Raw genomic sequence first — 71,643 nt, 5'->3', positions numbered from 1 at the left:
GTTAGAGACTACCCTGCTGCTGAATCACTGCCTGACTTTAGCTGCCAACTTCTCAACAGTTCTATGGGGGATTAGGTCAGTGCATAGAGAAGCAGCTCTTCCAGAGTTACCAGCTGAGTTTTGGACTGGGTTCATTCCTGTGCCTTCTGTGGTTGTAAAAGGTAAGGGTACAGTGCAGCAGATTCAGCCTCAAAAGATGTGCATCATATTGGCATCCTAAGCCATTTCTTCCTCTTGTTACTTGTTGAGAAAGAGAATGGAGACATAATAACCAGACCAAATTTAAGGGCTGGAAGCATCCTGTCTCTATACTATAGATGTCATCTGATATAACTGAATTAGCTGCCTGTTTGTTTTTTCACTATACTCAGCCCTCCACATCTGTGGCTTTGACTTTTATGGATTGGATATGTTCTTACCATGAATCTCTAGGTCCTCCAGCATGACTCTGTGGCCAACTTTCAACAGAGGTTGTGCTAGAGGACCTAGAAATTCCAAGAGAAAATACTTCTCTAGGCATTTGTAGTTCCTCCAGGACAATTCTATCATCAATTTTCCATGGATGTGATAGAGTTGCACTAGAGGACCTAGAGATTCTTAAGAGGTGTTCTCTCAGGTTAAATAAATAGTGTTGTGTTTTGTTTTGTTTTAATTTATGGTTTTTCCATGTTCACAAGGGTCCTGCGTTCTTGCAGTTTTAACTCCAGAGCTTACATTCTCTTTTCTCCCTTTTATAACTCATACCTGACACTTGAGATTCCAGCTTTATAGAATCATACAGTCATACAGATGGAAAAAACCACAAGGACCATCCAGGTTGTCCCCCTGCCATGCAGGCACTCACAATCCCAGACAGACAGCTATCCAGCCTCTGTTTAAAAACCTCCAAAGAAGGAGACTCCACCACACTCTGAGGGAGTGTGTTCCACTATCAAACAGCTCTCATTGTCAGGAAGTTCCTCCTAATGTTGGGTGGAATCTCTTTTCCTGTAGCTTGCATCCATTGTTCCGGGTCTTATTCTCTGGAGCAGCAGAAAACAAGCTTACTCCCTCCTCAGTATGACATCCCTTCAAATATTTAAACAGGTCTATCATATTAGCCTGCCAATCTCCAGGCTAAACATCCCCAGCTCAACTGGAATGTACAAAGCAAAAATGCAAAACCTATATATCTCATCAAGTGGGTGCTCTAGCCCAGTGATTCTCAGCGATTTTCACATAAAGTGGGGATCAACATTTGTTTTCCTAATGTGACAATGACCAATGCTATATTTGTGTCCACTAACTGCAATTGTTTCTTTCTTTCCTCGAAATTCACTGCAGACCAGTAGCTGATGGCTCACTGGGTCACCAGCACTGGTCCACAGACCACCACTTTTGAGTAGCACTGCTGTAGCCAACAAATGTTTGTGTCAAAATATAAGTTGCTAGTCTTTAGGATACCACAAGACTCTTAGGGTTTTTTGTTTGTTTGTTTGTTTGTTTGTAATGATGTCTTACATTTCTAGTTCTGTGCACCTTTACTTGTGCATAAACCCCACAAAACACAATTGGGTTCCTTCTGCATAAATATGCATAAGGTATATTACAAGGAAGCATGTGATCTGTGGCAAGCCTGCACTATTATGAATGTCAAGTTGTTCCGGGTGTATAAAAAAGAAAGCCAATACTTCAGAATGGATGTGAACACATACCCTAAAACCAGTGGCTGTTTGTAGGGGGTCAGGCAAAAACCAGAGATTAAAACTGCAATTGTTTGAATCATGAACTAGGAGTCCAGGAGACCAGGGTGTTAAACCTACTGGGTGATCTTGAGCAAGTCACACTCACTCAGCCCAAGAGGAAGGGAATAGAAATCTCCCTCTGAAAAGATCTTGCTTTTATAGAGTCACCATACCTGATAAAGAGACAACCCAAAGTCCAAATGAAGGTACATAGCAACTATAAAACAGTGGTTGCTCAGAAGAAATCCGCACTGTGTTCAATAGAGCTTATTGTACATGGAACTTCAGTCTCACACTGAACATGGAGAAGGGTGAAAACATTCTTCAGACTTTGTTCCTCTAAATGTTTTGAACTTCAACTCTCAAAATTCCTGACCTATGCCCAGGAATTCCAAGCATCGCACCAAATTACAGGATTCCATAGGATTGAACAATGGTAATTAAAGTGGCAACAAACTGCTATGATTTTGCAGTTTGGATATAGAAGGATATATACAGTATGTCCCTTCTTTCTCCCAACCCCCAATATTTTTAAACTACTTTTTCCATATCTTTCACCACTGGAAGATTAAAAGGGCCTAAGCTAGCAGGACAGGGAAGGCATGCATGGAATTGGCAGAAGACATAAAATAAGATGAGCTTGTGGCTTTGGAGGTAAGGTTGATTGTTTGGCTGAGCTGTTTGGAGTCTTGTTTTTTGTATGTTTGTGCCTGTGTGCTGTGACATGGTATAAGGGACTGGACTTCTGCTGAGAGGATGTGAGTCACTGATAGGCCAGTCCATCTGAACTCAATACTAAAAAAAACAATGAGACCAAATTATACAGGAGTCCATCTGCAAGTATCTTGATGGCCATCCAGTAAGAAGTAAGAGCCAGCATGGGTTTGTTAATAACAAATCCTGCTAATCTAACTTTATATATATTTTTATCATGGCATTAGATTATTAGATGGTGGGAATACTGTGGATGTCATTTATCTGGATTTCAGCAAAGTCTTTGATAAGGTCCCCCATGATATTTTGATTAGCAAGCTGCCTAAATGTAGAATAGATGGAAACACCATCAGTTAGAGCCATAGTTGGTTGGAAAACCATGCTCAAGGAGTTCTCTTAGGTGGCTGTGCTTCCGATTGGAAGGAGGTCTCAAATGGAGTGCTTCAGGGTGTGGGCCTGGGGTTGACACTCTTCACGATTTCTATGGTGGGATACAAACCGCCACTTTGCGGTGGTCTCCCACCGGCGCCATTTGCTCCGCGCGGGAGCTGCAGCAGCCAAACCGCGCGGCTCCCGCACGGAGCAAAAAAGAAGCTCCATTTCGGAGCTTCTTTTTGCAGCGCCTTTATGACGTCGCGAGGCACTGCTGGCGCATTTGCGACGTCATAGGCACTGCGACACGTCTGGACGCTATGCGTCCAGTATGTAAAGAAGGCGGCGCCCATGTGGAAGGGGCGCCTCCATCTTCTACGTATTCTATACGTACTAGGGTTAGGGGGGTGTGGAAGCACCGCCCCTTCCTAACCCTAGTACGTATAGAATACGTGCTATATGGCGGTTTGTATCCCGCCTATGAATCATTTAGAAGATGGAGTGAAGAGAATCCTTATCGATTTGCAGATTATACAGAACTGGAAGTGGTGGCTAATGCATTGGAAGATAGGAACGGAATTCAAAATAGTCTTGGTAAATTAGAAAACTAAGGCTGAAATTAATATAATGAAATTCAGCAGAGACAAATGCAAAATTCTACATTCTACAAAAGTCAAATGCACAGGTATAGGATAGGGGCTTCCTGGCTCAGCAATGTGAAAAGGACCTTGAGATTGCTGTTGATCATAAATTGAACATGATCCAGCCGTAGGATGCTGCAGCAAAGATAGCAAATTCTAGCTTATCCTGTATTAATAGAAGTATAGATTCCAAGCTGAGGGAAGTAATATTCCCCTATATTCTGTGATAATAAAATGGAGTGTTGGCTTTCTTTGGAGCAAGAGTATGAACAAGGAAATAATAGGGACATTTTGTGGAAAAGATAGTAACGTGCTAGTAGGGGACAGAGAAGGCAAAACTGTTCAACATCTACTTCACCCCAGTCTTCTGAAAGGAAAACAGTGCTCTATCTGGTACAGATAGAACAAATGATTAAGTGTTCTTTGCCTAAGTAAACCCTATGAAATTCATGGGTCACCATAAGCTAATAGCATGAAAGAACATAATTTATTTTACTTAAGGGAATTGCAGCCTAGAATAGGTAGAGTGATAGTACAGGAACATCTAGGTACTCTAAATAAAATCATATTTCCAGGGATGGATGAACTGTATCTAAGGATACTAAAGGAACTGGCAGAGCCACTGTTGATTGTCTTTGAGAATACCTGTAGAACAAGATATCCCAGTAGACTTGAGAAGGGTAAATATTCTCACTGTCTTCAAAAGATGGGGAAAAGATGACCCAGGCAACCACTGATCAGTCAGCATGACATCAGTACCAGCAAAAGTTATAGAATAGTCCATCTCTGAGCACTTACGAATGTTCAGTAATTCTGTGATTACTAAATCCCAGCTTGTGTTTCTCAAAAGCAAGTCATCCCAGACTAGACTTATTCTTTTTTATATATATAGAGAGAGAGTTACAAGCTTGGTAGATCAGTAGAATACTGTACACATAGCATATTTTGAATTTAGTAGGTCTTTTGACAAGTTCCTCATGATATTTTTGAAGAATAGCTGGTAAAATGTGAGCTAGACAATAGGTTGATTTTTAACTGGCTGACAGTCCAAACCCCAAAAGTACTCACCAATGTTTCCTCTTCATCCTGGACAGAAGTGACTAGTAAGGTGCCTCAGGGTTCTGTCCAGGACCTGGTGATCAACACTTTTATTTTTTAAGACAACTGAATGATAGCCTAGAGAGCATGCTTATCAGATTTGCAGCTGACATCAAAGTAGGAGGATTAGCAAATAACCCAGAGGAAAGAACCAAGATTCAAATGTGCTTAACAAGCTGGAGAGCTCAGTCAACCTAACAAAATGAATTTCAACAGGGATAAACTTAAGAGGGATATCAAGCCCTGTGAGAAAGAACTTAGGGAGCTAGGTACATTTAACTTGAAAAAGATAATATTGCAAGGTGACATGACATTCATCTTTAAAATATCTGAGGGGATGTCATACAGAAGATGAAACAAGTTTGTTTTCTGCAGCTCCAGAGACTAGAACACAGAACTCCACCTCAACTTCAGAAAGATCTTTCTGATGCCTGAACTGTTCGACAGTGGGACAGACTGCCTCAGAAGATGATAGACTCTCCTTCTGTGGAGATCTTGAAACAGTAGTTGGATTACCATTTCTCAAGTGTGCATCAGCTGCATGTTCTTCCATAGCACAGGGCTGGATTTAGAAGGCCATTGGAGTGCCTTCCAACTCTGTGATTCCCTAATTCACACATGTACTCAATGTGTTCTGGGGGATTTGGGGTTTAAAATTCATGCTGGGTTATAGTGGGCGCTTTTGGAGAATAAACCATAGATGAGAGGCAAGGTTAGGTAAAAGATTAATGAACCCACCCAGATTGTACAAATAGATGTGACAGACTACCCAGAGATTATAGGGCAGACTAGCACCTTATATAATTAGATCTACAAAACAAGAAGAAAGAGGGGGAAAGAGAGAGAGAAATAGGTAGGGAAAATTTTAAAAAATTAAAACAAGGATAGTCATGCTGATCTATGAAGGAAAACCCTTCACATTTGGGCAGCCCTTATTTATTAACTAAGTTTACAATCTGCTTTCCTCACACTGGGAATAAGACATACATATGGTTTATTTCTTTCCCACTTTATCTTCATAACAATGTTCTGAAGTAGTCCAAGCTAAAACTGATTTGTCTTGGATCACCCAGTAAGTTTCATGGCTCAGTAGGGATTTCAACTTGGATCTCTTAAGTCCTAGCCCACATGCCAACCTCCAGGTTAAAGGGGCAATTTCAATTCTATTATCTAGTAGCTGGAGGGGATGGAAACTTCAAAGTGAAGTCCTTCTGGTGGAAGAAAATCTTCTTCCTCTGGTGGTAGATATCAAAATGGGGATGTCATTAGAGATCAGGAAAATGCGTGACTGGCCTACTTTTAAAGGAGCAAACTTTAGATGAAAATGAGACAGGGTTTGGACAGACAAAGAGAATGAGCAGGACTGTTGATAAAAGAAGCTGAAAAACTTTAATGAGAGAAAGAGCTTGTACCTTTACTAGAAGAAAGGAGCTAGGAGGAGCTCATGAAGCTTAGATGGAGAGGATGCTGGGGGAGGGATAGATTTCCTCCATGAAAACAAACTGTGAGGGAGTTGTTGTGTCCTTGCTGACAAAGGCATTGATGGTAGTTCAACTGTAGAAACCCTTTTTAGGTCTTCTTGAGTCCAAGACAGTGCAATGTTCAAGCCCAATCAGATCTGTTTCTCTTTGGATTCTCCTAATGAAACAGTTTGACTGCAGAGGAGCAGATGAAATACAAGCTTACTGAAGCCAAACTCTATCACTTTCTTATAGATAGTTGTTGGCTGAAATCTTGGCTTCTATGGTGCAAGGCTTGTTCTATTGTGGAAAGCTGGATTCCTAATCTTTTTATTTTAATAGTATTTATACTCCACTCTGAAGGTAGGAAGGCTTTCAGAATAACATACATATCTTACATATTTGCCATTCATATATAGGAAGGAAAACTATATATATATAGTTTTCCTTTCCTTCCCCATGCACTTTTCCTTTTGCTTCATGTCCTTTTAAATGAGAATCCAAAGGGCAAGATGGATTTGTCTTTTTTAAAAGACAAATCCGCCTTGCCCTTGGGATTCTCATCTAAAGTGACATGTAGCAAAAGGGAAAGTGTCTGAAAGGGAAAAGGAAAACAAGTACTTTATGTTCTTCATTTTTTACTTGTGCAGAATTAATAGGAAGTCAACCCAAGCTCCCACCCACTGAGGCAACTGCAGCTCTGTACAGAGCTAGCAAAATTACTTTTGGATTACTCCTCCATTGAATTTGTGTTTCCCACTCCAGAGATATCTAAATGAGGAGCATCCCCCATTCACATGACCTCACAGACATTCTGGCATAGAATCTATGAATAAATCATCATTTGTGTAAAAATGCTTGTGTGGGTGGGTGGAACAGTGATATCACCACAGCTTTCCCCCTTCTAGTACCCTCCAGATCTTTTGGGCTTTAGTTTCCATCTGCCCAGCCCACATGGTCAATGGTGAGGGATTATAGGAGTCAAGATCCAGAACTTTCAGAGGACAGCAGATAATGTCAGACTGATCAGGGAGGCTTGGATTAATATGTACAAAAGCAAGCAAATTCTGATGCAATGAATGAAGAGCTTGCCATCAAGGGGCCACCATTTATTGCCATAAGGAGGGATGATCCTTTCTGTCATGAGGCTTGGCATCATGGTGCCAGTGTTCAGGGGCAGGAAATAGAGATGTAAGGCATTCTTGTCTTATCCCAGATTTTCTTGAAGTTCATTCTGCATACCAATGCCAATAGTCAATAAAGTGTGACCATAATTACCCCATTTATTGTGCCTGCCTCTTCCTCCCAAATGGGCAGTGACATCACAAGGGGAAAACTTTAGGAGAGGGAGCATAGAGGACACAACATGTATTTCTAGATGAGCAAGCTGCATGGCAAATTGGCAGCTTGCAATGCCCATTTTGAAATTAAACTGAGAGGTTGCAAAAAAGCTGAGTGGTTCCATGAGTTGACCTACCCAGCAGATAATATATAAATGTGTTTACATATGTGAAAAAGTGCCTTTCCTTCAACTAAAAAATGTCCAGAAAGGGGAAGGGTGGCAAGTGTGTGGGGCCAGCTGCTTCTTTGGTGGGCTTGCTATCTGTAGTCACTGTCTGAAGCCCTGCTTCCAAAGGTGGGCAAATGCCACTCAGGAAGCTTGCTGTTGTTGTTGTTGTTGTGTGCCTTCAAGTCATTTCCAGCTTATGGTGACCCTAAGGTGAACCTATCATGGGTTTTCTTGGCAAGGTTGGTTCAGAGGAGGTTTGCCATTGCCTTCCCATGAGGCTGAGAGATGATGTGACTTGCTGAGGGTCACCCAGTGGGTTTCATGGCCAAGCTGATCTCTGGAGTCATAGACCAACATTAAAACTACTACACCACACTGGCTCATATGGGGTTATTCTATTTCTCAGAGTCTTGACTATCACACTGACCTGAGCATCACACTACACTGTTATAGTGCTATATTCCACTTTAACTGCCATGGCAACATCCTGTGGAATCCTGGGATTTGCAGTTTAGGGAGGAGTATTTAGACTTCTCAGCCAGAGAGCTCTTGGGCCTTGCTAAACGACAAACCCTGAATGCCACAGCATATTGCCATGGCCGTTAAAGTAGAATAGTGCACTATAACAAGATAGTGTGCTGTGAAAACACATGAGATAAAGAGAAACTCTATGCATGTTGCCCAGTGCTTGTCATGAGTGTCGACCCCATAAATTAAGGGGCCAGAGGCCTACACTGAAACAGGATGGGCCTGAAGAACATGTAAACAAGGTGACCTTATCTTTTGTGCACAACTCTTCACGCCTGTTTTCACCTGTGGGCAGCCTCTGTTGTGTCAGTCATCACCTCAGTCAGGTCAGAAAGAAACTTTTTATGACTTTCCTTGCAAAAACATGGACAAAGTCTCCACACTCTCCATCCCCAAAACTGTTATTTAACAGCATGGACACTGAAAAAATCTGTCAAAGCAGGTAAAAACCACCCTATAAGTTGAGCATAATTTCCAGGTGACACATAGAGAGGAGGGTCTAAGGCGCACATGGTACTGTGGCTGCATCCACACTCCAAACATAGTCCAGTTTGACCCCACTTCAACTGCCATGCCTCAGTACCATAGAATCATGGGAATAGTAGTTTGCTGTGGCACCAGAGCAGAGCTCTTATGCCACAACAAACTAGCATTTCCACAATTCCGTAACACTGAGCCAAGGTAGTTAAAGTGGTGTCAACCGGGATTATTTCTGCAGTGCAGATACAGCCAAGGACAGGATGGAACTGCAATTAGCCTTATTTTTGAGCAAAGAAGCCAATCTGAGGTTGGTTTCAGAGGGTCTACTGAGCCCCAAACATGACTTCAGTCTGTTTTAAGATCATGTGTTGTCTGTCTTGGAACCCATCGACCTCTAAAGTGAAAGGAATTAAAACTGGGGTGGAATGGAGAAGAGAAGTCAGTTCCTTTACTTACAAAAACCTTTCCAAGGAAGGGAGCTTCCCAAAGAAAAGAAAACATGCAAAAGGAGCAATTTCTTTGGCCCTGGGAGGGAAGAGTCCAACCTGCCATTGATCTGAGGCTTTCTCCTCAGGCCTCAGAGACCCCAGTCCTTGTTTTTCCTGTGCTTAGCCTTTTTCCCTCAGCCTCTCTGGCCAAATGTGGCCAGATGTCCTCATAACCCCAAAGGAGGACAAGGCACCTCAAAATGTACTACGTTCCAGAAAAATAGAGGACTTCCCTAAAGATCAGCTCCAAACATTCATAGAAAAACTTTCATCCATGCTGCTTAGCCTTGCTTGAAATGGAGGACATTTTGGAATTCCAGAAGGTAGACATGTAGGCCCATGTCATGCAAAGAGGAGGACCTCTGGTCACCCTTGTTCCAACCTTGAAGGAGGACAACGTGCCACCAAAAAAAGTAGGAAACTGAAGAAATAGAGAGGACAAGACCAAATGAAAGCTTAAGACACTCATAGAGAAATCTAAAGGCATTGAGCTGTCCCCCCAGGTTTATTTATTCATTCATTTATTTTATTTTTATCCCACATTTCTCCCAAGTTGGGACACAAGGCAGCTCACTCTGTGTGTGTGTGTGTGTGTGTGTGTGTGTGTGTGTGTGTGTGTGTGAATATCTGTATGTCTCTATCTATCTATCTATCTATCTATCTATCTATCTATCTAGTGAGCTGCCTTGGGTCCCAACTTATTATTATTTTATCCTGCCTTTCTCCCAAGTTGAGACCCAAGGCAACTCACTAGATAGATAGAGAGAGAGAGAGGGAGAGAGAGAGAGAGAGATGTAGATATAAATATAATGATCCGCCTTGGGTCCCAACTTGGGGGAAAGGCAGGATAAAATCATCATCATCATCATCATCATCATCATCATCATCATCATCATCATCAAGCCCCCTCACCCACTACACAATAGTTTTCTTTTTTGGAGGGAAGAGTGACCCTGTTGGTCCCAAAGAGTCAACCAAGACATTTTTAATTCAAGCAAGCTTTTTAAAATCATGGAGGCCTGCTTTTAATGGGGGAGATGGTGGGGTTGTTTTAGATGATTTTAACTTTGTTTTAAATTTTATATGTTGTAATTTTTTAAAAAAAAAAACTTTTGACTGTTTTAGTTGGACTATTTCAATTGTTTTTTAAAGTGTTGTTTTAATTTGTGTGTGTGTGTGTGTGTGTGTGTGTGTGTGTGTGTGTGTGTACACACATTAAAACAACAACTGTCGTGAGGCTTGGCATCCTGGTGCCAGGGTTCAGGGGCAGGAAACAGAGATATATAAGGCATTCTTGCCTTATCCCAGGTTTTCTTGAAGCTCATTCTGCAGACCTGGCAGGGGAATTACTTAAAGAAATCCAGCTGGAACGCGTTGACCTGAAGGTATCCCTAGACTCTGCTTCCCTACTTTCCTTGCAAACTCCTGAGGAAGCAAGTGAAGGTTGGGATGGCTGTTTGGGAGCAAAACAATCTCTCTCTCTCTCTCTCTCTCTCTCTCTCTCTCTCTCTCTCATATAGACACATCCATACATCTGGGAGTGGGGGGTGTTAATGCCAAAATCTGGGGAAGGAAATGGCCTGATGTTCTGGGGGGACGTTATCTAATCAGGGCGTAAGAAATCTAATCTTTCCAGCAAGCAGGTCATATAATTAATGTTAATTTAACGCTCAGATTCCCAGTCATTAACTTTGATTCTCTTAAACGTAGTTTGGCAGGGCCCCCCTGATCCACAGCAATGGGTTTCACCGAATGTAAGAGCACAACTTGGTCTTGGGAGCGAATTGCTCCAGACCTCCCCGTCCCACGTCGCCCAGGCATTATTAAGCCGTGTAATTGAACGGTCCATAGTTTGCATATCAGACTATTAAAATAATGGGCTTTGCTTTTCCTCCGACACGTAACGATGCGGCCCCGGCGAAGGCTGGATGATGCGGATAATTATCACCGAATTACTACAAATGTTCTCTTCATTAAGATGATTTCTTTCGAGCGTTTTTTTATTAAAGTGTGAATAATGCATTCAACGGTGGCCTCATGGAGCCTTTAGAGAGCCCCCCTCCCCAAAACACAAATAGCTTCCATCATCTCCCTACTAAAAAGAAAGAAAATACAAAGGAGACAGAACGCATTCCTTCTGTTACTCTTTATCATAAATTCAGGAAGGAATAATGACTGTCCCAGTGCAGTTCATTCATACTTTGCAAACTTCTCGTTGCTTTCTCCTCGCTTTGGAAGCAACAAAGTTTATATATATAGACCGCTGTCGGGTTCAGATCCCAGAGAGAGCGGATGGAGGATGGAAACCGACGGAAGCAGACATACACAGACAGGTCCCTTTGAAAAGATGCTGACCTCTTTTCTTCAACCGCAGGATAAAACTCTCCCGAAAAGCGGGGGAAGGGAAGGCGACCCCATTGTGGCGGGGAAAGGGGAGGGAGAAAGAAAGGGGGGCAAACCCCAGGCCATTTTAAACAAACCGCTGCAAGGTTCAGGGCTGACTCTCCATGAACTCATTCCCAATTAACTAAAGTATCTAACTTTCTTCTTGTCACTCCCAACCACGCGCATAACTAAAACCTTGAGCCAAGAACCTTCATTATAGTGCCATGGCTATTTTCTGGATTGAATAGGAAAATCAAAAAGTAGGAAAGGGAAGGAAAGGAAAGGACCCGACGCTGCAAAATAAGAGTCTCTCTTCTTTTTTCATTCATTCATTCTTTTCTATATATAGATAGATATTTTAAAATGAAGAGCTCTACTGCCCTCTCTTCTTTTTCCGGTAAGAAAGGAGTTGTTGGTTGTGTTGTCGCAGTTTCCCTTAATAACAAGAGAAAGAGGACCAAGGGACACTACAAGTCGAGGACTCTGAATCCTCGCTTTAAGGAGCAGAGCTTTAAGTTTTTCAGCGGTCAGCACAAGCCCAAGTGTTACGGTTACAAAAAAAGGAAAGTCCCGCTGAGGGCCAAACACACACTGCAGAGATGACCCAGTTTGACTCCGCTTTAACTGCCCTGGGCTCAGTGTTAGGGAATCTGTCAGAGAGAGCTCTGGTGTCACAATTAACTCCAGTGCCCAGGACTCCCTTGTACTGAGCCAGGGCAGTTAAACCGGCCTCGAAATGGATGATTTCTGCGGTGTGTTTTGGACCTGAGTTCTTCTGAATTGAGCCAGGATCTCTGCACAGTAACATCGCTTCCCCAACAGAGCAAGAGCCAGTGATTTCTAAATATTCATCAGCACACTGGAAGACAAGCAAGAAATGAGATTTGGGGGGGGGGGGGTAACAAGGCCAGATCAATGCCTCCTCCCTGTATTGTTTGCAGGGAAGACCGTCCAGCCATGAGGTCAACTTTAAAATGGAGCTGTATTGGAGGCAACCATAAGGAACCAGCATAGTGTAGTGGTTTGAGCATTGGGCTAGGACACTTTGGGAGACCAGGATTCGAGTCCGGCTGGGCCATGAAACCCACTGGGTGACTTTGGGCAAGTCACACTCTCTCAGGAGAGGGCTGATTCCACAAACCTGCCTGATTCCATGCCCTCCTTTTCCAAGACATGTCCCCCATTTCTCCCTCTTGTCCAGGAGGACTTCTAGAATGCACTCTCTCTGCCTTTGCAAACTCCAAAAACACACACACACACGCACAGGAGAGAGAGAAAGGAGGAGGCTGGGTCCAGTCGCCTTAGGGTCGCCATAAGTCAGAAAGGACTTGGAGGCAGACAACAACAACAACAACTGGGGGCAAAGCGACTAGTCTTAACCCTTAGAGCCGAAATGGCAGGGCTTCTGTTTTCTATCCTGGGTGTGTTTGAGCCTGTTGTGGTCCTCAAACAGTTGGGTGGCTGCCCACCCCCGGACCCCTTGCTCCCGATCCCTGCTCCTCCTTCTCCTGCCTAATCCTGACCTGTGCCCTGGCCCCCCATCATTAGTTCTGAGGCCAGACAGCTCCCTCGGAAGAGGGCTGCCGCTTTTCTTTCGCCCGGGACGAGGAGGGAGGGAGGGCAGCTCCCGCTCCTCAAAGAAAGATCTGGGGAGAGCCGGGGGAGGCGAGCTGTGTGTGCTCTTCTGTTTGGTTTCGCCTCCTCGCTATAGCAACCAGCAGTGGGCTGACAAAAATGCACCCTCGCTGGACAATGAATGGGCCGGCCTCCTTGTTGGCCTCCCTTGGAGGCTGCAACGACCTCCTCCTCCTCCTCCTCTTTTTCCAAATCCGAGCAAAGAAAAAATACTCCTCTTCCCTTCCACCCCCAACTCTACATTCCCCATCCCAAACCGTTGCTGAAATCCCTGGCAAGAGGTCAGCCCCCTCTCTCCTCACGAGTAGATCCATTGCACCTCCCTCCTCAGGCATGACCCTTATTGGTGTTTTGTTTCGTTTATTTATTATTTTCAAGCCGGTTTACAGCCTCGAACTTTGGCTTTTAGGCTTGCCTAAACCTTGCCAAGAAAACCCTACGAGTCAATACAAGAAAACCCGCTACAAGTCGGAAATGGCTTGAAGGCACACAACAACAATAACAACAACAACAACAGCAAAGGCTCGCACTAGGCAGCGTGGCCAAGTGGTCCAAGTGCTGGGCTGCTACTCTAGAGACCGGATTCAATTCCCAGCTCAGTCATAAAAACTCAGAGAGACTTTGGGCAAGTTGCACTCTCTCAGCCTCAGGGAAAAGCAATGGCAAACCTCCTCTGAATACATCTTACCAAGAAAACCCCATGGTAAGGTCACCTTAGAGTCGCCATATCTGAGAAACTACTCGAAGGCGCACAACAACAAACAACAGCAAAGCTCTTCAAGGCGAAAAGAGATCTCATAGCCCCTTGGAGACTAGCTGAAAGGAAGAAGTTGGTAGCAGAAGCTTTCCTAGACTTGAGTCTACTCCCTCAGATGCCTTTGGCGGAGTGGAAAGTCCAGGGAGAGACCTGTAAGTCTGTCATCTGTGTGAGAGAATCTCTATTCAAATTGTCTTCAACGCGTTTAGGAAATAACTAGCCTCACAGCTCAGGAGCAAGGATTGGGTGATACTTTTCTCTGAAGATGCCAGCCACAGATGCTGGGGAAACGTCAGGAAGAAACTCTTCTAGAACATGGCCACATGGCCCGAAAAACCCACAAAAAAATATACTTCTTCTTGTTGTTGTTGTTGTTGTGTGCTTTCAATTCGTTTCCTACTTGGGGCAACCCTATCATGGGGTTTTCTTGGCCAGTTCCAAGCCACTAACGAGCTTGGTTCTCTAAAGAGCTGGGAAGCTTGCCTCTTGACAACATGCAGACATCTGACTAACATCTCCAATTGTTATTCTTCTTCTCCTGTTTGGTTTGTAACGTCTTGCCTGATGAAGAAGCCCATGGAGCTTCGAAAGCTTGCCACAAGTATATTGTGCATTTCGGTTGGCCAATAAAGATATCACTGATGGATTTTTGTTTGGATCTGTGAAATGGCCAGCACAGGTAGCCCTGCATGTTTGTTTTCTTTACAAGAATAACTCTTCCTGAGTGCAAAGGCACAAAGCCGGGTTAGTCTGGAGAATCAGTCTGCCAAAGGGATCTTGAAAGCAAGAAGTTGGTAGCAGGAGCTTTCGTAGACTTGAGCCTACTTCCTCGGATGCATGTCTTCCCGAAGGAACATCCTCGGGGGTTCATGGCATGGCTTCGGAGCCTATCCTGGGCTGGAGGGGAAGGAGTTTCGAGGGCCGCCAGGAAAAGCGTCAGGGGCCGGCTCTCATTTCCATTTTAAAACCGAGGAGACGGAGAGGGAACCGGGACCTTTCCCTGCTTTTGAACCCGGACCAGGGCGACTAGGCGTCCTCCTCTCCCAGGACGTGTCCTACATTTCAACTTTCTGCCCTGGAGGAGTTCCCAAACGTCCTCCATTTGGAGCAGGACTAAGAAGTTAAGACTGGACATTTCTAGGAGTGTTTTGAGCTTTTCTTTGGTCGTGCCCTCCCTTTTGCTCGGATGTCCTCCATCTTGAGGTCTCCCGTCCTCCTTTCCGGTTAGTTCCCCCTCACCCTGGCAAGAAGCGGGGCTGCCCTCACCCTCCCAGGGTCCCCTCTCTGGAGTCTGAGCCAAAGCAGGTTTTACTTTCCTTGAGTTTGAATTTTGCAGATGAGGGCTTAATAGATCAGGGCTAGAACAGAGGCAGGTCTGCTCAGGATTTTCTCCCCACGCTCAAGAAGCGTCGACTTCTTTTAAAAGCCCTTAACACTTTCCTTAGGGGTAAAGATCCCTATGGCCCTTTCCATCGTCCCACCTTTTCCCAACAAAAGGGCAAAAGCTGCTGGAATCGACTCCCAGGCCTTTTCTAGGAGGAGGAAAGGCACTGCCAACCTGCCCCCGCTTTCTGCTTTAAGCACTGGAGGCAGCAGCTTTTCCAGGCTGCATTATTTTCTCTCTCCTTCTTCTTCTTCTTCTTCTTGTGCCGGGACTCCCCCTTGATGTCTATGTAACCTGTTCGAGGGGGAACCCTTTCCCTGAGTCAGGCAGAACCAGAATGAAATCCCTTTCTGAGCCGCATGTCGTCTCTCCCGCCAACTTCCTCGACTTTAATCCTCTCTGATCCCGAGGAAAATAAACTTATTTAGGTATCAGGGAAAGTGACCTTATTACGGGCGCTTTGCCTCTCTCACGCAGACAAAGTGACCTGGAATGCAATATACAGTATAAAAGAGGATCCACTATAACCTTTTAAATGAATGCCATCCTGTGCAGAGGAGTTGGAAATTCTGTGGCTGATAGGAATTGTAATGCAACCCATTTGGAGAGCAGCAGATGGGGGAAGACTGATCTCTACTTGACTATAACAAAAAGTCGTCCTGAGATCTCTTATTGTCAAAATAGTATGGGATGTGTCCAGTTTTGAAGATGGAGGCTTCTCTCTCAGAGATTCCCTCTGAGATTTCAGATCACTGGAGAGATAGATCAACCCACTGTTAAACAGTGGTAAAAGCATCACAGTTTTGTGGATGTCGAATGATGCTGTATTATGCTACATGGCCAACACCGGCTACCCCTGGATACGAAATCCAACCCAGAGGTCCTGTAAAAAGGGAGTCCAGACAGGAATGGGGGAAAGACTCAACTGTTTCCGCAAACAGCCATTAAAAAGGAAAGGAAGGTTACAACATGGAAGGCTTTCCTGGGACCTTAAATGGGTCTGAGGGACCTTTGCATTGCTGCTCTTGATGACTGGCCTTCTTGGTTGACAAAAGAAATCCCCTTTAAAGCCGACTGTTCAGCGCGGAAGGAGAGTCACTTTAACCACAAACCCTTTGAAAACCACATTGCAGGCAGACAAACTCCTCTCCACCAATAAACGCATTTCCGTCTAAACGGCAGTACGGAATTGTTTCCCAGCCTGATGGAAATTGTCCCCTTCATATATATATATATATATATATATATATATATATTCACCCTCTTCTTTTCCTTCCTCCTCTAAGGCCTGATATTCGCCACTCCAAATTTAGCAGCCTTGCTTTGATAAATTACTCAAAGTAATCCCTGAAACAGCTAAAGTCTGACTGGTTGACGTTCCGTTAGAAGTGTTCATGGCGGTATCTGCCTATAAAATATTCACTGGCGGACTACAAAGGGTGGATCATTTTTAATGACAAGATTCAGAACCGGAGGATGAAGCAGGGGGTTGGGGAGGGGGTGGGGGTGGAGAAAAGAGATTAATATCCTGGAATTCACATCATTTTAATTTCAAGTACTGCACTTAGAGCAGTCTATCCTGCCTTGTTTGAACAGCGAGGGGGATAAAAAAAATTGGCAGTCGGCTTAGGAGTTGTCAGAGGAAGACTAGTTGGAGGGGAAATTAGAGAATTTCCCTTCAAACTTTTATTTTCCCCCAGAAACTGGGCTGGAGAAGGGAGATGGCACCACTTTTCTGTCTTGTAGGAGTTGCCCAAAGATATTGTGGCTCGGCGGGGGGGGGGGGAGTGGGGAGGAGGAATTTGCAGTGGGTCCTTGGTATCCCCTGGGGTTTGGGTCCTGGATATCAATATCCATGGATGTTCAAGTCCCACTAAACACTAACAATTCTGTCCTTTATACAAAATGGCAAAAGGAAGGTTTGCCTTTTTTTTTTTTTTTGAATTTATACAATTTGGAATTTTTGGAATTTATAGTTTTTAAAATATTTTCAAACCGTGGATGCTTGGATCCGTGGATAAGACAAAACTCAGAGATACGGGGCCCGACACGAGGGAGGAGGGAAGGAGAAGTCCCCTAAAAGGCGGCTTGAGAGGATACCCAACCCAAGTTATCCATTTCTTCCCATTCTGCTTCGGCTCCTTGGTTCAGCCGCCTATTTGTTAGAGCCACCACCTGGAGGAGAGCCCCCCCCCCCCCCCGACTTGAAAGTGTTGCTTTTCCAGTCATCTTATCAATGCCTCCCTGAGGCTGCTGTTCTTTGCGGCTTGAAGGCAGATTTCATTTAAAACCAGCCCAGCTGCCTCCTCTTTGTGCCAGATCGGCTTCTTCTTCTTCTTCAAGCGATCACTTGTGAAGAAGCCCCGGCTTCGGAGGGCCTGCTTTCTCTTTGGCTTCCCCCTCCTCCTCCTCCTCCTCCTCCTCTCCTTCCCCGCCCTTCACCTTCTTTCTCTGTAGGCCCTTAAAAGTTGGAGTTTCATTCATGTGTAGCTGGGCTCTCCCTCTCCACTAAATCAGGCTCATTCCAGCCCCATTGGGAAGCGCAGGACTGAATAGTGCCTCGTTCCCAAAGGTTAAAAGGGAACAAGATCAAAACCCACCAGGCTCACAATAGTTACATTAAACGCGTCCCAAGCTACCACATGCGAGTCTCCCATACATCCCCTAATGCTCGGCCTTTGAATGTGTGAGGGGAGCAGTGTTTGTGTGTGTCTGTTCAAGGGATTGTGTATTCACAAGTCCTCTATACCTTAACCTCTTTTGTGTAGGCATGGTGTCCCAAATATTTAATGGAACACTTAGGATCGAGGGGCAAAAGTGGCAAAGCAATGGGAGAATGTGGACGGAGGGAGAAAACAGCATCTTATTGGGATTGAACTGGAAGTAAATCCTCCTGTGAAGTCGGAGGCTTTCATGGCCGGCGTCCATAGTTTTTCGGACTATATGTGGCCATGTTCTAGAAGAGTTTATTCCTGACGTTTCTCCAGAGGATGAAATCGGTCATAGATGCTGGCGAAACGTCAGGAATAAACTCTTCTAAAACATGGCCACAGAGCCCGAAAACCCCACAAAAAAATCCTACTGAGTTTGAGGGGTCTTCGGTGATGCAATTAAACTCAGGGGATCTTAATCCTAGGGGTTACTGACTAGCTCCCCGAGTAAATATGAGTTGGATTGCCAAAACAACAACAACCATGTAGTTTTTCTTAGGTTCTGTGTGTCAGTGACAAGCTAAGTTTTCATATCTATGCATTAATGATGTATGTGTGAGACGGAGAGAAAGAAGGGAGGCAGCACGGTAGATAATATTTTAAAAACCTATCCGTTTCTTCCCGAACTAAGTCATTCATTTATCACTCGGGAAACAATATTGAAGGCACTGCCTGGATTAAGAGATGGAGATAGATGCTTTTGAAACAGTAAGGTTTACAGCAAACAAACAAATGGGACCATTGGAGAAAAGTTTCTACGTTGATATCTGCAAACGAATCCGTTCATCTAGTTAATCTAGGTGTCAGAGGATAAATAGATGAGCAAGAGAGCAAGGGAACTCTCCGTCGTAGGCTGGCTGGCCTTTACAGTTCTTTTGTAGCCTTCTCCTCTGGGCATAAGGAAGCCTTGGAGATAGCTTGCAGTTTTGAATGTTAGTCTGCGCAACTTGAAGGAGATTTCCTAGCTTGGTTGGCAACAAGAGACTGGCACCCACACGAGGAACCCACCTCTGGGACTGTTTTGCCTTCCTAGCATAGTCAGTCCCTTGAGCTTCTACACACACACACACACACACACACACACACACACACACCCGGGCCAAGCATCTCCCACATAGTATCCCATATCCCCCTACACACAACAAAGATACACACATTCGGGCACACACACCTCAAGTGCTCTGCACTTACTTACTTACTTACTTACTTCGTTCCTTCCATCAATCCTTCCAGCTATCCTTCCTTCCTTCTTTCCATCTATCCTTCCTTCCTTCCTCCCTTTCCTTCCCTTCCTTCCATCTTTCCACCTTTCCTTCCTTCCTTCCCTCCCATCCACTTCCTGCTTCTCTCTCTCTCTCTCAGTATCTCTCTCTCTCTCTCTCTCTCAGTATCTGTGTGTGTGTGTGTGTGTGTCCCTCTCGTTCTTCCCTACGGAGACTATTCTCGGGGAGCGATGCGGGGAACGAAGGGAGATATCAAGGAGGCCTGTCAGTTCAAAGCGTCTTAGGGGTTGTTTGAAAACCCTCTCTTCCCCGTCAAAAGTAAGCAGCCCTTGTATTTGAACAGCTGCTTTGAACAGGGAGGGGATGGAAGGAGGAGAAGAAGAAGGACCGAGTTGGGGGGAGAAAGGGGGGGAGAGAAAGAGAAGAATAGAGAGAGAAGAAAAATAAAAAGAGGGATAGAAGGAAGAGGAAAACCCTCCACGGTGCCCACGACTCCACCCCTCCAAGCTGCCTTTCTGTGGGTAGAGAAGAGGCAAGGAAAGCTCCGGAGACCTCCAATCCATCGGAGGAGGAGAGATACGCACAAGACACACACACACGTACAAACACACTCAGCTTGGCCTCAACTGGACCACCGCCTCCTGAAGCCTTCTTCTCCCTTTCCCAGCTTGACACCCCCCACTTGCTTTCCTTCCAAGGAGCCTCTGCCTCCTCCTCCTCCACCAGCCTTAGAAGATAGGCTTAAAAGACTGGGATAAGCCAGAAAATGATGAGGAGGCAGAGGCGGGACTCTGGCTTCCTGCCTCTCCTGAATTCTCCCACTTCAGCTCCTGGCGCTTCCTTCTTCTTCTCCTTCTCCTTCTTCCTCCTCCTCCTCCTCCTCCTCCTCCTCTCTGGGAAAGAAGCACACACGAGATTTTTTTTTGAGTTGGGAAAGAAGGCGAAAGGAGGAGGGATTGTGAGTGAAGAAAACCAGCGCTGGGAAGGAGGGAAGGAGGGGGGGATCCGTGTGAAAGAAAAAGGTGGGGAGGGAGAGTCTGAGGGTATCAGGATATAATATCCTAATATAATATATTAGGACATAATATCTTAATAACCACAAAGGAGAACAGGGCACCGCAAAAATGTAGAGCTTCGCAAGAAAAAAATGGAGGACATGACTCAAGGAAAAGCTGGACACACTCATGTAAATATAAATTCGTGCTTCTTAGCTCTGCTCAAAATGGAAGATCTATTGGAATTCCTCCTGGGCAGAAATGTAGGACATGTCCCGGAAAAAGGAGGACCTCTGCTCACCCTGTCCGCACCGTCGTGCTCCTCTGTGAGTGCTTTCCTTCCCTCCCCTCCCTTCCCCAATTCCTTTTTATTAGTTTGTAATGTCGTCTAATATGCGCCTGGGATTCGTGCCATCGATATAGAATCATAGAACCCTGGAGCTGGAAGGGACCTCAAAGGTCATCCAGTCGAACCCCCTGCCATGCAGGAACTCACCATCAAAGCACTCCCTGGGAGAGATGGCCATCCTTTACAGCGCTATATAAATAATGCTTAATAATTATTATAATTATAATAATCCAGACTCTGTTTCAAAGCCTGCCAAGAAGGAGACTCCACCACTCTTCCAGGCAGCCTATTCCACTGTCAAGCACAGGGTGACCAGAAGTCCTACTAAACGCAAAGGAGGACAAGGCACCACAAAATGTAGGACATTCTAGAAAAAGGGAGAGCATTGTTGGAAGATTTTTTTATTCTCTTCCCCCCACCCTTAGATAGATAGGGATTTCCTGCATGCAAACATCTCCCCCCCTCTCTCTCTTTCATTAAAACTAACCATGTGATTTAGGTCACTCTAACTTTGGGACTAACAGATATTCTCTCTCAAGATTTTCTCTTGAACTGCTGTGCTCCCATCTTCCTCCTCTCTCAACTTTCTTTCGAAATATGATGAGAGAAATATATTTTTCTCTCTCTGCTTGAACTATTCACTAGTCAGATTAGGATATAGCTTTTACTGTATGTACATATAGATGAAAGCCATTGGTAAACTTTTGTTTGAACTCCAAGCCACTTGTGTTGTTTTTGGAGTCAGTCTTAGTTCTTAGGGGAAGCATAGTTAGACAAAGGCACATTTCTCCTACTCTGGTAATTTAAAGCTAGACCCTAGCAGGCTTAGCTTTGACATTTTTGATATTTTAATATTTATGTTTCTTTACCAAAGGCCTTAGGAAACTTAAATTTCCCTACAAGCACGACGAAAGAAAAGCTCAAAACACTCGTAGAAATGGAAATTCATGCTTCTTAGTCCTGCTCAAAATGGAGGACTAATGTGGAATTCCTCCTGGACAGAAGGTGGAAATGAAGGACAAGTCCTGGCAAAGGAGGACCTCTGGTCACCCTGGTCAAACAGCTCTTAGTGTCAGGAAGTTCTTCCTAATATGTAAGGATAGTAAGAAAAGGAAAGGGGAAAGGGGGGAAGCAGAAAAAGAAAAAGAAGTTAATGAGAGGGCTGGTTCTCCTGCCTTCCAGGGGCACCCAGACATTCCTGCTTGCAATCTTGGAGGTGGAGGAAGAAAGTAGCACCCTCTTCCTTTTCTACTTCCTTTTCCTTTTCCTTTTCCTCCTCCTGAGGCTCGCTCAGCAGGACTGCGAAGACTGATTTCATGAGGCTTGTTAAGGGGAATAGAAAGAGAAAATTGCTGGCTGCTTTCCACTAGCTTTTCCAACTCATGCCAGGAGTGGGTTGGCCTTTTGAGAGATCTCTCTATTCCAGTGGGCTGCCAGAGTTATAGCAAAAGGTCTGAAGGAGACGTCTAAGGGACCAGCTCTCCAGCCTTCCTGATGAGGCCCAAACCCCCTCCAAAACAAGCAAAGTGGGCTGTAGTTCTTGCAAGGTGGCCACTGGCAGGTGTCCTTCTTGGAAAACCATTGCATCCTCTCTCCTCAGATAGATAGGTTTCCCCCCTGCATGCCTTCTCTTTATTTGCATGCCATTTGGTCCTGCTGGATCACAGGGGCGATAAATACCTTTGTAATTTGGTAAACACATCGTGTGATCTAGCTAAACTTCCTTAGGAAGTTCTCAAACAACAAAAGATTTCCCTGCTTACCCTTCGGTCTACCATCTCCATGTTCTCTCAACTTTCTTCCGAAAAGTGGTGAGAGAAAGGCTTCTCCTTTTACCCGAACTATATTCACTAGATAGGTTAGGATGTAGCTCCTCCTATGCACACGTAGATTCAAGTTTTGTTTTTAAACTTCAAGCTATTTGTATCATCCTCAGTTCTTAGAAAAGCAATGTTAAACAAAGACCTTTTCTGCTGCTCTGCTGATCTAAAAGCAAGACCCTAACAGGCTTGGCTTTGATATTTTTTTGATATTTTGATATCTTTTTGTTTCCTTACCAAAGGCTGAAGCCTTAAGAAACTTGGATTCCCCCACAGTCCTCATAACCCTAAAGGAGGACAAGACATTCCGGAAGAAACGGAGGACGCTGCCAAATCAAAGCTGGAAACACTCATAATAGAAATGTCAATCCATGCTTCTTATTCATGCTCAAAATGGAGGACCTTTTGGAATCCCTCCTGGACAGAAGGCTGAAATGTAGGACCTCTGGTCACACTGCGCTTTTGTGGCTCCTTTCAGTTTGCTGACATTTTTCATCCCTCCTCTCCCCGATTTACTTTCAGCAATCCAGAACAAGAGTGTATACTGTTAACAGCAATTCCCGAAGTGTTTCTGAAGAGACTCTGGCCCAAACGAAGTTGATTCCTTGGTTGGGATGCTGCTTTTGGATGAGATTTTAAAACACACACACACACACAGCACAACAGATGCAATGTTAATTTAAGAAAGGAAACAAGCACAGGCCAACTTCAAGCAATACCAACAGGGATTCTCGATGCCCCCCCCCCCCCCTTTCTTTTCTTGTTCCTGGTCTTGGGTGAAAGCAGTACGCTACTGAGACTGAGAGTTTGGTGTAAGAGGCAGTATTAAGTTATGTGTAGCAGTAGTTCTGTTCAACAGTTAGAGAAAGGGTTGCAATTGCTATTCTTTTCGCAATTTCCAGCACTAAAACTGCATTGAAGTAAAAGTAGGACTTCAATCCTACCCCCCCCCCTGAATCGGGGGGGGGGGAGACGGATATGGGAAGACGATCCAGTATTCATATTCGTGGCCACATTTCAGACCTTTGGCCACTTTCTTTGAGGGCTTGTCGGTCATCTTTTCCATGCTTTTCCCTAGCCCTCCATCGAAATAACTCCTTGAGTAGTCTAAGCACGGGAGTTGAATGACGTTTGCTTCTATATTTTGGATCCTAAGGTTCTCCACCGATCCTGGGTACACTTCCCCCTTGAAAGCCTCACCTGCACAAAATGTCTCTTAATCCAGAATCATAGGATCAGGCTGCCAGCCACAGGACCCAGGGAAAGGGATAGGATCACATTTGAGAGGGTTTCATTTCCCCGCCCACCCACTCACCCACTTTCCTACAGTTTTTGCTGGGCCAAAAGGTTACCCCTCTCTTGCTCTCCGAGACATGGCTCTCCCTTAGCAGGAGGATCAATCATGAACTGCTCTGGTAAGAAAAATCATGAACTACTCTCGCTTCTGTCTTATGATGGTTGTTGCAAAACCTCTCTCCCTGGCCTGGGCAAAGGGTAGCTTTCAAGCATTAGACCGTGTCCCTTTTCTCCGACCTGGATCTGTTTGTTCCTCGTAGAGCAACAACATTCTCTTCGACTCAGGCCTCGGGGGTGGGAGATCCAGTGCAGTGGATTACCCGAGGAGCCCTCCTTCCCAGGGAATCTTCCCCACCTGTCTCTAAGTACCAGGGACCTTCGCTTCCTTTCATACTTCTGCAAATGCTGGCCAGACATTTATTTCTCAAGGCTAAGATCCTATATCCATTCCTCCTCCTCCTCCTCTTTTTCCTCCTCCTCCTCCTCCTCCCAGTCCTCCTCCTCCTCTTCTTCTCCCTCCTCCTCCTCTTCCTTCCTGTTCTTCTTCTTGCTCCACTTCTTCCTCTTCCTCCTCCTCTTTTTCCTCCTCCTCCTTCTCCTCCCCGTCCCCCTCCTCCTCTTCTTCTTCCTCCTCCTCCTCTTCCTTCCTGTTCTTCTTGCTCCACTTCTCCCTCTTCCTCCTCCTCCTCCTATTCTTCCTCCTCTTTCCTCTTCTTCTTTTTTCTTCTCCTCCTCTTCCTTCCTTTTCCTCTTCTTCCTCCTCTTCTTCTTTCTCTTCCTCCTCCTCTTCTTCCTCCTCCTCTTTCCTCTTCTTCTTCTTCTTCTTCCTCCTCTTTCTCTTCCTCTCTTTTCTTCTTCTTGCTCCACTTCTTCTTCCTCCTCCTCGTCTTCCTCGTCTTTCTTCTTCTTCTTTTTTCTCCTCCTTCTCTTCTTCTGCTTCTTCCTCCTCCTCTTCCTTCCTGCTCCTCTTCCTCCTGTTCCTCCTCTTCTTCCTCCTCCTTCTCTTCCTTCTTGTCCTTCTTCTTTCTCCTCTTTTTCCTCCTCCTCCTCCTCTTCTTCCTCCTCTTTCTGCTTCTTCTTCTCCCCCCTCAATGTTTTTGACTGTCCACCGCACCCACCCCTTTCTTTCTATTCCACCTCTATTCCTCCCAATACAACTGCGCTTACTTCGGAGCAGAGGTGTATATGGGCAGAAATGCAGACAGTCACAACAAGGTGCCAGATCCCGTTCAAGCGGGATCCCAGGCAGCCCTTGGGTTTCAGGCACAAACCAACGGATTGAAATTACGATAAGGGTTTAAAGTGGGGGGTGAGGCTGTGGGGAAGGGGAGAGGGGGGCATGAGGCCGGTCTCTCTCTCTCTCTCTCTCTCTCTCTCTCTTGCCTGTTCCTAAGCTCCTGCCGGAACAGCGTTGCCTGTTTGGAGAAGAAAAGAAAAGGGAAAGAAAGGAAAGTTGCTGATCTGTAAACACACTGGTGGTCCCCAAAGGAGGGGAGAGCCTCCGCGAACAATGAGCCCCTGAGCTTTGGCCCTCTGCTTTGCCAAGCCGCGTGAAAGCACGGAGGGACCCCGGTTTTGTTCTCCGAGGCTGCAGCACCTGCTGCTGCTCCTGGGCTGGACAGAGGGAACCCTCCCCGGGGAGCCCTCCTCCTCCTCCTCCTCCTTTCCCCCCAGACTCGGCTTCCCAGCCTCTTCTCCTCCTCCTTCCCCCCTTATCTTTCTCATCCTCCCATTGTGGGCAAAGGGAGCAGCAGGCTGCATCCATACTGGAAAAATAACCCAGTTTGGCCCCGTTTTAACTCTTTCCTGGCTCAAGGCTATGGAATTCTGGGAGTTGGCCTCACAACAAACTCCAACGCCCAGAATTCCATAGCCTTGAGCAGACAAAGAGTTACAGCGGGGCCAAACCGGGTTGTTTCTCTGATTCCTGGGTGCTCAGATCCGAGGAGAGAATTAGCGGGGTGGCATTGCTGGGGGCTCCGTCTGCTAAATGCCAGGAGGCTTTGTGTGTGTGTGTCTATGTGTTTTGTGTGTGTGTGTTGAAGTCCTTTCCGGCTTCTGGCGACCCTAAAGTGTTGCAGCAAGTGTGTGCCTTGCCCAAGGTCACCCTGTGCCTGTGCCTCTTTGCTGCCTGGCATCCAGCCTTTTCCGACCTCGGGCGACCCTAATGGCTTTTCTTGGCAAAGCTCTTCAGAGGGGGTCCTCTAGGTCTGAGAGAGAGAGTGACTTGCTTCAGGTCACCCAGTGGGTTTCCATGACTGAACCAGGATTTGAATCCAAAGTCATAGTCCAGCGCTGAAAGCAAAAACTGTCCTCGCTTTTTCTTAGCAAGATTTGTTCAGAGAAATAGGGATAGGGGTTTTGACTTGCCAGTAAAGAAACACGCTGCGTGGTTTGAGTGTTGGGCCATGTCTCTGGAGACCAGGGTTCGAATCCCTGCTCACCCATGAAAACTGACTGGATGACCTGGGGCAAGTCACTCTCTCTCTCTCAGCCCCAGAGGATGGCAAGGGCAACCCCCCTCTGTAGAAAAGAGCCTGGAAGACCTCACGATAAAGTTCGCCTTAGGGTCGCCATAAGTCTGGAACGGCTTGAAGGCACAACAACAACACACACACACATACATAAGGAAAGGCGGGACCCTCTTTTCCTGATCCTGCGGATCTCCCCAAGTCACTCTAAGCAGGAACCAAATGTCCCCCTGCTGTCCTTACTTTGTTGCGCGCAAAGTTACTCCTTTACCAAACCAATCTCTGGGGAATAGCGCACCCACGGATTGTGACAAAGAGGCACCAAGGGAATTCCAAACCACCACAACCACAATCACCACAACAGACCCCCAACTCCTCCTCTGCCAGCCAATGAAGGGGAGGAAGGGACGGTGGAAGCTTTCAGGGGTGATTCCAGCCCATGACTCTGGCCAGGGGGCTCCCCCGGTCCACAGGCGATGCTTGCCTTCAAATGGCCACCCCCCCCCCCCCAGTAAAGCTGGCAAGAAGAGAGGAGGGCTGGGGAGCGAGGAGAGGAGCCCTCCGGCCAAGGCAAGGCGGCAGCCGCCTTTTCCAAAAGCAATCGCCAGGCAAACGGCAACAGGAGAGTGCGCCGTCTCCGCCGGCTGCGTGTGTGTGTGTGTGTGTGTGTGTGTGTGGGTCTGCAGGAGGCTCAGTTTGCTTTCTGCTCGCAGGGTTTGCTGGCTTGAATGAGGAAAGGGATCCTCCGTCCTCCTCGCTGCCCCTTCCCTCTCCATCACAACTCAGCCAATGCCACTAGAAGTAAGCAACTGAGCGGTTCCTCCTACTCGTCCTCTTCTTCTTCCTCCTCCTTCTTCCTCTTTTTCTTGTTCCTCTTATTATTATTATTTGTCCCCTTCTTCCTCCTCTTCTTCCTCTTCTCCTCCTTCGCCTCTTCTTCTTCTTCTTCCCCCTCCTCCTCTTCTTCCTCTTCTTCCTCTTCCTCCTCTTCCTTCTTCTTCTTCCTCTTCCTCTTCTACTTCCTCCTCTTCTTCTTCCTCCTCCTCCTCCTCTTCTTCCTCGTCTTCCTTCTCCTTCTGTTCGTCTTCCTCCTCCTCTTCTTCTTCCTCTTCCTCTTTTCCTTCTTCTTTTCCTTCCTATTCCTCTTCTTCTTCCTCCTCCTCCCACTCTTTCCCCGTCCCCCCTCCTTCCTCTCCCTCCCTCCCTCCCTTCTCCTCCTCAGAGTTTGATTACAAAGAGACAGAGAGAGGGAGGGAGGGAGGGAGGGGAGGGGGCGGGGGGCGTGTCTGGCTGGCCAGGGCCGGGGCCAATGGGAGGCTCCCCCTGCGCCGGTTGCTAGAGGTCTCCACGTAGCTCAAAGCGGCGGGAGCCAATGGGGGCCGGGGGGAGGGGAGAGCCGGGGCGCGTGCCTGCCTGGGCTCCGTGGGCCTCGGCCGGGAGGACTTGGCGGCGGCGGCGGCGGCGGCAGTGGCGGGGGAAGCGAGCGAGAGGCGAGCCAGCGGAGGAGCCCCGAGGCGGGAAAGTCAGCTGTCAAATGCGCGGCGCCTGGCAGCGGAGCCCTCAGTCCGGCTCGGGGAGCCATGGCGACCACAGCTTCTAACCACTACAGCCTCCTCTCCGCCGGGTCGCCCATGGTCCACGGAGAGCCTCCGCCGGGGAGCATGCAGCCGGGCGCCGCCGCCGCCGCCTACCGCGATGCCCAGGCGCTGGTGCAGGCGGACTACGCCGCGGCGCTCCAGAGCAACGGCCACCCGCTCAGCCACGCTCACCAGTGGATCACCGCGCTCTCCCACGGCGGAGGAGGCGGCGGCGGAAGCGGAGGAGGAGGAGGAGGAGGCAGCGCTGGAAGCGGCGGAGGCGCCGGGAGCAGCGGAGGCGGGAGCAGCGGCGGGAGCGGCGGCGACTCTCCGTGGTCCAGCAGCCCCTTGGGCCAGCAGGACATCAAGCCCTCGGTGGGGCAGGCCGGGGCCCGCGGGGAGGACTTGCAGCAGCAGCAGCAGCAGCAGCAGCCCAGCAGGCCTCCGCACTTGGTGCACCACGCCGGGAGCCACCACGCCGCTGTGGCCGCCGCCGTGGCTTGGAGGACGGCGGGGGGCTCGGCTCACCTTCCCCCGGGGATGGCGGCGGCCAACGGAGGCGGACAAGGAGGGCTGCTCTACTCCCAGCCGCCGCCGCCGGGGTTCACCGTCAACGGGATGCTGGGCGCCGGCGGGATGCACCACCACGGCTTAAGGGAGGCCCACGAGGAGCCCCCTCCGCCCCACCACGCCGAGCACCTCTCCCAGCAGCAGCAGCAGCAGCAGCAGCACCCCCCTCCGGCCCCTGCCCACCACCACCACCACCCGCACCCCCAGCACCCCCAGCACCCCCACCCCCACCACCCCCACCACCCTCCCCCCCACCACCCCCACGAAGCCCCCCTCGCCTCCGCCCCGCACTCGGACGAGGACACGCCGACCTCCGACGACCTGGAGCAGTTCGCCAAGCAGTTCAAGCAGCGGCGGATCAAACTGGGATTTACGCAGGCGGACGTGGGCCTGGCCCTGGGCACCTTGTACGGCAACGTCTTCTCGCAGACCACCATCTGCCGCTTCGAGGCCCTGCAGCTGAGCTTCAAGAACATGTGCAAGCTGAAGCCCCTGCTGAACAAGTGGCTGGAGGAGGCGGACTCCTCGTCCGGGAGCCCCACCAGCATCGACAAGATCGCCGCCCAGGGCCGCAAGCGCAAGAAGCGCACCTCCATCGAGGTGAGCGTCAAGGGCGCCCTGGAGAGCCATTTCCTCAAGTGCCCCAAGCCCTCGGCCCAGGAGATCACCTCGCTGGCGGACAGCCTCCAGCTGGAGAAGGAGGTGGTCCGCGTGTGGTTTTGTAACAGGAGGCAGAAAGAGAAACGCATGACGCCCCCGGGAGGGACTCTGCCGGGAGCCGAGGACGTGTATGGGCCCAGCAGGGACACGCCGCCGCCGCCTCCTCCTCACCACGGGGTACAGACTACTCCGGGGCAGTGAAGCCCACCAGGAGGAGCGGGGGGGGGGAGAGGAAAGGGGAGGGAGGGGGAGGAAGGGGGATCGCCCGTCCTGCCCTCCTCTGCTCCTTCCGAAACCCCCACCCTTTGGATTGTCTCCCCCCTACCCCCCACCCCTTCCACTTCCTTCCTTTAAACTCAACAGAACAAACAAAACCAGAAGGAAAGGCCAGGCTTGCTGCACACTGAACTATCCAAGTGGGTCAGGGGTGGGGTGCTTTGGGACCCCTTCAGGCGAGGAAGGAAGGGCAAGGAGTGTGTCAGAGGCCAGAGCGGGTTTGCCCCAGACACACATGCAGACCCACACACACACGCATCTGGCCCACCTCTTCTCTTCCTTCAAGGCTTAAAGATCCTCCTCTCCTCTCCTTTCCCTCCACCCCCCCAAAAAAAGTTGGCCTGTGATGGTGGCAGGGTCTTGGTTGCCCTGAATGGAGGGCTTTTGGGGGGATCTAGCCAAAGGCTTTTGCAGGAGGGAAGCTTGGGTTGTGCTGGGACACGCTTCGGGAGGGCTTTGTTTAGTGTTTTTGTTTTTGTTTCGTTCCATGGTTTTGTTTTGTTGTCTTTACTTTTGTTCTATGGGGACAAACAAGAAATCATAGGCGAGTGTGAGAGTCCTGCCGCTCTTGTCACAAAAGAAGGCTCCGTGATTTTGCACTGTAAAGAAAAGGGAAAACATAATAAGAAAAGTTTACAGATTCCCTCTCCTTTTCCTTTCCTTTTCCTTCCCCTCCTGCCTCGCTGGGGAAGGAAGGGGCTTGCCTTTCCCGCCCTGAGGGCTGGCAGAGGTGGGGCAGTGTCCCCAGCCATGTGTGCGGAGTAGTAGCCCTTGCTTTCCTCTTTGTCTGTGGGGCTGTGAAGTGTCGGGCCGCCTTTTCAATGGAGGTTACTTTTAAATTCGCTCTTTCCGCCACCATCAACAACCTCCAGAGTCGGGAAGCCGGGCTCTTTAGGCTTAAGCAGATCTTGAAGGAAGTGCGAGGAAGGTGTTAGAGGACAAGGAGTGGAAGGAAAGCCACTTCCACTTTCCAAAAACTCTGGGATTACTAAAATGTAGGGGGAAATGTGTGGATGAGAGAGAAAAGGGGGGAGGATCTAGTTCTGGATAGGCACAGAGAGGGACATGTTAACTTTTAAACTGATTCATCCACTTTTCATAGCTTAGGTGAGAGCAGAAAGGGATGAATGAGAGGGGTGAGAGCCGGAGATAAACCTAGACGGGGCTTTCCAGTAGAAAGCGGCATTTTGAATGAACCTAAAGGAGGCGTGAGGGGTTTCAGATGGGAGATAGAGAAGAGATGCATAATCCTTTGCTTCACAGGTCCTGTTCAGAAAGTTTTCTGTGCTTCTGGGGCATCCAATAGCACCCTGCCTTAGGACACTTATAGCTGTGATTCGGATTCTCCATTCTGGTTATTAGGGAAAGAGCCGCTTGGAAGTGAGTTTCACCTCTCTCTAAACAGGAGGGTTAGAATCATAGCATAGAGTCATAGAATCGTAGAGTTGGAAGAGACCACAAGGGCCATCCAGTCCAACCCCATTCTGCCATGCAAGAACTCTCAATCAAAGCATCCTCAACAGATGGCCATCCAGCCTCTGTTTAAAGACCTCTAAAGAAGGAGACTCCACTACACTCTGAGGGAGTGTGTCCCACTGTCGAACAGCCCTTACTGTCAGGCAGTTCCTCCTAATGTTGAGGTGGAATCTCTTTTTTTATAGCTTGCATCCATTGCTTCGTGTCCTATTCTTTGGAGCAGCAGAAAACAAGCTTGTTCCCTCCTCACTATGACATCCCTTCAAAAATTTAAACAGGGCTATGATATCACCTCTTTAACTTTCTCTTCTCCAGGCTAAACGTCCCCAGTTCCCTAAGGCGTTCCTCATAGGGCAAGGTTTCCAGACCCTCCACCATTTTGGTGGCCCTCCTTTGGACACGCTCCAGTTTCTCAAGTTTCTCTCCAGTTCAGAGAGCAGCCTCCCACTGGGATTTGGGATAGTCCGTTTCTCTTTTGTAAAAACAAAAACAAAAAAAAAACTGATTAGACTTTCTAGTGACACACTCGCTTTAGGTGGCACTTATTTGCACACCTATGATGTAAGTGGTTTAGGAACTGTAGCCCTTGCCTTCGAAGCCTGGAGCCATTCACTTCAATGGGAAGTTTCCTGTTGGCTTCAGTGGAGGTGGACTGGACCCAATGCACCCCCATTCAGAGAGCAGAATGATCAGTTACCATTACTTCTGTTTACATCAGTGGGGCTGGAGCAGAGAAGGTAGCCAGGTTTTAAAAAAACCCTCCCCATTGAAATAAATGGGATTCAGTCTAAGTAAATGGGTCTCTGGGGCTTCCTTTAAAATTTAAGGACCTGCTATATAGGTGGCCCAACTACCAGGGGATGCTTCTGTGCAAGATACACTCTCAGATGTTAAATGCAGCTGGCATCCTTTATTTAGATTTCAGCATAATGTGTGTGGCCTGAAAAGGGAAAAAGAAAGAAAGAAAGACCCGTTTTAACTTCACCATCCTTTTCTGCTTCTTCAGAACTGAACTAAACGAAATGAAAACAAGGCAACCGAAATGCTGTTTCTCCCCCAGCCTGTCCTTTGTTAAGTTATTTTGATAGATGTCTGGGGCGAAAGCAGTTTAACTCCACAAGCCCCACATTCCCCCAAAATGGAAAGAGAAATGCTCTAGAGAGGAAAGAAGGGAGGAGGGGGAGGAGGAGGAAGCTGAAACTTGTATATGATATTCCACAATGGGATGATGATGATGGGGCAACCCTTGCAACCTTGATAGGGACAGATTTACATTTTGCAACATGTACTCAGCACAAAAAACATAAATTAAAAGCGGGTGGGTGGGATGTCTCTGCATAACTTTTTAAAGAATAATCTTTACAAAGTTTTTTCCTGGAGGAATGAATGTTCTCTCAGAGAAACCTACAAAGGAAGGTGGTAGGTGGGACTGAATAATATGGTCTTCGGTTCTTCTTCTAAGCATCAGATTTCCCTCGTTCCCCTCCCTTCCCCTTCCATAAGACAAACGCAGATTTCTGGGAAGCTACTTCATTGGCCTTTATTCTAAACCTCTCCCCTTCCCTCCCCTTCCAAGGTTGTGGTTTTATTTCTCCTCCAAAATGATATGGACACTGGCTTCTTTTTAAGGGTATCATAGCTGCTTTTGATTAAGGTCTGGGGACAAACTCCCCTTATAGCCATTCAGGTCTTGGGATTAGAGAACGTGGCAAAGGGAGGAGGGAAACAGTGAGGCTTATTAATATTAACTGAGTAAGGTCCGAAGAGGAAGTTTGGTGGAGGCAGATCCTCTTCTAAATAAACCCTTGGATAGATTTACTTTAGAATAATTTTTTTATATATAAATACCTTACCAAGCAAACCTTACCGCTCTGTATATATGTTTAATATTTGTCCTTTGAAATGCAGAAATAGTTTTAATGTTTTCTTTGTCTATTCTCCCCCCCCCCCCTTTTCTTTTTTCCTTTTCCTTTTTTATTTTTTAAAAATGCTACCCAGGGAAATATTTTCATATCATTTTTTTAAGTGGCCTGCCTCAATGTATATTTATTTCTCTTAAAGCAAACAGGTTCTGGAAACTGGTTTTTTGTTTTGTTTTGTTTCTTCCTGTAGCTTTAAAATGAATAGGTGAACAAAGAAAACAAATCTATATGGGATGTAAACAAAATTTTGGTTCAGTCTCTTTAAAGACACTCTTTGTTTTTTGGTACATTTTGGATGTGCTTGTGGGGAAAAATAATAATAATAAAAGCGCAGAGATCCTTATATATTTATGTTAAAGTAATATTTTATTATCTACATAAAACAGAAATACACAAAAACTTTGATAGTTTGTTCGACTTATTGGCATATCTTTCATTTTGCTTTTGAGAGAGAGAAAGAGAAAAACAAAAACAAAAAAATGCCAGTGTTGAGTGGTTGGCATAGTTTCTTCGAAGAAAATATCTCTATAGCTGTCTATCCAAACCTAGATAGAGATACACACACTTTTGTGGAAGGGACTGACTCTAGTCTTGCTATTGGATGGACTTCTCTGACGTTTAGGAATTATATATATATATGATGTTTAGGAATATATGAGAGATCTTTTGACAGGTTTGGCTGGGGTAGCAGGTACCATGGACCAATAGTAAGGGACAGGCCTTTATCTGGTCTCAGATAGCACCAGATGTCTCTTAAGCCTCTCTGGGAACTGGCCTCTCATGTGTGAAAGCAAAGTGGGGAACTCTCTTTTTTGAATGTGTGGAGGATGTCTTGAATCTGGAAAGCTTACTCAGCTTTCTGAGCAATATTTCCCTAGAAGGGACTCTGGTGGGAAGTGGAGGGAGACCGAGGCTCTCTGATCCGAGGCTCTCCCACTTCTTTGGCAGAATAATAATAATAATAATAATAATAATAATAATAATAATATCCAAGACGCTTTCTGTAGTGGACTTTAACTCCAGTCTCATTCCAAACTGCACCGGTGCATGGAGAAACTGTAGTTCCACTACTGGTGTGTTGTTGTGGTTGTTGTTGTTGTTGCTTCTTCTGTGAAGGAAACAACGTGGTGGGCCATGTCTCTGCTCTGTGAGGACAGACTCTCGATCTTTTTCCCTCCCCCGAATATATAGACGGTATTTATAATTAAACTATTCGATTGACGCTATACAAATGCAGGTGTTTTGCCTGACTCAGAGGGAGTTAGCCAAGTGGGTTTTTGTAGCAAAGTTTTGCCAGGTAGACTGCATGCTAGGTGTTTTTTCCCCCTGTATAATTTTGAAATATTCTCCTACCCCTTTTCCTTTCTATCTTTCTTTCTTGCAACCAATAATTTCCCCCTAATATCACTCAGTCCCCCCATCTCTTTCCTTTCCTTTCCTTTTCAAATTAGTATTTAGTCTAATCTGCAACTGACAAGTAGCTGAGACAAAAACCATTGGACAGAACAGGATTGCGGTGTTAAGGCCACTTTTCTGAAGTTCCTTCTAAATCCGTGGTAGTTTAAAACCTGGTTAAGCGGGCTATTCCTGGGAACCCTTCTCTGGTAAGCAATGCACAGAATCGGGATCCGCATCAAGTCAGCATTCAGCCCGATTGCATTCAGTGGCTCGGATTTGTATTAAACTGCGTCTGTGGCAATGAAGGAGGAGGGGAAGGGAAGTCGTATTTAAATCCTCACCAAACTTGAGTTCGGGTCCTACTGAACTTGGCCAGGCTATATTGTTAAAGAGGGGAAATCCGCACCAGGTTTCCTACAGTGGTTTCATCCTTGTGGGAATGGGTGTTTGCAAGGCTTGTGGGTTGTGTAGTATCTTCCCCATCCCATCCACATCCCCCTCTCATCCCCAGCCCTCTTTGCAGCCTTCTTTAGATTGAATCATCTTTTCTAATGCCTGGTCAATATTAACACGCGTCCCTCCCGAAAGGATGCCGCGAAATGATCTTATCAATAGTCGGGAAGCCAAGGGACAGACAGAAGGAGTGTTCTCCGATCGCACGAGTAAAACGTTTAAGCTGGCTAGAAATTGAACATCCCCTTTGGTCAATAGTTTGCTGAATTGTTTGTACTCCCCCCCCAAAAAAAAAAAAAACACACTGTGTATATATAAATAAAAATAACAGGACAGAGAGAAGAGAGAGAGAGAGAGAGAGAATGAGAAAGGGGGATTGGAGAGTTGAAAACTGGGCAGCATCTGCCCTCTGCAGGACGTTTCAGTGGCCTGGGAGGGAGTATTTTGCTTTCCACCCCTCTTTTCCCCTTTCTCTGTGTGGTTTGGGGGGCGGAGATCACATGCATGCTACTTGGTGGGTCGGGTGTGATGTATATTTGGGGGGGGGGGGGCTGGCTTCCTTCTCTGAAACGTGGTTTAAAACCAGCTTCCCGGCCCCTTTATCTCTCTAGAGGAGCTGCATCTCCCATCCGCGCTGGTAGAAAGGATTATAGTCCTATATATAGACCCCTACAAGTCCCCCTTCGAGAAGAAGCGATGTTTTCTTTGGAAATCTTTACCCCAAAGACAGACAGACAGAATGAGTCAAGGTAGAGAGTTCTGCCTTTTGGTGCAATTGTGCTCTTGCATCTCTCTCAAAATGGGTGGAATTTGAACTTCCAGATCCAGGGTTAAGAATCTAGAAAAGAAAAGAAAGAAAAACCCAGCAGATGGGGGACTTTCTGAAGGGTTGGAAGCACCTTTCCTTTCTCCTCTTCCTGAAGAGAGCTAAAGGTAGATCTAGAAAGGGAAATGTGGAGGAGAAATTCCCAGTAAGTCTGAGAGGTGACTTGGGGCAAAAAGGGAAGGGAGGAAGCCTTGGAAAAGTTGCAGACATCATCACTGTTGGTAAAACAAAATAAAACCAACCCCAACGCCTGATACAGGGGCTAGGATTAGACCCCAGGAGTTTGTTTAGTGTAGTGATCTGAGAGTTGGACTGCGACTCTGGAGACCAGGGCTTGATTCCCAGCTTCGGCCATGGAAACCCACTGGGTGACCTTGGGCAAGAAGTCACACTCTCTCAGCCTCCTCAGGGGAAGGCAATGGCAAAATCCCCTCTGAACCAAGCTTGCCAAGAAATCCCTATGATAGGGCCGCTTTAGGGTCGCCATAAATCGGAACCGACTTGAAGGCACAGGACAGAAACTAAAGCAAGGCTTAGATGACATGAGAGAGAAAGAGGGATGATTCCAGTTTTCTTTTTCGGAGAGCATTTTTCGGGTTTAGCCGGGGAACCCCTTCCTTGAAGGTTTCTCCCTCTTCCCTCTTCCCTTCCTCTTCTCTTTCCTCGGCTGTTTGGTCTTTGTGTGTGTCTGTCTGTGTTGTTGTTGTTGTTTTCTTTCTCCTGATCCTTTCGGCTTGATGTTGACATGTTCTGGCCCATGTGATAAATGCGTATGTCAAAGGACGCCTTTTTTTAAGGTTTAAGAGCCGGGGAGGAAAAGACAGCCGCCTTCCTTCCACAAGGGTTTCGTGGAGCGCCAAATTGCGCCGAGTCCCGACTAGCAGCAACTGTCTCGATCCCGAAGCCAATTAGGCCGATTTGTTTGCTTGTCATTCTCTGAAGGCTGCCTGCCGCTCCTTTTCAGTCCAAACCATTCCCGCTGAATTGGTGTCGTGCGATCCGGGCCGGGAGACAAGAAGGTTTGGTTTGCAGAAATAATCCGGTTTGACACCCCTTTAACTGCTATGGCTCAATGCTCTGGAATTCTGGAACCAACTACAATTCCCAGAATTCCAGAGCATTGAGCCATAGCAGTTAAAGCGGGTTATTTCTGCAGTGCGGGTGCAAGCTAAGGCTGCCCAGTTTCCTTGCTCTTAGTGCTCTGCGATCCCTTTGGAGGCAGAGCTAGAAAACCCTTCTGGAACAAAGAAGGCCTCCCAGAGTCTAACCTTCGCACCCAGGCTGCCGTTTTGCATCTAAACCCCAACGGATAGTCTCTAGAGGCAAGCAGAAAACAAAGGCCTTTTTTTCCCTAGAGACAAAAACAAAAAGGGGAAAGGAAAAAGGAAAAGAAAGAAAGAGGGAGATTCTGCTCCTCATCTTTCAGGGCCAGGGTTTTATTTAGTAAAGCCTTCCTCCTGATTTAGCTGCGAGGAACCTTCACCCAGCTCAGAGGGATTTCCTTCTGGAGCTGACAGGGATGTCGGGTCTTAAAGGGTTTTACTTGGAGGTAAGACCCACCTTGTGTGGATCCAGGCTCTGTCCCATTTTGAAATTAATAATAATAATAATAATAATAATAATAATAATAATAATAATAATAATATATTTATTTGTATCCCGCCTCTCCCTTTTGAGGACCGAGGCGGGTAACAGCAGAATGAAATGCAAATACAAAACCAAAACAAATAGTAAAAAACGTTCCCTTAACACCCCCATATGCTCGCCTAGCCATTTAAAAACACCAACAACAACCTGAGTGAAAAGGCTGGAGGAAGCCGAGAGAGAGAATTTGAGGATGGAAAAATGATTTTTAGGCAAGAGTCTAAGTCAAGAAAGATGGTTATTGGGAGCATTAAGATGAATATAGCACACTGACGATATCTATCTATCTATCTATCTGGAGAAACAACAATATCAGGTTGTTATTTACAAACGGATTATTTATTTATGAGAACAATTTTGTTAAAGAGGGGTTGTTTTGCATCAAAAGTCCAAAGCTCTTCAGGAAAAGAGAATGCCATGGGATTTCTGGATTTGAGGTGTATGTTTAAATTACAAAAGAAATCGCTTTTTCATTTCTAGGTAAATTAGAAACAAAACCTTTCGATTTGTTCCCAATCTTTTAGTTTGTGCCCAATGCGAACAGCTGAACCTCTTAAATTGTTATGTAGTTTTCTATGACCTACGATTACTTACTTAGGTTTAAGCTCAAAAAGACTAGGACTTTTAGGGAAACGGTATAAGATCAGGTTGAACGGCTCCAATTCTACTAAAATCGCATTAAAATCGAGTTTATGGCCCAGACCGCGAGCATAACTCTAAATCTGAGCAGGACTGATTTAAAAGTGAACATGAGCTCCTGCCGCAAAAGCACATTTATTTAGATGTTCAGTTCCCTAAAAATCAAAGGTTTGATTCAGCAAAGCGTGTTTTGAATGACATATTTTAAAAAAGCAAAAACCCAAAACCAAAACTATAACATAAAGGTGCCTAAATAGCCCAAAGGCACCGGATCATCTCTGATCTTAACAGCAGCCTAGGTTAGTTTTTGGATGGGAGACCGCCCACGAATACCAGGGGCTGTAGGGCTACATTTCAGAGGAAGGAACTAGGAGGGAAAAACCTTTGAGTATTCCTTGACTAAGAAAACTATGAACATTCATAAGTCGACCCGGGACTTGAAGGCATATCCAAACGCCCATAAGTTTTAAGCCTTAAAGGCACTTTGCCTCCAACGCACCTTTTAAGACCGGTCCTTCTGGAAAGGGCTGGCGAGAGCACTTCCCATCCTAAACTTGTATTAAACCATTAAGAAGTTGTGAGTTGTTACTTCTTCTGCAGCTGGAAATATATACTATAATGCCTCAAACCCCAGCTGGATAGCACTCCTCTTTGAAGGCTGCCCACAGTCACATCCCCTTTTCGTATTGTAAGAGGATGGAAACAGTGGTGAATAGTTGAACATTTTATATATACTGGAGGGAGAGAGAGAGAGAGAGAGAAGACACAGGTTGGCACTCACGAACTCAATCAAGTAAGTTAAAGTATGTGAGGTCGAAGGCTTTCAAGGCCGGCATCCATAGTTTTTGTGGGTTTTTCGGGCTTTATGTGGCCATGTTCTCGAAGAGTTTATTCCTGACGTTTCCCCAGCATCTGTGGCTGGCATCTTCAGAGGATGAAATCGGCCACAAATGCTGGGGGAAAGTCAGGAATAAACTCTTCTAGAACATGGCCACATATAGCACGAACCCCCCCCCCCACACACACACACACACACACAAACCTAAAGTACTTGGCGATGTAAACTGAAATCCCTTTCTTCAGGAACAGCCCCATTATTGTCAAGCAAACAAGGGTTTGGACTGCAGCCACAGTTGGAAAGGAAAGATTCATCCTGGCCCCTTGACTTGAACCACATTTGGCACTGAAAAGGATGGGGATTGGCGTCTCGTTTAGAAGAGGGCGATCAGGGTGAGGAGCATTCAGGTCTGCTGACCCTTTGACTTGGAGCATCCAGGCTCAGATCAGCAAACCTTGGATGACTCTCAGATCCCTCGAGCAGTTCGCCTCGCCTTCTTTGCCTTCTGTTTATGGCCTTGTGTTATACATTTACTCACTCGAGAACCAGCGTGGTGGTTTGAGTCAGGACCCTGGAGAGCAGGGTTGGAATCTCCCCTCAACCCACTGAGGGGTCTTGGGCAAGTCACACTCTCTCAGCTTCAAAGGGAGGGACAAGCAATCTCCCTGTGGACAAATCTTGCCAAGGAAACCCCGTGATAGGGTCGCCACAAGTCGGAAACGACTTGAAGGCATAGAACTTTGCGAGTCTTTAAGCAAAGGCTGGATGGCCATCTGTCGGGGATGCTTTGATTGGGAGTTCCTGCATGGCAGAATGGGGTTGGACTGAATAATAACTCTATTATTCTATGATTCTATGAACCGTTCGCTCAGCCATCAGGAGTGAAGGGCTTTCTTTCGGAAGGGGTTTTATTGTGCTTTTGACACCTCGGGTCTGACATTTTAGGAAGCCCCCTCTGATTTGCGGAGGGAATTTCTTCCACCTAAAACAACGTGTGTGTCCAAAGATCTGGTATCATCAGCAGCAGCAGCATCTTATTATTATTATTATTATTATTATTATTATTATTATTTGTCAAAGCGGAAAGTTGGAGAGGCTGCCAGACTGAGGCTGGGAAGGGGGGGGGGAGAACCTGTGGGGGCTCCTGGGGGTGCCAGGGAGTGTGGCAGCCAGCAAAGGGTGAAGAGGTTCCTTGTTTCTCACTACTTTCAGTGGCTTGATGTGTGGGATCTGATCTGGTGAGCCCCTTCCTTCCCTAAAGAGGAGACTCAGCTGGGGGGTCCAGGGCCCCCAGGGAATCGGGGTCCCATCAAACTCCTCTATCAACCGATCTTGCGAAGTTGGGAAACTTCAAGCCCAGACATAACACTGCGGTTGGTCTCAAGCAACGGGTGCCTTCTGCAAACCTTCCTAGAAAGTGAGACCCCCCATTCACCGATGGATCCCCAGAAAGGCATCTTTCCCATCAATACTTTTGTTTTTTTGGGAGGGACACTCCAGTCCTCTAAATCCAGCCTTTTGGGAAATTGCTCAACCATCCAAGCATCCGTGGGTTGCAGTATGGAAGGGAGGCGGCAATGCAGAAAGTGAGTCGGGCACCAACAGGAGAGGCAAGCAGGGAGTGTTGGTCTCAAGGGGGTGCAAACAGCATTTGACTGGGGACTGGGAAAACTGTATCCCCGGATTTAGTGGTTTGGCTGGGAAGATGGGAAGGAAGGAGGGGAGGAAAAAAGGCATCGCCTTTTTCCTGGGGAAAGTCGGGAGGGCAAAATAGGACATCTTGTCACCATCTTGTGGACCCAGGGTGACCAGACTTGGACCTCCTTTCCCAAGACCTGTCCTACCTTTCAGCCTTCAGTCCAGGAGGCATTCTAAAATGTCTTTCATTTTGAGCAAGACGTATGGGTTTACATATCTAGGAATGTTTTGAGCTTTTTTTAAAAAAAAAAAAGGGGGGGGTGAATGGCCTCAATTGTTTCCCCCCCCCCCCCGAAGGCCCTCCATTTTGCGGTGCCTTGTCCTCCTTTGTGGTTATGAGGACACACCTGGCCACCCTGGGTAGGCTGCTCGCCATTGGACCTTAGCCACAACCCTCCCTGTTTAGGACTCCTGAAGCGGGCCTGATCGCGCCGCTGGCTTAGAGAAATACATGTCGGTGAGTGTATGTGTGTATGCATACAACTAAAATACAGTTGAACCCGACGGAGGAGGGGGACCCAGGTGTTCCCCTACCGGCTTGAAGCGTTTAAAGACTCTGTGATGGAAAGAAGGAGAACCCAGTATGCTTCTTGGCCCGACTTTTCTTTTTGTTGGTGGCTCTTTTTGCTTGCTTGCTTCTTATTTGCTGGCTAAACTGGCCTTGCAGTTTCAAGGCCAGCTGTTTCCGCTCCTGGGGTCCTGGTTTGTGCAACTTTCTTCCCAAGTGGTAGAATTCAAAGATATAGCCGTGTTAGTCTGTACAGTCAGTAGGTAGCACCTTTGAGACTTAACTGAAAGAAAGAAGTTGGCAGGAGCTTTCTTAAGCTTAAGTCTACTTCCTCAGATGCATTTAAGATGCATTTACTCCCAAGTGCAAACATTTGTTAAATGGCCAACACAACTCCCCCTGCATGTTTACTCCCAAGTATTCATCTTCAGTGGAACTTAACTTCCCCCAGAAATGTGCCTAGGATCCCAGCTTTTGCAGAAGCGTGTGTTCGTGCATTTTTCAGCCCCTGCCCCACAGAAAGCACCCTGGAGCCGGCTCTTTCCCCAAAGTCTGAGGGACTTCCCTGCCCATCGGAAAGTTTTGCGTGTGTGTATGTGTCCTTTTAGTTGTTGGTTCCTTCAGAGTCCCCCCCCCCCTCTTTCTCCAGTCCTTGCCAATCCCTGCCAAGTCCAAGGCGGCCCCCTTTCCTTGGCCAGGAGGGGAGACCCAGACAAACAAGGATGGTGCTATTTGTTTTCCCTCCGCCTGTGGATTTTTCCAAGACATTCAAGGCAGGCACAATCATTAAACTAATTTGTATTTGATTGTTTGGGCGGACCGAGGGGTGAGTTTTATTGCACCAAAGCATTCAAGGAGGCACGCACCACTGATTAGCAGTATGCATTAAATAAAGTTGTTGGTACACATTGTCTTACCCCATATAGGCAGCCTTATTATTCTAATTACTCTAATTAGGGCATTTGCAAGGGTTTGGATTTGAGTCGCGCACAGGAAAGATCTAGGGCTGGTGTCCTTTTGGGGGAGGCAGTGGCAAGGAGGCACCGTCCTTTCCTCTGGGCAGGGTCTCCCAATTTAACCACCCCACTTCCAAAATAGACACTAATACCCCCCCCCCCCCTCTTTTCAAAGATCTGCCTATTAAAACTGAAACATTGACAAGTGTATTATCCCGGGAGGGAAGAAAAAAAGTGTGTGTTTGAGGTGTCTGCGTTTGCAGATATCTCAACTAATTCGCAGAGTTTTTAATTTTTAGAAAAATCTGAAATATTCAGAACAATAATTTGTTTTCTTTCCTAATATGTTTTGCACACCTAAACCGCACAAATACTTCGTTGTGTTTATTTGAAAGTCCTGTAATCCCCATCGGATTCAAAAGGGTTTAACTCCTAGGAAAGTGCGCTGAATCTATTTTCTGGAAATGTCTTTCCTTAAAACTGAAATGAAGCTGATCATGTCCTGATGCCATCGGTTCCTCTCTCGGGTGGCTTCGATAGGGAGCTATAATGATCTCCTTAATCCTGTTTGAGACAACCCCCCCCCCCCACGGAAAATAATAATAATGATGATAATAACCTGAGAAACTTTGCTTTTATTTCCTCCTGCCTCTTACAAGGAAAAGAAAAACAACAGATAGCGCTTCAGATGTCTTAACGGGAGAGAGATGGATCTGTTATGTATCTGACATTCTCTTTAAAAGAGAGTAGAGCAAAATATGCCATTTAAAAACCCATCTATCCATCCATTCATCCATTCAGCGGTTGGGAGATTTCCTGCTTGTGCTTTCACTTTAAATAATTTTTTAATTAAAATAAATCCCGGTGATTCTTAGGACCATCCCCAACCCTCGTTGCTTTTGAGTGTGTGTGTGTGTGTGTGTGTGTGTGTATGCTTTTGTGTTACAAAACTAGTCATAATCAGACGATTCGCGCTATGCTGCTTCTGAGTTCCTTTCTCAAGCCAGGATTTGGTGGGATTTTTTGTGAGTTCATCTCTTGCCTAACCTTTGGCGCCTTTCAAACGTCTCCTCTCTACAGCGGGGCTGAGAGTTTCTCATTTCATCTCATTTTATTTTATGGAAGATCCCCGAGTTGCTGAGACAGGCCCAAGCAGCCCCATTCCCCTAATCCCCAATTTAACTGAGAAACCTTTCAACAACAACAGCAACAACAACAAAAACCCTGATCCTTTCATCTGCTTGTGCCCAAAGGTGAGAGAGAAAGGGCCATGCGGTGTTATATTTTAAAGGAGAAATTCCCACCCCAGTTTCATATTCTCTCTCTTAAATGCTTTTAAATATTCTCTCTCTTTTTTTATATATGCTTTTGTGGTTTTGGCCACAGAGGAGGCGGCGAGGGGAGCTGGGAAGCCTCGCCCAGGCCTGGTTTAGGCCTGCTCCTTGGATGTATTCTCTGCAGATCTTGGATCCAACACGTTTGACAAGCCACAAGCTCCCATCTCCCCCCTCCTTCTCCTCCCCTCTCTCTTTTCTCATTTATCCCACCGGATTCACAAAGGAAGAGAGAACAGAGGAGGAGGAGGAGGAGGAGGAGGAGGAGGAGGGAGCTTTCTGGAAGCAGCCTCTGGGCCTCCAGGGAAGAAAAGGCAGCCCGGGTGGGAGGGGAGGGGAAAGGAGAGATGCCTCCCAGCAGAAGGCACCCCAGGCCAAGTGCGGGAGGGGACCATACGTCCTCCTTTTCCAGGACACTTCCTCCGTTTCAACCTTCTCTCCAGGAGGAATTCCAAAAGGATCTCTATCTGGGGCATGACTAAGAAGCATGGATTTGGAGTGTTTTGAGATTTTCTTTGGCCATGTCCCTCCTTTTCCTTGCACGCCCTCCATTTGGCGGTGCCTTGTCCTACTTTGCGGTCATTGGGACATCTGGTCACCTTGGCCCAAGCCCAAAGATGTGGTGGTGGGAGAAATCGAGGGAGAGGGAGAGGGAGGAGTGGTGGTTGGTGTGGAGTGTCTGGGTCCTGGGAAGGGAACCTGGGGGCTTTGAGAGCTCCCCATCCTTGCTAGCCCGACTTGGCTAGCCTTCCAAGCCAGAGGCGACCAGGCAGGCAGCAGGAGCAGGGCATTGGTGGGGCCTTGTCCTCCCTTGCGCTTAGGACAGGGTGACCAGAGTTCCTGCATGGCAGAATGGGGTTGGACTGGATGGCACTTGTGGTTTCTTCCAACTCTACTATTCTATGATTCTATGATCTTCCTTTTCTAGGACCCGACCTCCATTCCCAGCTTCTTCGGTCCAGGAGGGGGTTCCAAAATGCCCTCTATTAATATGAACAGGGCTAAAGAAGCATGCCTTTCTATTTCTGGGAGGGTTCTGGAGCTTTGATTTGGTCCCGTCTTGAGTGCCTGGTCCTGCTTTGCGGTTCTGAGGGCATCTGGTCCCCCATCCCTGAGTAGGAGAGGAGAGGAGAGGCTGGCAAGGGAAGCAGGCAGAGAGAGCCCAGTGCCCTCCAGAGCCTCTCTCTCTGTCTTTCTCTCTGTGTGTGTGTCCCCCGGATTGACCCCCCCCTCGAGAGCTCATTGTGCAAGAGCCGCCCTCCTCCCTCCCGTCATGAGTCTGTTTGGTAACAAGTCTCCCCAGCGAGTGTATTAGAGAAGAAAGCCTGGCTTCCCTGGCCCTCCTTCCCTCCATCCTTCCCTCCTCCCAGCTCTTCCCAGGGCAGCAGCATCTGTTCGGGAGCCCTTGCCTTCTTCTCTAAAGCCAGAGTAGAGCCTGGGCGCCTCGCAGCGGCCGCAGACAGACAGTGGCTTTCAGAGAGAAGAGCCACAGCCTTTGGCGGGGGGGGGGGGGGAGGGAAGGAAGGAAGGAAGGAAGGAAGGAAGGAAGGAAGGAAAAAGAAACCCAGGCGTCTCTGACCTCTAATGTCGGGTTTGGCAACGAGAGTGGCTGCTTAGAGGAAAGGCCCCTTTGCGTAAAAGAGAAGCGGGTCAGGGTCTGGTGGTCAAAGGGTTAAAAAGAGAAGGCAACTGGATCTCTCTGTGTGTGTTTGTGTGTGTGTTTGTGGGCTTGGTAATCCCCTTCTCTTGATGTTGTTGTAGACTTTCAAGTCGTTTCCCCCACTGATCCTGGGCTTTTCTTGCAAGATTTGTTCAGAGGTGGTTTGCCGTTGTTTGCCTCTGAGGCTGAGAGAGTGTGACTTGCCCCAGGTGGGTGTCCCTGGCCGAGCTGGGTCTGGAAACCTGGTCTCCAGAGTTATAGTTCGACATCCCAATCACAATATGTCAGGCTGGCTCTCTGACCCTTTTCCCTCCTCGTGCATCTATTTCTTCCTTTTCTTCACAGATCTCTAAAGCAGGGTGGGAGAGGTCAGGGTTCTTAAAAGAATGAAAAAGGGGAAAGAGAGGGAGGAAAACCCCCATGGTGTTCACATTGCTTGCCCCAAAGGGCGAGGGGGACAGGGGTTCAGTCCCTTGAGTTCTTCTGATATATAGCCAGCAAGGCCAAAGAAGAGACTAATAAAGCAGTGCAGATTCCAAATGCCAAAGGGGAATTGCAGGGCAGTCCTTATCTTTTCTGGAGGGGGGTGTTTTTGCCTTGTTTTATACTGTAATTTAGATAACGCATTGGCTAGAATGTATATTCTTTAAAATGGATTTCTTCTGAATTTCTTTGATATGAAGGATATGTTAATATACTATCGATGTGTTTCTAAATAAGAGGGTCTAGTGTTCTTGCAGCGCAGCTTTCCCAACCCAGTATCCTCCCATAGATGTTGGACTACAACTGCCTTCACATTAGGCATGCTGGATGGAGTGAGGGAAATTGTAGCTCACCAATCTGGAGGGAGATGGATTGAGGAAGTATGTGGTGACTCAAGACCCTTGTTGTTTGAGTGTCTTTTTGTCGCATTATAATCTAGGCGGTATAGTTTTCTCATGGAAAATGTGCAAAGCCTTGTCTCCCTTGGTCGGCATTGCTTAGCTGTTATTTAAATTTTTATTTGTTTACATATTTATTTGCTTTTTTGTTTATAGGAAAGGTGGAAGTCTGGAAACTGTTGAGGTTTAAGTCTATCCAGATGTAACGTTTGCCCAATCCTGAGTACACTGAGTTTCCACCTAACAGTAGAAGGCCATATTAAAGACTGGACTGGAGCACTATCTAACACCATCCCATTAAATGTTGCAAGAGATCCTTAGAGGTATGGTGCCTCTGAACAGGAATGGCTAAAAAGGTGTTTGTAGCTTCATCTTTCACAAATGCCAAATACCTTTGAAAGCTATTACAGCTGGTGGCCCTCGCTGACATGTTATGGGAATTAATTCATTTGCTAATAGTGTATTTTGTGGAATTGTTGTATTGGAAAATCCTGCAGTTATTTCAGTCCTATTCAGAACACATCTCTGTCCCTATTCTGGGACACTTTATTTAGTAAGAAATTAATCCAAGTTCTGGCACAAATTAAGCCTCCAAAGGCAGGGATTTATTTTTGCATGGAATAGCAAACAACCACTTTTCCCTAACAATCTTAAGGTAGAAATCTGATGGCATGAGCCCCACAGCACAGTAAACATTTGTAGGATGGCTGAGCAAAACTGTCCTCTCTTTGATTATGTATATGTCATGGTAGACAAGAGACAACCTAGCAAAATGTGGATGAAGAATCTTTTTTTGGGGGGTGGGAGGGGGTAATATTTATAATTTTGTAGGACCATTCCATATATTACATAATGAAATATAAGCAGCAAAGGACCTTGTAGCACCTTGAAGCAAACACATTTATTTGATGTATGCTTTCTTGAGATCCAGTATACTTCATAGGATGTGCCAGTTGCATCTGATGAAGGAGTCTATGAAAGTTGATGCCATCTGAAACTAATGTCAGCTATTATTCTGTTGGTTTTGCTGCAACGAAGTAACACAGCTACCCACACCCCTTACAAGTGGAGTATAAGAAACTGAAATCCGATTTCTTTGTCCTGATTTAGGATGATCTCACATATTTTAGGAAGCTATGGCTGATAATTTTGTCCCAGCTTGATCATAAAATGTTTAGTGTCATTTCAGCATGTGGAAGCTTGATATATGTGATTGTTATGAGGTTTGCACAATTTAGCACATGGAAGCCAGGCCCAGATGAAGAGTTTGTAGTTTGTTTATTTTTAAATATTTTTCTAAATTTGTTTTTGGCTCACCTTTTTATACTTCAGTGTACTCAGGATGCTATGTGTGAAGCTGAGAGTAGATTTGCTAGAAGCGAGCACCTATCTATAACTGTTTGGTAGTGAGAGCCATACTCACAACCTAATGAGGAACCTGGACAGCAGATACAGGTAACAGAAGGGCTTGCATAGGGCTTTCCCTCACAAATATCAGAAAGACATACAAATTTTCAAAACCACAAAACAACTTGTATAAATCTCTCGCATAGCAGATGGGGACAAAAGGGAGGTGAAGGTGAAGATAGATGCAAGATTATTCTGAACCCTTATCCAGGAACTTGCCATGACTTTAGAAACCAGGAGTGGCAGAAGTTGCTCTGTAGAGAAGACATGTTCTGCATGGATCTCTGCAGAACAGGCAGGTGAATTCACTGTCCTCATGCTGGCAGGGGCTAGGAGCAGCATTGATGGCAGATCACTCCACATCACAGTGTCCCTAATGCAAAATGCATGAACTGGAGTGATAGCCAGCTTCCGCATGTCCTTCTCTTTCTTGCCAGCCTACGCACACCTTCTGGTATTCTTGTCCAAATCCCCATTGCTTGTCCTGCCTAGATATTTAACCACAAAATAATGGCCTAGGGACAAAGCAGCACAATCTGAAGTGCTGAAATAACTAATCCAATTCCCAAAACATGGGAATGCCTACAGTACCTGTTTCACTCCTTTTACAGCTTCCAAAAACAGTCCTGCCAGACACTCATCCATTAATAACTTACACTGACTTCCTAGTGAATACAACTTAAACAGAGCATGGATCGATGGTCATTTAGTATATGGGGATAACTAATTTTATGCTTTAGGCAAGTTAAGATAGTATACAAACAGTTGTTGTTTTCAGCAGGTTAGTGCATTATATGATCAGTGGATGATGTATATGAACAGTTTTCATAAGTTGCATTCTGATGCTATTATCGATGTTTAGAGAACAACAAAACTTTGCCAGCATTTCTAGGGTAAGGTAAAACTGCTTTTCACCTTCCTGGGACCATGCAAGTTTTCCTCTGCTTCTGCTTTTTTTTGTTTGTGGGGAAGGATCTAATTCTAACATTTGTCAAATCTGTTATACTTTTTGCAAATTTCAGTGCAGTTCAAATAGACCAAGATTCCTCAGATCCTTCCAGCAAAAGGGATGCACAAATCTTTGCATTTGAAGGAATTTTTTAAAAATTGTTTTAAAATTATTTTTAAAAAAACAAACATCAAACAAAACAATCAATCCATTCTTTTCCTGTTTTCTTTTGGCACACAACACAGATGCTGACCTCTTTGCTCCTCTGTGTGTAGAAATAAGTTAAGAGTAAAGTCTACAGGGTGGGTGGATGATTGTTTCTATATTCAGATAAATTCAGATTCAGAACTTGCAGGCAGGAGATACTTTGGATGCAGAAGGCTCCATTTAGAATAGTGACATTAGATAATCAGGAATGTTCTCGGACATTTTGACTTTTTATTCAGCCATGATGTAGTTTTCTTTACACATACTCCATATCTTTAATCACACGTGGAAATACATGATTGAGGAAACTGTTTTTTTTAAATTAATATTTGGTCCTCCTTGTTGCAACAAATCATCCTTAAAATATCTGCTATCACTGGGAGCAATAAATTTGGGCAGCAACATGTTTGGTCCCTAGTTCATTTTGCCTACAGTACACAATATGCTTATGGCTGGAGGCATCCTTAAAAATAATGCACCCTCTGAGACAGCCACATACTTACACATAGGCTAGATAGGGTCTAAAGAGAAGCAGCACTTCTCTGACTTTAGCCAGTTCTTCTGGATAGTTTCAAATAACCCCAAAACATGTGCATCATGCAGTCACTGGATGTTACCTGTATATATCATTTACCTACCTGATGTAACATCATGGATAGGACCATAAACTGTGAATGAGGAAGTCTTCTGTTCAAGCCATAGTTTGACTAAAACTTGCAGAGTTGACTCAAGCAAACCATTCTGTCTCAGCTTTAGCTTGCTGTCAGAAATACTGATTAGAAAAGTGAAAATTGTTGTGAGGATCATGGAAGTAAATCATTTTATTAATTTGTATTAATTAATAAATTGCCATGCTGCCCTTGGCTTACACAACATAATTAATGTAAAGTGCTTTGAGCAGTTTATACATAAGCAGTATTATGTTATTATTATGCATTAGTATGCTCACACACCATTAAAAGATCTTTCTCTCTCTCTCAACACGCACAAATACCCAGTTATACGTAGACACAGAAGCATAAATACATAGCAAAACATACACTTAATTACAGTGGCTCACGTTCCATTTGTTCTAGAAATAGGCTGACTTTGGGGACCTACTTTGGTGTAAGTGGTTTGATGATTGCATACCTAGCCAGCCGGTGCGTCTGTCTGTCTTTCTCGTGTTGGGGAACACTTAAAAAAAAAAAAAGAACCCCAGTTCTCTCACAAATGTGCTCTTTGTTGGAAATCCTTTGGCAGCATATGAAGGTTCAGAGGCAGCATGTGTTTCTTCCTTCTTATTACAGGAACAAGACTGGGGAGATGCTCTTCCCCTCCCTTCAAACCACCCCCTGACAACGTTGCTTCAAAGCTGCCTTTAATTACGGAACAACTTGCTTGATAGTCGGATAGAAGAACGCGGCCTTCCCTTCACAAGGCATCTAAATTCCACATGCTCCCTATCTATTCAACTAGCCCTAATGGGCTTTAGCTTCTCATATTATTATTAATTATTATCTCTGGGGTGGCTCTGGATTATGTGATTTCTTTGCTCACCACATAATGTTTTTTATCTCTCTCTTTCATTGTTGTTATTGCTGGTAGTGGTGGTGTACAGTTTTCTCCATGGAGTGAATTATTCCCGTTTTGAGACACAACAGGGGAAATGCTACACATTAACAGGATTGCCATCATTTCTTCCTTTTCTAAAGGTCTTGGATGAGAATTTTGCATCACAACTCAGAACAATTAAGCTGTTAAATGTGCAAAACTAACACTCACAGAAAAGTTTTCACAGAGGAAAAGAATTGTCTACCAGCACATATCTAAACAATTAAATATATTACATTCAAATACATTTCCTTGAACAATTTGGTGGCACCCAGAAAACTAAAAAAATTACTTTCATCCTGAAAACGTTCCCCCTGCCCCAAAAGTCCCATTGAACTATGTGGAGCCATTCCAGAGTAATTGCTCCAGAGGTTGTAGTCCATTTCATTCTTGAAGTGTTTCCTATGGCCACAGAGATATCTCAAAGCTTTTATGTACACATTATCATTTATTGCCTCATTGCTGTGACAAGAGGCAAGTACTCCTTTGCCATCATGAACCTGTGTGAGCTTATTTTTAAGCAATGTCAGTAGACATTCACTAGAAATGTGGTCTAAAATGGCAACTCCTTAGGGAATAAATTTCCGTAGAAATGTATGGTGTGCTCTGAAACTGATCTGGATTAAGCAGTGTAAGGGTTCCAGACTATATCGTTTCTCCTGCAGGAGGTACCAGAAAATGTGAAATGTATAATGACAAAAACAGGTGGAGAATTTTTTTTAAAAAAAATGGGACCCTCTTTTGAACTTCAGAAATTGTCCAATAAAAAAGTGTCACCTTACCTTTTGGTTCACTTATTTTAATACACACTAAGGTTCTACCTTACACATGTGAAAGAAATATTCTGAAGCCAACTATATAGAACCAGGATTCAACCTAATGACGTTTTTCCAAGTGCTTTTTCTTCAAGGAAACAGGTGGCACAATGACATTACACAGAGTTGAGCTGATTCATGTGATCAAACTAGTGGAAGTGTTAGGGCGTGTTATATATGAATATGAAATACTGCTACATGGAAGAGTTGCTTTTGTTATGATTAGCTTCAGTGTGGGTAAGTAAAACATTTCTGTTCTTACTATATAGCAAGAGTGGGTAATGTGCAGCTTGCCAGATGTTGGACTCCAGCTTTTGCCTTTTCTTAGCATTGGCAATGAATGCTGCCTAGGGCTGATTCGAGTTGTCTAACAACAACTGGAGAGCTACACATTCCCCATACCTGTTCTACAGCATTTCCTCCTTTTAGTTTGGCTGGAAAAATTATTTTACACAACACAGTTGGGTCTTTCCACACATTCTAGTGAAAACAAGATACAGAGGTTAGAAACACTTAGCTCACCAAAACATCTTACACATTCCCTTACTATTAGCCATGCCAGCTCAGTGTAGGCCCCAGTGTCTAGATTCTACAAACTGAAATTAAAAACATCTGGAAGGCCAGATATTCTCTACTCCTACTGTAGCGAGGTACAACTTGCAAGCCAGGTAGTTGCAACAAGAAGACAACCAGTGGAAGAAATTGTCCCTTAATCTGGGATGAAGGTTCCTCCTTAAATGCTGCCCTTCTATCTATTGTCTCTAGCAATTGTGGATTGTGCTACTATTGCTTACACTCACATTACAACTTAAGAGGCTGCCACCTGAATAAGCAATATCATAACTAATTTCTTGGTCATTTTATGTCACTTCCAGGCATACTTATCTAAAGAGGGAGCATCAAACAGCTTCTTTTCAAGATCAATTTCAAGTGGCTTTTCAAGCCACTGCAGCCAACTATGGCCTCTCTCACCTGAGCTGCCTAGAAGGTGGAAATAGTCTTGTCTCAAGTCCCCCATGTGCTTACTGTCTGCCATCGAGGACTTGCTCTTTGGAGAGAGAGATCTGAGAGCTCTTCTTGTGTGTGCAAATCAATAAAAAGTTAAATGCCAAGTGTTGTGTACTTCATATTATACACATTTACATGTATATGTGAGTGAGCCCATGCATAGAAAGAGGGAGGGAAGGAGGGAGGGTATATCAATTTCTGCATTAAACACAAATTCTGGAGTCATGATAATTTATGGCCATTAAAAAATTCATAGACAGCAGGCTTTATTTTTGTTTAGGTTTATTCTGTACTGTTCAATGCACACTAATGGTGTTACATAATGAATATTCTGCTTAAATCTTATCTCACAGTCCTACAACTAGAAAGTGAAATGCTAGAACTACAATTAATTATGCTAATTAAAACACCTACATAACAACAACAACAACTCCCTGTGACATCACTCAGTATAAATAACCTCAGGGTAGTACTCTCCATAAAGATAACACAATTAAAAAATAATAAATATAGTAAAAAGCTCTTAGCTTACATGCCAAATATTTGAAAATGTAAAAAAAAAAAAAAAAAAAACCTATAGCCTGGTGTTGTATTTCAACTTTTGTTCATCTGCGGGGAAAGAAGAGATGACTCAGGGTGGATCGGGGTACATTTCAGGGGTATTCCTGACGTTGCTGATAAGAGAAGCAAAATATGTGAGCAATGGATGTGGTATATTTCTTTCCTTCCAACTCCCTGCTCTTATGCTCCCACTTTTGGCCAGCATGAGCCCAGTAGGGCTTTACTGCTGTTAGCCCCTTCTTGCATCCCCATAGGATTGCTTTGCCCATCTGCACCAAAGAGATGGTAGCATCTCTATGGGAGTGTTCCACAGACTGGGTGCCACAATGGAGAAATCCTCTCTGATCACAGTCTTAACAACTGGAGAAGATTTGGGGGGGGGGGGGGTAGGGTTCTTCCAGGTAGTTGATCCCAAGTTGCAACTCGCTTTTATTTGTTCCTTCTCTACCCCTGAAGCAGGGCTTCTCAATTATTTTCTGTCATGCCCCCTCTAGGAAGAAGAAAACATTTCGCGCCCCCCGCGCAACTGTAAATAGTATCATTTGTCTATAAAATTGTTATAAGTACACCTCTGCATAACAGAGCCTCGCGCCCCCCTTTACGGAGCCTCGTGCCCCCCTTGGGGCCCCGTCCCACTATTTGAGAAGCACTGCCCTGAAGCAAAACCGAGTAAGAACTGCAGGAACTGGGCTAGCAGGTAAAGGGAATGGGAACTGCAGGAACTGGGCTAGCAGATAAAGGGAATGGGAGCTAGAGGTCAGTAGAACTGGAAGTCAATAGCAGCGATGGGTTGAGAAAAGGGATGTGTATCACACCAAACGATGGGATGTGGTTGCTCAGCAATTAAGACGCTGACTCTGATGATGGTAAAGTTGAAAGATCGGCAGTTCAAGATCTAAGTGCTGCATGATGGAGTGAGCTCCCATCAATAGTCCTGGCTTCTGCCAACTTAGCAGTTCAAAAGCATGTAAAAGTGCAAGTAAACAAACAGGTACCACTTGAGTGGGAAGGTAACTGCACTCCATTCAGTCATGCAGCCCACATGATCACAGAGTCGTATTTGACATTGTTGGCTCCCTCAGCTAAGTAATGGGGATGAACACCACCTCCTACTTAATAATCATGTCAAAGGGGAAACCTTTACCTTTACCTTTTACTACACCAAATAAATACATGAACCTATTCAATGAGAACCTTCTTTCACATCTTTTCTTGATCCTGAAGCAGTAACAAAAAGCTAGTCACCAGCTTTAGGCCATTTTAATTATGATTTCCTAAATGTGACCCATGGTAATTTGCTGGGATTTGAAAAACAGAAGGTGGAAATGGTCAGAGGTCAAAATGTTTTCTAAGCTACATAGCACATGCCACCATTTTATTCATGTTAATTTCTGAAGCCCTGTCCATGTTCAGTCAACCTTTTATGCTGTTATTTTATAAGCTATGACAAAGAAAGCATTAAACACAAAGTAACATATTTAGATAGAGCTTAGTACAGCTAAGAGATGATGATGACCAAACATCAGATATTTGGTGTTGGTACTGGTACCTGCTAAAGCCCAAAACAGCTATAGATGTGGAAATCTATTCCAGTCACTTTATCATCCATCTGAGTGCATTCAACATATTCTTCCTATTTTCTTGTTTTCTTTTTCCACTTTGGAAAAAATTGAAAATGTGATTTCCCCATCCATTATTTTGAAATATAGTTAATTCCAGGACTACATATAAAGTTTCCAATATCATACACAGGAGGATTCCCATGGTAATAAATGGGACTGCATTAATTTATGTGGACTTCACCCAACTACCATCTCAAAGTTGAGTTAAAGCCATTCAGTATTAAACAACAGCTCAAAATGTTCCAGACTCATTTTTACAGTTCTGTTTGTATCAACAGCAGAAACAGAAACAGTATGTGTAAATTCACCTTTTCTCCAGAAAAAGAGGGTAATATAATTTAAATACACATGATTTTTTTGTAAAAACAACTCAAACCAAGTATTATTTTTTAAGACATATTTCTGGGATAGCCCAAAAGAGTTCCTCCTGTCCTGTGAAGCAAAACCAAAAGACAAAATTGTAATTGCAAACTTCAGAAACTGGATAACAGATTCTAAATGACTTTGAAAAGCTGTTGGGCACAGGTCTAACCGTAATAACACATGCACAAACCCAGGCTCACCACATCTACAGCATGACAGGAACTGAAATCTTATTTTAAAATGTTACCTTTGATTAAAAAGAAAAAAAACAAAGATCTTAACTTTAAACTACTTCTGCAGTGTTTTGAATAACTGGTAGAAGAAAGTGGGTTAAGTCCTATTGCTCAATGGACACAAGTTATACTGGATTCACTATTCCTTTCATGTTAATTTGATTGCCTCTGCTTTTTGGAATAGGGGAACAGAGACCTGAAAAAAATGGAACATCAGCCACACACTAAAGGAAAATGTAGCTGCTTAGTTTCCCCACAAAAAATTAATTTATTTAAAGTTTAAAGTGCATAACAGCCATATGAACTAGTACAATCATCTGGTGCCTTTTGTAAATGACAGCATTAAATATAGAACAAACAATCACATGAACATGTACAAACTTCCTTACCCCTCTGAGTAACAATGATCAACTCCAAAACATATCTGAGATGCATTCTAGAAAAAGCTGCCTCAGAATAAAGCCCTTCATTTAAAAAACAACAACAACCAAAGTTCAGAAAAAATACTTTTTTGGATGACAGTTTCCAGACCCTGCCCACCCCAGCCAACATCTCCACTGATCATGACCAACAACTGGGGGATTAAGAAACATTAATCAAAACAAGTGTGACTTTTCAAAACTCAGAAATGAACTACAACAGAAGTAACCAACCCACTGAGATGGAAAGTACAGTATTAAAAGAAATCCTGGATATGTGGATGGAATGTACTTCAAAATGTTTTCAATTTTACGAGCATTACTTTGCTGGAAGAAGAGAAAAATTCAAATTCTGGCTAGGTCTGAAGTAGATTTTGCATTAGCTTGCAACAAAGGAAGCAAACAGTAGGGACTTCTGAAATCAAGAACCATCTCTGGAGGGAAAAAGACCTCAGCATTCTTCTGCTATCCAGCTATAGAGTATGGCTTTATTCTATTGCCTACAGTTGGTTCAGCGTTAGGTTGTTGCGTTCACTGCCATACTATCAGGTAAAAAGGAGAACCTCTAAGAGTTGCAATGGTGGCAAAGGTTTGTCTGCCCCAAATCAATATCTAGATTCCCTATGAAGCTCACCTCCCAAAAGAGGCATGCCTGTGAGTATCACAGCTTATGTAACTCATTATACTACAAATAAGTGTAACATTATTATCCCAAAGTAACTACAAGCATGGCTCAATGAACAAATCCTCTGACAAATACTTCTTTTTGCGAAGTCTTTTTATATCCCTCTGCCCCCCCCCCTCCCTTGCCTTGTCCTCTATCTAGATGGATTATTTAGCAGCATAGAAATAGAAAGGATGGTGAAGGAGGGCTACAGAAACAGACTTTTAGTGCCAGGTTGCACGAGTATGTTGCAGTAAGTAATACAGGAAAGCTTGAGCTGGGAAAGAATGAGATCCTAGTCTAGTGGATCCTACTGCAGGTGTGGCTGCCTGCCTACAATAGGCAAGGTGCACAGCAGCTGCCTCCAGATACCCTTACTGCATGAAAAGAAAAACAGAGAGAAAGGGGGAAAGATTAGTCTGCTTTACCAGCTACTCTCAGCAGGTTAAGAAAGCACAGATCTACAGAACAAAATAGAAATCATAGGAAATGTTAGGGCTGGTGAATATAAAAATCATTCCAGGGTGCATTTTGGAAGAATCTTTCAATTGATTATTAGAAGATTCAAAATGTTTTTGCTTACTTGTCTTACCTGACCTGGTTGTTTCACTTAATATGTGCATATTGTTAGTTGTGAATAACAATAACAACAACAACATGTGCTGAAATATGTTCGCTTGCCCTTCTTTTTTCTGGTGTAGCAGTTTGAATGGAGCCAGCATAGCATAGTGGTTCGAGTGCTAGACTACAACTCTGGAGACCAGGTTTCAATTCCCAGCTTGACCATGATACCCACTGGGTGACCTTGGGTAAGTCACATGCTCTCAGCCTCAGGGGAAGGCAAGGACAAACCTCCACTGAACAAATCTTATGAAGAAAACCCCATAATAGGTTTTGCATTCGAGTCACCATAAATCAGAAATGACTTGAAAGCACACAACATACACGCAGTGGGTTGAGCACTGGCCTATGACACTGGAGACCATGGTTTGATCAGGAAAGCCAACAGTGTTTTGAAGTGACAAATCAACCAGAAGGCATTTATCCCTATTCTTTCCATATTATTTTTGCCTTTGGTGCCAGATTTTCTGTTAAAGAAATAATGCCCTTAAGTACACCTTTAATTACAAACAAATGTGTTGCTTTTAACTTATCACTTCCAAAATTCTGACATAGATATTCTACCATGTTGTTTTTCTCTTGGCTTATATTGCTTGTTTACCATTGACTTATTATCCTGCCTTTCTCCCAGAACTCGATTCAAAGCATTTTACAACATAGATTAAAGTAAAGCACAGCTAAAATAATAACTGCAGTTTGCCCTCCAAACTTGCTGGGGTTTGGAGCACATGACCCCTGTGAAAGTGGGAAAACTTAAAATAATTCTAACTTGCCCCCCACCCAAATCATATTTAACACACCAAAAAAGTGCACTCCAAGGATTAAACCTCCAGTGTGGATGCTGTTAAGGCAGTAGGGTTCCTTTGCAAGGCAGAAGTGGATGGCTGGCAAGGCTTGCCACTGCCTCCACTGCTGCCCTACACCATTTGCAATAGGGACTAACAAGCCTCACCTCATGTTCACAGTCTCTCATAGTCTTGTGAAGTTGGTAGTCCCTAATTAAAATTACACACGGCAGCAGCAGAGGTAGCAGCAAATAATCCATGAATAATCAAACCCACAAAAGTTAAACCTGCAAATGTGGATAGCTGACTGTAATTCTCCACTAACTGAAGGCAAATTCCTGCTCCTATCATTTATGTCTCTTTCTTCCAACATTTTCAAAAAGAGGGAAATTCCATAAGAGAAGCCTTTACTGTAAAACAAAGAGTTATAGTTGGAAGTATACTGTCAAAGGGAAGGAAATATAAACCACAGATTATTATTAACTGTATTTATACCCCCAGAATTTCCTCCAAAACTAGGATTGAAGGCAGCTAAACCTGGACTCCAAACTCTCCACTGTCATGATAAAGTAAAACATGGGTATATTAAAGGACCCTTTAATGTCTATCCAAGTAAGTGCAAACCATGTGTCCTGATCTTTGATTCCCTGAAAATGACCATATGCACCGTATTTAAAGGCAGAGGTTGGCATTCTGTTATAGGCAGTTATTTTATGTCATAAAACAAGTTTATAATCTCATAACTGTTTGGGGTTCATACTTATAATTGTGGCACCATTGCCATGTCTGCAAATGTCCCTCAAACCCACCTCAAAAATTCAGGCAGTGATACTGATTTATGGAGTTTTGTGGTGCTATTGAGTGAGACGGTGGTGAATTATGTGTCTAGCTCTCAAATGCCAGTAAATTGTTGTGACAGAACCCCACAGAAGGGCTTGTTTTTCCTCATCACTTTGTGGGTCACAGATAAGACGGTCTGGACACATCCACCTTCAATGCCTCATTCACCAGCACCACAGAACACCATCCCTCAGTACAGCTTCCTGGATTTTAAGGTGAGTTTAATGGCTCGTTACAAATGGGCACCCTAGTACGCGACGAGTGCATACTAGGGTTAGACAGGGGCGTCACTTCTTGACGCCCCTAACCCTAGTATGGACCCAGTCCGTACAAAATGGCGGTGCCCTATATAGATGGGCGCTGCCATGACTACGTCACCAACTCGCCGCCTCCAAACGAGGCAGCGCGGTTGTGACATCGTTGCGCCGTGCGAGGGCGCCTGTCATGGTCAGCCAAGATCAGGTACTGAAGATACTGTTATTAGCACTTGTCAGTGTTTGCTGGCAGCATTCCCGGACAGCGCCTAGAGCGCCCTTTCCGCGGTACGAGAAGGAGCTCCGAAATGGAGCTCCTTCTGCGGTTTGCATCACTGGCGCAGCCTTTAGACGGCGGCGCCAGGGATGCAAGGGAGAAAGGGGCTGAGCGGCCCCTTTCTCCTCCTCCCCGCCGCCATCGGGTGTCCTTGGGGCATGAAGCCCCAAGGACACCCCTTTCCAGGCCGTGGGGAAGCAGCCTTTTGCCGCTTCCCCACGGCCTGGAAAGCAGCGGATTGGGGCCTCAGAGGCTGCCATTGTGGCAGCTGCGGCCCCGATACAGCGGGGAAAGGGCCGGTTACAGGCCGCCCCAAAGGGGCGGTCTGTAACATGCCAATGAGTCTGATTGGGAGATGGAGCATAGCCACAACATTGTAGTTTACAATCCACTGCAAGATCATGGTCAGTGTTGATGCTGTGGAGTTGTACCCACCAATAAGCAAGGAATGCAGATCATATTAGATCATATCACCCTCACAAACAAATTCTTCAAAATGCAGACTTTCATCTGAACATACACCCCAAGTAAAAACAAAAAGTGCACTGTAGTCTTTTATATTGTGGACCATTACAACTCGGTGTCAGTTTTCAAAGAAGTAGCTGCATTAATCTCTTGCAGCATTTAAAGGAGGAAGGGAGTGGGATAAAAAAAAGACTAACTGGTATTTATTTTAGCAAGTTCTTTTGTGGATTTAAATCCACTTCTTCAGATGTAGCACAGAGTGATATTAAGGCTTCAGGTAAAAACATATTTACACAGTTGTGGGAGTGGAATAGAATGTAATAGGATTCAGAAATCAAGCAAATCATGTCCCTTGTCCTAAATTTTCAAAGGACTGGGAGAGATGATACATGTCTTTCAAATCTTTACAGTGGTCAATTTGTGCTGATGTATGAAAGCAATACATCTGCTTACCCAAAGTCAGTTTGCCTGGATTCAAACTCTCTCTCTCAGAATGCCTGAGCCCTTACTAACACTCAGTACAACATTTAAAGAAGTGGGTTTATATCCACAAAAGCTCATACTAAAATAAAAACCAGTTAGTATTAAAGGTGCTGCCACTTTTCTTTTTTTCATCTTCTTCCCCTGCCTTCCACCTTTTAAACTCTGTGTCAAGCACCACTGTTTCAGAAATAGGAGAAATGTGATTGCTTTTCAGTTCAGGTTGTGATATAGGGTAGTATGATATTACTACAGATTTTCCACTAGCCTTGCTGAATGTGTCACTGAGCCTTCTCTTAGAAATTGCTCTTGTAATTTACAGTTAGAAATTGGTAGGACATATGGAGGGAAACTTTATATCTTAGGGTGCAATCCCATCTGCAAGTTACACCATGTTTATACATTGGATCCTACTTATTTGGCTTACCACTAAACCCATTAAACAGAATGACACTTCCGTCCCCCAAATATGGATCAACTGAATGGTCTAAATGTGCATAGGACTATGCTACAAAGCTGTTCCTTGTAAATGAAGCCTGTGATTTATTTCAGCCTTTCCATAGTGATGAAACTTGTAGGGAGTGCGGTGGCTAGTAGATTTATGGTGCAGTGTTTACTTGGGATGGATGTTAAGGTACAAGAAGGGTATATCAATGTGCCCAATGTGTCAGAGTTAGTGTAAGGACAGGTTGCTCACCTGTAACAGTATTTCTTCGAGTGGTCATCTGCGAATACATACAAATGGGTTTTACTGCGCCTGCGCAGTGCTGCTCGGAACCTTCTGGAATCACTGGGCAGAGTTAACTCTGCAACATATTGAAACTTTTTGGCGGTAACTCCGCCCACCCGTTATAAGGCCCCTGCCTTCCCGCTCTTTTCCCCAGTTCCGAAATTTTTCCGCCAAGCAGGCGAAGGAAGAGAGCCAAAAGAGAGCAGGACACTGAGGGGACGGACGGGTGGGATTTGTATGTATTCGCAGATGACCACTCGAAGAAATACTGTTACAGGTGAGCAACCTGTCCTTCTTCTTCGTGGTCTCTGCGAATCATACAAATGGGTTAGACTGACAAGCTTAGGTATGCGGCGGAGGGAGTGTCCTGAGACCATAGCTATGGTAAACCAAGGGTATATTTATTACAATAAAGACCTTGAACCATAAAAGAGTCAGTCTTTTTGTAGATGCACAGACCAAACATAGCAATAACATTGCTAAACCTGAGAAGGGGACAAGAGGTCGTGCAAGACCAGTCCATGGAAATTGTGCAAATTATCATTCAACAAATTAACACAGTAACATATGTACATAAGTGCTGAAAAACAACCATCAGTAGTGCAATTAATGCAACCCCGAAACTAACACAGCCCTCCCGAAAGCTGCGTCTCGAATGGCTCTGGTGTCCAACCTGTAATGTTTTATAAAAGTCAGAGGTTGGGACCAGACAGCGGCCTTGCAGACATCCTCGAGGGGGATCCCTGACAGAAATGCAGAGGATGCTGCCACTGACCTCGTGGAATGGGACCGAACCCTACCAGGGAGAGGCTTGCCTAACAGATCATAGCAGAGGTGGATGGTACCAGCCACCCATTTGGACAACCTCTGCGCAGACACAGGCAACCCTCGCTTCGGTACCGAGTAGCACTGGAAGAGTCTCTCGGACCGACTGAAGGCAGCACTTCTGTCCAGGTAGAATGCCAGTGCTCTCCTGACATCAAGAGAATGCAGACGCCGCTCCTCCTCTGACGTCGGGTTCGACGCGAGGGTAGGCAGTACAATGTCCTGGCACATGTGGAAAGCGGACACTACCTTAGGCAAGAAGGTAATGTCCGTACGGAGAACTACCTTGTCCCTGTGAAATCTCAGAAAGGGCTGGTCCCTCCGTAAGGCACAGAGTTCGCCCGCACGGCGGGCAGAGGTGATGGCCACAAGAAAGGCGGTTTTCCAAGTCAATAGTCTCAAGTCCGCTGTGGCCATCGGTTCAAAGGGCTTGGATTGGAGGGCAGACAGTACCGACTCCAAGCTCCAAGCCGGTGTCGGTATCGAGGCAGGAGGATAAAGGTTGGCACAACCCCTCAGGAACCCCTTCACCAAGGGGTCCTTGAAAAAAGACACCCTCCCCCCGAACTGATATTTTGCGCAGATGGCAGAGAGATAACATTTGATGGATGCGAGGGAAAGCCCCCCATCCAAAAGTGCCATCAAAAACTCCAGTACCACTGGAGTGGACACTTGTGCAGGAGATAAGCCCATTTAAAGGCATAGGAACGCTGAGTAGAAGGTTTCCTCGCGGCCAGGATCACCGACTTCACGGCATCAGGGAGGGCGGTCAGGGTAGGATTCTCCAAGCCACCAGCGGTAGGCTGTCGATGTCCGGATGGAGGATCCGTCCGTCCCGGATCGACAGCAGGTCCCGGCGAGGTTCGAGACGAAGAAAGCACCTCCTGGAAAGATGTAGAAGGGATGCGAACCAGGGCTGTCTCGGCCACCACGGCGTGATCAAGATCGCGTCCGTGTGGTCTAGCATCATCTTGGAGACCACCCTGATGATAAGAGGAAAGGGGGGAAAGGCATAAAGGAACTCCTCCGTCCACAGGAAGGCGAATGCGTCTCCGAGGGATCCGGTCATTGGCCTCCTGGAGCAGAACTGGGGACAATGGCTGTTCCAAGCGGTCGCGAAGATGTCGATCTGGGGGGTTCCCCACCTGTCGAACAAGACGCTGACCGTTTCCGGATGGAGTCTCCACTCGTGGCACACCGAGGACGATCTGCTCAGACGGTCTGCCAAGTCGTTGTCCTCTCCCGGCAGGTGGATTGCTTGAAGAAGAACCTGTCTCCGAATGCACCAATGCCAGATGCGGAGAGTAATCTCGAGGAGCGTGCGTGACTTGGTGCCACCCTGTTTGTTGATGTAATACATCACGGTGGTGTTGTCCGTCTTCAAGAGCACCACCTTGCCTGTCACAGCGGGTTCGAAGGCCCTCAGAGCCTTTTCGACTGCAAGCATCTCGAGGGCATTGATGTGAAGAAGGCTGTCCGAGTCCGACCACCTGTCCTTTACGACTAAGTCGAGGAGGTGGGCGCCCCAGCCCTCTAGGGATGCGTCGGTTGTCAACGTGACCTCTGGCTGCGGCTGGTGGAAGGGCATCCCGGCGCGCACGTTGTGTTCGTCCAGCCACCAACCCAGGGAGGCGGCCACCGGTCTCGGTACCGTTAACCATCTGGACGGGGAATCCTCTATCGGAGAGAAGACCGAGAGAAACCAAGCCTGGAGCGGACGTAGGCGAAGTCTCGACCATGGTGTCACGAAGGTCGTGGACGCCATGTGTCCTAGGGCGATCTGGACGTCCCTGGCTCTCACTCTTCTGTGGGATATGCAGGGGCTGAGTGATGTTACCAGTGCTTGGAACCGGTCTGGTGGAAGAAAGGCGGAGCATCTTTCGGAGTCGAGGATGGCTCCGATGAATTTGATCTGTCTGGACGGGGTGAGATGTGACTTCTCTCTGTTGATTACCAGTCCGAGAGAGTCCAGCAGCCGGATTGCGAATGAAATTGCATCCTGAAGGTCCTGCTGGGAGTCCGCGACAAACAGCCAGTCGTCTAAATAAGGGAAGACTCTGTAACCCTTTTGGTGGAGGTAAGCTACCACCGGGGCCATGCACTTTGTGAAGACTCGTGGAGCTGTGGCTAGACCGAATGGAAGGACATTGTAATGGAAAGCGTCGGAGCCGACGGCGAAGGCGAGGAATCTCCTGTGGGACTCCCGAATTCCGATGTGGAAGTAGGCGTCCTTCAAATCGATCGTCGCGAACCACAGGCCCTGGTGTAGGAGAGGCAAAATGGAGGCCAAAGTTACCATACGAAAACGACGGTATTGGAGGAAGAGGTTCAAATCTCTCAAGTCCAGAATTGGTCTAATGCCCCCATCGGACTTCGGTACCGTGAAGTACCTGGAGAAAAAGGCCGCATGGAAGGAATCAGGGGATAGGGGGGAAATAGCCCCTTTGTCCAGTAAGGCGCGCACTTCGTCAAGAAGGGTGTCCGAGGGTGGGGTGGAAATGAAAGCCCCGGTGGTCGGGAGCTCTTCGAACTCGAGGGTATAGCCCCTACGGACGATGTTTAGTACCCAAGAGTCGGAGGAGATGGAGGCCCACACGTTGATAAAGGGCCTAAGAATGTCCAAAAAGTATCTGGGAGAGGCGAAGTGCGCTGAAAGGTCTCATGCCCTCTTTTTGGATTGATCAGGGTCCTGCCGTCGGTTCTTGCGGTACCGAGAAGGCTGGTTGCGGCGACCAGAGGATGACGGAGACTGGGAAGGGTATCTTTGGCGTTGAGGGCCCTGTTGTTGGAACTGCCGGTCCTGGTAGGAGGACCTGCTGAATTGGCCTTGCTGCTGTTGCCAAGGGCGGAACCTCCTACGGAATGGAGCCGGGGTGGGGGCAGACATACCGTGCTTCCTCGCCGCTGCCTTCAGCCTAAACTTCCGGTTTAGCCTGTCATCCGTCTCAGCATGGAAGAGGCCCGAATCATCTATAGGCATGTCCTCGATCGTAGACCTCACGTTGGCGTTTAGGTCCGAACCCCGCAACCAAGCGTGCCTCCTTAGGGCAAGGGAAGCCGCCATGGCCCTGCCCGAGCACTCTACGACGTTCCTGGAAGCAGTGATGAGCCATGCGCCGATGGAATGGGTCTCATCCCTAATCTCAGTGAGGGTTCGCTGGGCTTCATCCGGAACGTCGGGCACGATGGGGGAGATGCCTTCCATAAGGGTCTGAATATATGCACCCATACAAGCGGTGTAGTTGGTTGCCTTCACCGCCAGTGCTGCAGCCGCGTATGCCTTCCTGGCCAAGGCATCGACCTTCTTAGCCTCCTTATCAAACGGCACAGCCGCTTGCCGTTGAGTCGCAGTTTGCTGGGCACCCTTGACAATAGCAGAATTCTGCCGAGGGTGGGAGGTCAGCCACGGAGCTGTTGGGGCAGAAACCTTATAAAGGGATTCGATCTTGCGCGGCGGCCCCACCAGGGAAGAGGGGGAGTCCCACGAGCGTCTGACCAGGGCTTCCAGGGACGGCATAAAGGGAACCAGAGGTGTAGAGTGGGCCCTGCTGCGAACCCTGCGTTCAAGGGGGTCCCTGGCCTCTTCCTCGGGATATTGGAGGTCAATGTCCAGAGCCCTGGACATCTTGATAACATGCTCGAGGAACGACCTGACATCATCTGTAGGAGAGGCCGTCTCTGGGTGGTGCAAGAGCTGTGGGGAGCTCCGGGCCGGGTCGTCATCTCCCGAAGAGTATTCCGAATCCACAGGCTCGGGTTCGGAATCAGAAACTACCAAGTCCACCGCAGCATACGGTCTGGGGTGCTCGACAGGCCTGTCCACACGCCGAGATGGAGCCGCTGCCGATGGGCCTGGTCGGTCAGGAAGTTCGCGACGATGGGATACTTGGTCGCGAGGTTGGTCCAAATCCCGGGGACGGTCCCGACCTCGGGAAGATTTGGAGAGGGCCACCTCCTTAGGGACCGGGAGAAAAAATTGGTCCGTCTCCGAGTCGTAATAATACTGAGGATCAGTCGGAGAGCGTGGAGCCAGCAAAACTGGAGAAGGAGACCTCGGTGGCTGATCAGCTACCTCCTCGTCGTCCGACAGGAGGAAAGGGAGCGTTGTCGCCGACTGAGTCTGAGTTGGCACAGTCTGGGCAGCGGTGTCCCGAAGGCGGCTCGCAGTCGAATGGTGAAGGTCTCCCGTGGGAGAACGGTTGTCCACCATAGGCGTGGCCAGAGGGTCGACCCGTCCCGGAGAGTCGGGACGCGGGCGGTCACGGCGGGACTCCCGGTGAGGTTTGCGAGGGAGGGAAGAGTCGTCCGAGCGCCTCTTGGAAGGTGAGCCCGTATGGGAGCTAGTCTTGGAGGTCGACTTGGACCTCTTAGCCGAAGAGGATGAGGTCGCCTCCGGGGCTGAAGACTGCCTCTTCTTGGCTGACTTGTGACGAGGCGGTGCATCCGGAGGGAAGAACTGGATCGGGGACTCCGAGATAGTAGCCGTCCGACTAGCTCGCTCTTCGGTACGGGCAACGGAATCCCTCGAGCCCGAGGGTTCCTCGGAGGCAGTGTTCCTCGGTGTGGGGTCCGATCCAGGCTTGGACTTGGACCTCTTCTTCTCCGGAGCCGCCCGGGACGTTCCCGATGTCTCAGAGGAAACTCCCTCCGTACGGCCGGTAGCCGTTTCCTGCCCGACTGATCCCGATGTGCGGGAATGTTTCAGGGGTTTGGGAGCGGCATCGCGGGCCGGCTGGCGAGAAGAGTCTGAACTCCCCTTGTCCTGCCCCAGAGAAGTAGAAGGAGGGGCGCTGGAAGGGCCGCTACGAGCCTGGGCAGGTGGAGCCGAGGCAGAAGGGGCTGACGCCGGGCGAGGGTCCCCTTCCCTGATCTTGCCCTGGGCAATAGCAGACGTAAGCCGTGACTCCCGATTCTTACGGGCTTGGGAGGACATGGACTTACAGAGGCTGCAGACCCTGGGGTCGTGGTCCCGGCCCAGGCAGAAGAGGCAAGAGGAATGGGGGTCCTGGACAGGAACCTTTCCGCTGCAGATGTCACATTTCTTGAAAGGGGGAGACATCCTGCGAGCCAAAGCGAGATCCAAAGACGAAGTCAAACAGTCCGAAGGTCAGAAGTTACCAGGGGCGGGAGAGAGAGAATGGTCAAAAAACAGTCCGAAGGTCAAAAAACGAAAGTGATTCCAAGAGCAAGCGAAAGTTCCTAGAAGCAGCGAGCGCGGCGGAAAAAAGGAACTGGGGAAAAGAGCGGGAAGGCAGGGGCCTTATAACGGGTGGGCGGAGTTACCGCCAAAAAGTTTCAATATGTTGCAGAGTTAACTCTGCCCAGTGATTCCAGAAGGTTCCGAGCAGCACTGCGCAGGCGCAGTAAAACCCATTTGTATGATTCGCAGAGACCACGAAGAAGAAGAGGGTATTATCTGTGCCCCAATATTATGTTCTTGATGAGAATATAATTTTTTTGCTTTAGACTAGACAACCCCCATCCCCTTCAAAATCTCCACTGTCTTTTTATCATGGCAGAAAAAGTTAGCAACCAGCAGTGCATTATTCTGTCAGGTCTGCAAACATAATTATTCACAGTACAAAAATGCAAACATGAATTACCTTTGCTAATGTATTTTTAAGGCCTGATATTCTCATAGAAACACCAGATACATCAAAGTGATCACCTTATCAGTAAATAAATAGAAAGTGAGGCAGCTGTTATCTCTCACAGAAAAGAAGGAACATGTGGAACCTGCAACACAATGTTGTAGCCTAGCATGTTCTGATCAGAGTGTCTGTGACTTGATTTTCTTCCCCCAGGTTTTCCACTGTCCTCCATCCCACAAATTTCAAGGCACACAGCATGGCTTGGTGGGTTCCTCCACTTTGAATATTCTCTCATTTTGGGGAGCAGAAAGAATAGACTTGTGCCTAATGCTAGTTACATTAAAATTCTTTTGATTTCTACATCATTGTCTACAAACAGCAATCACCTCTGTCCTTGAGACCAATTACAAACAGGTTATTAATACGAACCAAGAAATACGTTTTTCAAACAGTAAAATTTCATACTGTCCTTTTTACAGAAGACACTCTTATTTTCCCACTCTTCCCTTTCCAGTCTTTCCACTCAAACCTTCTTTGCAGCTGGTTATCAGCTCTCCACCCCAGTCAACATGTCATGCTGATAAGTTCATGCAGTGCTAATTTTTGTAAAGATGTGTGGCCTTTTACAAAACTCTAGAAATATCCCAAATCTGATGATCTCTCTTCTGGCAGGGTTGGTGCCATTCTAGCTGCAGCTTCATGAAAACAGGAAGACTTCAGATAGAAACAGTCTTTTCTGGACTGTTTTCATCCCCCACCCCACCCCTAGGCCTCCATTATGTAGCATGCCCTCTCTTAAGAAGAGCTACATTGCAATATTTTATTTCTCCACTAGCACCTATGAAGAATGTTCACTTCTTTTCCTGGAAACATCTTAAAATAGCTTCTCAATGTAAACCAGGAATTTTCCTATCCAGATTGTGACATTTCCCCCCATTTCATATATATCTTCCTTCTCCATCCTATTTCCATATACTCCATTCTATTATTCCTTCCAACTATCCCCTTCCCCGGTTTCTAAGGAGGGTTATTCCCTTTGGTTTTGTTTTGTTTTCGTTTGCTTTTGCAAGCTGAGGGTTACTGAAGTCTGCTTTTCTATGGATAGCACTATTTTCTATCCATTTCCAAGCAAAGGGAGAATGGAATTGGCACTGGAATGTAAGTCTGTGATACAATGGGTATGATATTTATTGCCGTTCTGTGCCTTCAAGTGATTTGTTACTTTTGCAACCCTAAGATGACCCTGCCATGGAGTTTTAATGGCATGGCACATTTGTTCATTGGGAGGATTTGACCATGACTTCCACTGAGGCTGAGAGAATGTGACTTGTCCAAGATCACCCAGTGGGTTTCGATGGCCAAGTGGTCTCCAGAGTCATAGTCCAAATTCTCAAGCCACCAGAAGTCATTCCCAACTATGGCAACTATGGTGAACCTATCAAAGGATTTTCTTGATGAGTTTCTTAAGAGGGGGGGGGGGTTCCACTGCTATCTTCTGAGGCTGAGAGAGTGTGACTTGCCCAAAGTCACCCAGTTGGTTTATATGGCCAAGCTGGGATTTGAACACTGGTCTCCAGAGTCACAATCCAACATTCAGACCTCTACACCACACTGGCTCATGCTATTAGTTTGTGGTAATTTTACCTGTTATTTGTGTGTAGGTTATATAAATGTTATGTGAACATGTGGGTTATTCATGCTAAGCACTAAAGTTTGTTATGTGTTTAAAATAAAACACTGAAATATTTCCTAGATTAGAAACTATTCTCATAAAATAATTCCTTTAGAATGGTGATGACACTAGTGCTCCAGAAGAGGCTTTATTGGAAAGAGTGTCATTATTACTTCAACTTCTTGAGAACTGATTCTCTTCATACAGTGTAAAATAACACCAACCACTCATACCCCCAAATCACATATGGATTCATTATTCATTTGCAAACTGAGCATAAATGTTAAAATACAACCCATTGTATTGTCTATTAGCATGTATGGATGTGAGAGCTGGACAGTTAAAGCAGAATGAAAGAAAATAAATTCATTTGAGATGTGGTGCTGGAGAAGAGTGCTGAGAATAGCATAGGCAGACAAAAGGACAAACAAATGGGTCCTAGAACCAATCACACTGGAAATCTCTCTGGAAACCAAAATGGTGAAACTGAGGCTGTTGTACGTCATGATAAGGGAAGGCACATTGGAAAAAACAATAATGCTAGGAAAGGTGGAGGAAGTAGAAAGAGAGGAAGGCCATGTGCTAGATGGATGGACTCTATTAAGGTGAACTTTGGTATGAAGTTACAGAAACTAAACAGAGCAGTGGAGGACAGGGAGTCTTGGAGATGTTGCCATGGGGTAGCTATGAGTTGAGATCAACTCAAGGGCAGTTAACAACAACAGCAAGAACAACAACAACTATTAATTGTCAGTTAATAGATTATATTTATGTAATTGCAAAACTTAGGGTAACTAATCGGTGCACTTCTCCAGCCCTTGCCAACAAATCAAAAATTCTGATTTTTTCCCCTTTCTTTCTCAATTCTGCATGATTCGTTAAATTCAATCCTGAATTTCACTGTTACTAAGAGCAATGGTTTTTAGCTTATCTTTTCCAAACTTGCACCATCTGCAAGTTTAATGAGTACACCATCTACTTCTTCATTCACTCATTAATGATGATGTTAAATGGTACAAGACCAAACTTGAATGTGCAAAACACTGCTGGATACTTATTTTGCATCTTATCTTGATCCCATTATTGACACCCTTAAGTGTTTAGTCATTCAACCAATTACATATCTTTCTTATCATGGCTATTTTTTCTGAGTTCAGTTCAAGAGCCATTTGGAAGACATATCAGTTGTGTTTCCTAATTAAGATAATTAGATTAGCTTTGTATGAACTATACTTACCTCTGTGTTCAGCTCATGGAGTTGTCACAGATATGATTATGAATTGTTTATCTGGTCTATAATCTTCTCAGTTTCTGAAGTTAAATAAGAATTTCTTTCCTTTCTGTTCTCTTTATGAGACTGGGATGGCAGTCAGATATGTTCAGATATGGAAGCAAATGTGGCCAGGTAATTCTTTCACAGTTATTGAGAATTTCCTTTGTTAAATGGACTTGACTTGCAATTTTTGCTCTTTTCTAAACGGCTGCCTAGAAGTGCCAACAGAGTTATGTCTTTGTAAAAGCCAAAATGAAGTATTTTTCTATTTTTCTTACATTCTGACTCATTTGGAAAATCTTGTTTCTAACAAATAGCTGAAAATTAAGTTATGAGTTTGCTTACACAGTTCTCTTTGTGTGTATTATAATCCCCCCCCCTTTTTTTTCCTTGAATGGAGAGGGCCAGATTGCTTACCTATAACTGTAGTTCTTTGAGTGGTCATCTGTGAATCAAACAAATGAGTTTTCCTGCACCTGCACAGAGACATTCAGAAACTTCTAGAATTACCAGGGAAGACTTTTTGGCAGTAGCTCCACCCACCCTATATATATCCCTAGTGTTCCCCTCTTTTTCCTCAGTTCCAATGGACGCTGCATAGCAGCACCATGAGGGAACATGTGCAAGACAACCTGAGGGGAGCATGGGTGGGTTTGTGTGAATTCACAGATGACCACTTGAAGAACTACAGTTACAGGTAAGCAACCTGTCTTTCTTCATTGTGGTCTCTGTGAATCACAGAAATGGGATACACTAACAAGCTACACTCACAGGAGGAGGGAGTGTTGTGCAACCAAGCACCATGTCCAGTGGATTCTTGTTATATGTTGGGGTTTGATTCCAAGATCCCCTGTGGATAACAAAATCCGTGGATGTTCAAGTCCCATTAAATATAATGACATAGTAAAATGGTGTCCCTTATAAAAAATGGAAAATCAAGATTTGATATTTGAAATGTATACTTTTTTTTAATATTTTCAAACGATGGATGCTAGAATCAGTGTATAAAAAATTTGTGTATAAGAAGGGCCGACTGGACAACACTGCCCTCCCAAAAGCTGCATCATTCCTTGCCCTGGTATCCAGCCGTTAGTGAGAGATGAAAGTCACTGGCTGGGACCAGGCTGCAGCTTTACAGACATCCTCTAGGGGCACTCCACTGAGAAAAGCAGAGGATGCAGCTACTGCTCTGGTAAAGTGTGCTCGAATTCAAGTGGAGGAGTCTTCCCAGAGAGTTCGTAGGCTAAACGAATAGTAGTAGTCACCCATTTCAAGAAATGCTGATGAGTGACTGGAAATCCAAGCTTTGAATCTAAGTAGCAAACAAAGAGTCTCTCAGATCATCTCGAATCCAAAGTCCAGTCGACATAAAATGAAGAAGAATGTTTGTGCTTCTTCCTTTTCTCTCCTATATCACTGACTTTTTTAGTGGCTATAGAAGCCGTCTCGGTTTTGGCTGCTGAGGACTTCTGCTTCTTAGCGGGGATATCCTTGGATTCAAGGATCTTGAATGTGAGCCTATGCTCAGGTTTGAGTCAACGCTTGGCTGAGGAAGAAGGTTCTTGTCTCAATTTCAAAGAGCCAGGGCAAGGAGCGTCTTTACAATTACTTGACTCAGTTATCGAGGGCCTCTTTGGAGGTGGAGATGGTGGAGGCACCAAAACAGTTGCTATTGGTGGCGCATGCAGTTTCAAGGCCTTCTCATAAAGAAGCAACTGGAGACAAGAAAGGCGAGTCTTTAGGCCCTGAGGGGTAAAGGCCCTGCAATGGGTTCAAGCTTGCATATTGTGACCCTTGCCAAGGCAAAGAAAGAAATGAGAGTGCATGTCTTGGCCTGGAATTTTAGCCCCACCCTCCTCACATCACTTAAAAGACATGGACTGAGAAGCCATACTTGCTGAGGGAGGTTAGCATCATCAACAATCCAGATCAAGCCAAGAACATCAAACCAAGTCCAAATCACAAAGCAGAGAGTAGTCAAGGTAAAACTGAGTCAAATGCCAGGAAAACTCTATGCCAATGTCAAATCCGATAAGAGACAGGGTAATCAAAAATCAAATCCAATGATCAAAAGAATGTTATATTCAAAGTGAAAGTGATTCTATGAATCAGTTCCTTTGATGCTGCTAGCACTGTGTACAAAAAAGAACTGAGGTGAAAGACAGGGAATACTAAGGGTATATACGTATAGGGTGGGTGGAGCTACCGTCAAAAAGTCTTCCTTAGCAATTCTAGAAGGTTTCAAATGTCTCTGTACAGGCACAGGAAAACCCATGTGTGTGATTCACATAGACCACAATGAAGAACTAGAGTGGTGTAGTGGTTTGAGTGATGGACTATAACACTAGAGTGGGCTGTCAAGCCCACTGGGTGACCTTGGGCAAATCACACTCTCACAGCATCGGGGAAGGCAATGGCAAAGCTCCTCTGAAGATACTTGCCAAGAAAACCCCATGATAGGGTCACTCTAGGTTTGTCATAAATTGGAAATGAGTTCAAGCACAGAACAACAGTGTTTCCTTGAACAATGTGCAAGGAGTAAATGTGAACATTAGCAAAAATGTCCCATTACCATGTACAGTTTTCATGAATTGTTAGATTGTCACTTACGAAGCTGCACATCTGCCCTTGT

General features: G+C 45.9%; 1 protein-coding gene across 1 annotated transcript; it reads left to right on the top strand.

The window, feature by feature from the left end:
* Nucleotides 1–27,520: 27,520 nt before the first annotated feature.
* On the top strand, nucleotides 27,521–50,280 carry LOC149311274 (POU domain, class 3, transcription factor 2-like). The gene is made up of 2 exons (XM_089528529.1): nucleotides 27,521–29,025; nucleotides 49,210–50,280. Exons 1-2 carry the CDS (start codon nucleotides 27,622–27,624, stop codon nucleotides 49,282–49,284), a joined length of 1,479 nt encoding a protein of 492 aa, XP_089384655.1. The 5' UTR covers nucleotides 27,521–27,621; the 3' UTR covers nucleotides 49,285–50,280.
* The last annotated feature ends 21,363 nt before the right edge of the window (nucleotides 50,281–71,643 follow it).

Source organism: Sceloporus occidentalis, unplaced genomic scaffold (assembly GCF_023333645.1).
Source record: "Sceloporus occidentalis isolate IW3139 unplaced genomic scaffold, rSceOcc1.0.p SCAF_6, whole genome shotgun sequence".
NCBI lineage: Eukaryota > Metazoa > Chordata > Lepidosauria > Squamata > Phrynosomatidae > Sceloporus > Sceloporus occidentalis.
The sequence above is the reverse complement of the archived record's forward strand: the minus strand, read 5'-3'. Positions and strand labels throughout refer to the sequence as shown.

What these genes read in the sequence shown, in the direction of transcription:
- LOC149311274 (XM_089528529.1), top strand. Translation starts at nt 27,622, where the DNA reads ATGGCGACCACAGCTTCTAACCACTACAGCCTCCTCTCCGCCGGGTCG. An exon ending in CGCCTCCTCCTCACCACGGG is followed by an intron (nt 29,026 to 49,209) that starts GTACAGACTACT and finishes TTCTTATTACAG; the next exon opens with GAACAAGACTGGGGAGATGC.